This window comes from Panicum virgatum, chromosome 9N, assembly GCF_016808335.1.
Source record: "Panicum virgatum strain AP13 chromosome 9N, P.virgatum_v5, whole genome shotgun sequence".
Classification (NCBI taxonomy): domain Eukaryota; kingdom Viridiplantae; phylum Streptophyta; class Magnoliopsida; order Poales; family Poaceae; genus Panicum; species Panicum virgatum.
This window is the reverse complement of record NC_053153.1, coordinates 50,834,969-50,906,783: the sequence shown is the minus strand read 5'-3', so window position 1 is coordinate 50,906,783 and position 71,815 is coordinate 50,834,969. Positions and strand designations below refer to the sequence as shown.

The 71,815-nt window shown below is 47.7% G+C and overlaps 2 protein-coding genes across 2 annotated transcripts; both read right to left on the bottom strand.

Moving 5' to 3' along the window:
- Positions 1–13,960: 13,960 nt before the first annotated feature.
- LOC120688103 (3-hydroxyisobutyryl-CoA hydrolase 1-like) lies at positions 13,961–20,187 on the bottom strand. The gene is made up of 14 exons (XM_039970272.1): positions 20,018–20,187; positions 18,923–19,003; positions 18,768–18,836; positions 17,226–17,289; positions 16,967–17,046; positions 16,797–16,880; positions 15,915–15,999; positions 15,472–15,557; positions 15,048–15,169; positions 14,911–14,971; positions 14,732–14,830; positions 14,534–14,635; positions 14,415–14,456; positions 13,961–14,305 (listed from the first exon to the last, which is right to left on the bottom strand). Exons 1-14 carry the CDS (start codon positions 20,051–20,053, stop codon positions 14,168–14,170), a joined length of 1,149 nt encoding a protein of 382 aa, XP_039826206.1. The 5' UTR covers positions 20,054–20,187; the 3' UTR covers positions 13,961–14,167.
- Positions 20,188–20,657: 470 nt separating this feature from the next.
- On the bottom strand, positions 20,658–24,845 carry LOC120688102 (AT-hook motif nuclear-localized protein 10-like). The gene is made up of 6 exons (XM_039970271.1): positions 24,485–24,845; positions 23,486–24,199; positions 23,314–23,366; positions 22,344–22,475; positions 21,497–21,658; positions 20,658–21,398 (listed from the first exon to the last, which is right to left on the bottom strand). The coding sequence occupies exons 2-6, from the start codon at positions 24,045–24,047 to the stop codon at positions 21,066–21,068; spliced, it is 1,242 nt and encodes a 413-aa protein (XP_039826205.1). The 5' UTR covers positions 24,048–24,199; positions 24,485–24,845; the 3' UTR covers positions 20,658–21,065.
- Between the last annotated feature and the right edge of the window lie 46,970 nt (positions 24,846–71,815).

The window sequence follows — 71,815 nt, the reverse complement described above, 5'->3', positions numbered from 1 at the left end:
CACGAAACGTGCTACAGTATCCAAACCCAAACTTTTTCACCAACTAAGCACCCCTTATAGCTAGTACTCCCTCCATACCCAAAATACCTGACGTCCTGGGTGTGGTATTCGTTTTCGCAAAACTTGACGTTGTGGCCGTGATACCCCGTCCGTGGACGTGTTTGCCCCTGGAGTCTGTTCGGCTCCCTTCCTTAATTTCTTCGTTAATCGCGCAGCAGCAAAAAAAAACTTTGCAGCTGCCAGAATTTGAACTCAGCTCGCCACTCTCATTCCTCCGCTCACGCTCACTAGCCAGTTGGGCTTGGTTTACTTTCTCGTACAGAGAGCAACCGCAATCATATTTATTAGGGGCAGATATGGAAAACTAACCCCTAATTAATGATTTCTTGGTTACCACAATCATGTCCTAAACGTCAAGAATTGTGGGTATGGAGGGAGTACTGCTGGCTACTGCTTTTTTTTATACAAGAAATGAAGAGCTAAACGACGTTGTTGTACTACTGTGCTGCGTCATCGATGACAAGATGTCAAGATGCGCACCTGCAGCTGCAGGCTATTACTATTTCGGATCTCTGCTGCATATAACACATAACAAGAGACTGGTAACCTTCCAACATTACCAAGCAAGTCTAATATTTGTGACGAAATCAAGTGTCTAGCCTTTTTTGTGATTTCATCGGCACTACTTCGCTTTCTAGGCCTACTTTTATTCTATATGGTTACAGTGTGTTCATTCTCATCTTGCGCAAATCTTATCAACATGTGTTTTGCGTGCGCATGCAGACATTTTCTGGGTAACAATTCGACCTCTTCTTCTCTTTCTTTCGGAGTTGTTTATGTACATATATATACTCCAGGGATTTTGTCTCCAGGCTAGCTAGGTAATTAATACAAAGGTGCGAGTCTGATCTAGTAGCAACACGCCAGAATATAATAAGATTAATTAATGGTGCACTGATCCTACATTATATAAACAGGACTGGAGACTTACGTGATAATAACAGCAATTGTTAGTTGACGAAAAAATATGGAGACGTGCAGTTCTCCCATCATATATATTAAAAAGAGTAAAATGCACTGGGGGGTCCTTAGACTAGTTGACCTGTTCTGTTTATGTCCATAAACTTCGAAAATGCATTTATAGGTCCACAATCTATTCAAGTGTGTTACTTGAGGTCCAAAATACCTCTGACCAACGTTGACCGCCTACTTGGACCGCCACGTCCGATCCAACGTCGCCGCTGGCCGCCACGCGTGCCTCGCCGGCTCCCGCGCGCGCCGTCTTGCTGCGTCGCTCGCCGCTGTGCCGGCGTCCTCCCCCGCTCCGGCGGACCTCCGCTCCCCTCCCTCCTCTCCTCTTTCCCCACGTGGCGCACGGCGCGCGTGCAGGACAGCATCACACAGCGTGCGCGTGGGAGGCGGAAGGGGGCAGCGCGCGGTCTTCCAGAAGCTCTGCTCCGCCGCGAGGCCCCTGCTCCGCTGCGGGAGGGAGGGGCCGGCCGCCCGCCATGTTAGGGAGGGAGGAGGGGCCGGCCGCACGAAGAAGCTTGTGATCGGATGAGCTTGAACTCGGCGGCACGGCGCCTCGCTCGGCTCGCTCACGGCCGCCCCTGCTCCTTCTCCACCTCCTCCCTCTCGCACGCGCACCGCCGCCGCTCTGCGGCCCCCGCGCGATGCTCCTGGAGCGGCCTCCGCGTCCACCGCATGACGCCTCCGTGGCCTCTGCGAGCCGCCTACGCTCCGCGACCTCTGCGCGCCACCTCCGCCCAAATGCTGCTCGGCTTGCCCCTGGCCGCAGTGCGTGCTGCGTGGCGCGCCGCTCCGCCCTCCCCGTCCCTGACCGCTTCGCCTGTCCTGCCCACGACCGCGGCGTCCGCGCCCGATCCGTGCGGATCCTCGTCGGGGAAGCCGGAGGAGGCGGCGGCGGTGGAGGCCGGACGAGGCCATGGCGAGCAGCGCCTTGGGGGCGCGCGCGGGACGGGCGAGCCGCGGAGGTGAGGAGGCCCGCTCCCCACGAGAAGGCCGCTGGGAGCCGAACACGGCCGGCTTGGGGCGGATCGGGCGGCCGTCCTGTGGGAGGGCAGGAGGCGGAGGCAGCCACCAGGCGGAGGCAGCCACCAGGCGGAAGCAGAGCACGGTCGCGCCCATCAGCCACCGGTAGCCTCGCCGTCGTGTCTGTCATCCGCCGTTGCCGTAGTCCTTCCCCGACGCCGGCCGCCATCGATTCATCCTCTCCGGTGAGCCATTCGTCAATTCCTCGCACCCACAGCTCCTCCTCCCTCCCCTCTACCCGTTTGAGCCCTCACCCAGCCCTTTACCTTATCGTGCAGAGCTCCCGGCGTCGAAGCTATGCCCGCCGCCACCGTCCTCCGTCGGGCCGCCTCCTCGCCGCCGTTACCCGCCCTGCGCCCGGCCTGTGAGGCTCGCTGCACCCCTGCACGGCCCATGCGCGCGCCATCCCTGCCCCCGCTCGCCTCCCTTGCCACCTCGCCGCTCACTGCCGCTAATCTGACGCCGGCCAAGCCGCGCCACGCGCTGACAGCAGGTCAAGGCACAGCGGCGAGCGGCGCAGCAGGGTTGCACGCCGCGTGGGGAGAGAGGAGAGGAGGGAGGGGAGCGGGGGTCCGCCGGAGGTGGTTCACGCTCGGCAGGACGCCGGCACAGTGGCGAGCAGCGCAGCAGGACTGTGCGCGCGGGAACCGGTGAGGCACGCGTGGCGGGCCAGCGGCCATGTTGAATCGGACGTGGCGGTCCACGTAGGCGGTCAACGCTGGTCAGAGGTGTTTTGGACCTCAAGTGACACACTTGAATAGATTGTGAACCTATAAATGCATCTTCGAAGTTCATAGACATAAACAGAACAGGTCAACTAGTTTAAGGACTCCAGTGCATTTTACTCTATTAAAAACTGGGAGCCGCGTGCGTGCATGCAATGTTAGTGTCCACTTAATTCGACATATGCAAGGTGACACATCAATATTTTTTTAATAAAAAAGACACATCAATCATTTAGCGTACATACTTTTAACTTCCATGCATGAAGGCATACGCACGGTGGTAATTACTCTCTCTTGCCACGAATATGATGCTTGGAACATCGGTACTGTCTCCAATACAACTTGATTATTACTCCTCAAACTTTAACCAAGTTTGCATAATTAATAACAATATACTATACCAACATGTACAATACCAAATATAAATACACCAATAAGTCAGATTTTATAATGGATTTAGTGAAGCTGATTTGATGTTATAGATGGTGTATTTTTCTACACTTACTCAAAATTTGAGAAATTTGACTAAGGACAAAACTATAAAACAATATGGAGTATCTATATATTAAATAGCAAAGTTAATTATACTCTCGGTCAATTTTCTGAGACAAATGTACTCAGCATATTTGAACATCCAAACTCAACACATGAATATAATTTGTGGCCAAATTTTGAAACTGTTGACTGCACGCGCAAAACCTAAACCATTACTTATTTGTGACTTCTGAGTTCTACCGGTAAAAAAGTCACTGCATGCTTTGCAAGACAGTATAATGGAGCTAGATCTAAAATAGCCAGCCGCATGCTTTGCGAGACAATGGCGCTAGATGCCTAGATCAGACAGCGGTTGGTTGGTTTTATATACAATATAGCTTTGTCATAATAGTTGTTTAAACTATTAGCTTCATCGATCTCTCTGTCGAACTCTCACATACTTCTAGATGTCGGCACACAATCTCTCTTTGACCTTATTTATTATTGTAATATTTCCTTTTGATCATAATGCAAATATATGTAGTTTTAGTATGTACTCCTCCAGGGGCGGAGGGAGGGGGGCGGATAGGGGCCTGGCCCCCATGATCTCTAAATTAACACTACAAAATTGAATTTTGATTAAATTTTTATAGAAATTTATATAGTTGCCCCCCTAACAATGAAAAAAAACACTTCCTGGCTCCGCCCCTGTACTCCTCCGTTACAAATTATAAATTCCAAGAATCTTGGAGGGTCAAACCATCTCAAAATTTGACCAAAATTATAGAGAGAAACACAAAAATTTATGACATTATGCTATGAAAATATAGCTAACAAAGAATCTAATGATACTTAATTGGTATCATAAATGTTATTATGTTATTATATAAATTTGTCAAACTTGAAAAAACTTTGACTCTCTAAGATTCTTGGAATGACTTATAATTTGAAGCGGAGAGAGTATGTTGTCAATTCTTTTTAGGTTTGACCATCAAAAGCTGAAACTCCAAATAGTTTTTTTTTTGAAAAAAAAGCAGGAGCGCCACTATGGCAATGTCTTAATTTGTTTATATTTATAATAAGAATGAGTATCATATATTATATATAAATAAACAGCGAATATATAGTTTACTACTCCATGTGAGATCTCGAGTAAGACTAAACTATTTCCACTATTATTAGTTGGAAGATAGCTAGCCTACAGGGTACGGTACAGCTACAGCTAGCTTAACATATATACACTGGCGTATGAGACAAACGACAAGGTAGCCAATCCATGTCACGAGGTACTCTCTGGCTGGTTCAAAATATGGAACATGTTGAGAGATATTTAATTTTACCTGTTGTTTTCTTTTAACTTTGACCAATATGTACATGAAAAGCTATATGGATCGGCAAGATTATTCATATAATACTAAATATTCATCATGAAATTAAAAGGCGTGCATTATTATTAGTTAAAGTTTTACCCGCCTGTAGGCCACCGGATCGATGAACTCGCTCGACATGAGCATTTTGAATCGAAGGGAATAACTAAACAAGGTAATGGACAGAGTGATAACTGAAAACAATAGGGGTTGCAGAAGAAAGGGACAGCTAGCTAGGTCTTCTAATAATTAAGACCGGCACTGACCCTCCGACGATAGTGATAACAAAACCAAGACAGCTGGTGAGCAAAAGCAGTGGCTGCTATAGATCTACCGTGGATATGTAAGACTTCGGCCTGTGATCTCGCAGCTTTAGATTGGCTGGATCTGACTAGCTATTAGCACCACCAGGAACTTAGTTTATGCGATTTCTTAATCATGATAGCTTATTTATTCTGGTATTATATTTCTAGATATATAATTTTTATTATACATCCATCTAGATATACACTATATCTAGATATAAAGTAAAACCATGCGTATAGAAATATCAAAATAACCTATAAATTAGAACGGAGGAAATATTCCACACAAGAGTAACTAGCTAACTAAAGGTGAGGCTCCGGCTCCCTGCAGGAAGGGCAGAGCCGGAGTTGGAGTAGGCAGAGATGGTTTTGCGACTCCATCTACTCCACTTGCTTCTCGCAAGCAAAGTTGTTCCTGCGCGGCTCTCATAGCCTTCCGAGCGGAGCTCCTCCACCTTCAATGCGTTTGGTAGGGCTCCAAAGCTGCAGAGGGAGCTGGAATTGGAGCCCTTCTAAACGGGCCCTAAGTTCGTGCATGCTAAGTTAGTGTACCCGCCTCGTGCGACTCGTACGACTGCTAAGAGTAATAGGCTCCTCGAATTAACTAGATGTTGCAGCTGTAGCGGAGATCAATTAGCTCGATCAAGTCGCTCGAGCTAGCTGTCGCGGATTTATTATTATACAAATTGATACAAACCAGAGGAGATAAAATAGCTAGGTCAAATCACTCCAGTTCCGTTGATTTTCTCTATAATTTGACTCTGTTTGAATGGGTTAAAGTTGAGTACATTTTAGCACCTATATATATGTATATATATATATATATATATATATATATATATATATATATATATATATATATGCTAAAGTTTTTCAATCTTAACTAAAGTTTAGCCCTTTAGACCTTCCACAATGCACTAGTGATGCCTGAAAAAAATAGAATCCACATGTGAAAATGAAGCATCGACTTTAGATGTTGTAGTGTGCAAAAATTTGGCACCGCCAAGGAAACTATCATTTCTAAGGTCCACATCAAGTAAACTACTATTTCTAAGATCCACATTAAGTAAACTATTACTTTTTTGCTGGCCATACGTTCCTTCGCTCCCTTGCAAGGATCAATGAGATAGTATTTTAATGAATGGCCACCTGCGCCTCTTCCCGCCTCCCTCCATCTTTTTTGGGCATCACTCAGAACTGGCATCATGAGCCACAGCGTAGGCAGCGCACTATGGGAGACTGCTGCTTTGCCGTGTGCCAAAGCACACGGCAAAGCCCTATATGCACACGGCAAAGGTTTTGCCATGTGCCGCACACGGCAAAGAGCACACGGCATTCAGACGTCGGCAAAGGCGTCATTTGCCGTGTGCCATTTATCGGGCACACGGCAAAGCCTTTGCCGTGTGCCAAAGCTGACCCACGGCAAAAAAAAAACAGAAAACCTGAGAAGTGACGTGGCGGCCGCTTTTGCCGTGTGCCTGTAGACGTGGCACACGGCAAAGTTCAAATGTTTGCCGTGTGCCTTGGCTTTGGCACACGGTAAACATTGGTTTCTTTGCCATGTGCCATGGTTTTTGCACACGGCAAAGGTCCTTGATCCTGTATTTTCTTTTTGTTTATTGCGTATATGGTACCCCAAATAATACAAACAGTTCACATATATCATAATAATCATAGCATGCAATCCAAATAAGCATCGGATGCATTCAATATTATCCAGAAATGTACAAATACAAATAAACTCTAGTATCGTTCATCGGCAACCACAAGTTTAAGTCAAATCCATACAAGTCCATACGGCAAAGTCCATACAAGTTCAAGTGCAAAGCTTGTCTCTAGAAATGAAGTCCATACACTTCACGGGGCCGACGGCGGCGGCGGTGGCGGGTGCTGCGGCCACATCGGCGGGGGCGGCCATGTAGGCGTCTACGACCAACCTGGCTGTTGCTGCTGCTGAATCCAAGCCACCCATTGAGGCGGTGGCCACACAAACTGCTGAGTCTGCTGCACCGGAGGCGAGAAGTCAGGATTCACTGGCCCATCATTGGATGCCGCCGACTGATTCTGCACATAAGCGAATATATATTGAGTTACATAAGAATGAAACTACAAGCATTAGCCTAAGTTCTAAGTCATTGTAGATGTATCATAAGATATTATTTTTAAGTAAATCTAGGTTAATGCTAAGTCACTAAGACATTCCGAAACTCGATAGGAGTCAAAACCACTTACGGTAGGAGTTTCTGCACGACGAACAAGTGGGGCCGGAGGGAATTGTGGAGGCGAAACACCCATCGCCGAGCCCAGACTTTTCATAAATGTTAGAGCTTGATCCAATTTTTGCTGCATGTCGTCCCGCTCAGCCCTCCACATCTCCTCTGCCGCCTCCTGCCGTGCTTGGAAGGCTGCTTCCATCTGGGCCTAAAGGATTTGATCCCAGGGTTAGAATTCAAAGCGAACATATGTAAAAACGGAGGAACGACGGATGAAACAGAAATAACCTTGACAGCCTCAATCTGAGTCTGTGTAGTGTCTGGCCGTGGGCGTATGGCAGGGCTTGAGCTGGTACTCCTGGCTCGAATCTGCAAGAGAGTTGGAGTAGTCGCCGTGTCGACTAAGCTGTCGCCAAACCAGTACCATCCATGCTTCTTGCCTCCTCCTGCCCTCATGACGACTTCTCTATCAATGGGCTCATTGATCGCATCAAACTCCGGCCCATGAAATTCTTGTGCCATCGAGGTGTACCCACTGAGGCGGCTGTGGACGCTTGCGTTGCTGTACACTTCGGGCGGATCCTGCGGGTTGAAGGTGACATCGGACGTCGCCTTTCCTTTGTGGGCCAAACAGTATGCCTGGACTTGGATGCAAGGCACACCACCATGTGACGCCGACTGCGAAAAAAGGAAGATGATTAGAAATTATGCAGAATTGAGCGTTAGAATAAAAAAATTAATTCACATACATATCTAGCCGCGTACGCCTTGATGTTACGGTTGCCCTGATGGTGCGATGCACCTGGCATCAGCAAACGCCGCTGCCGGGCAGCCTCGTGCATCTCCACCCACTCTTGCGAGCACCACCGGTCCACTATCATTTCCCAGCACGGATAATCATTGGCAATCCACCACGGAGGCACCTGCACATCATCAATATCTAATACATTTAAGAAGAACAAATGGAGCATAGTTGATAACTCCTTAAGTTTGAATCTTTACCCGCAAGTATTGTTCCCGGGTAAGTCTGATGTCTCTCGCAGGTCCTTTGTAGATCCTCACTTTTTCGATCCTGGCCTTGTAGTCGATGACGGCCTGGATGCGCGCCTCGTAAAGCATATCCGCCACCAGCTTGTAACAAGCTCTGCTAGCCACCTGCATCGCCCTGGGCATCATTCCCTCCTCGTATCTGTAGAAATCATGCACAAAAACGCGAAGACAGTCATTATTTCAAAACCCGGTGCAATGAATATGATGTATTCGTAAATGTAGTTCCATGAGGACTTACCCATAATTCGTTCAACACCCGGTGCGCCTTGTTGTCAAATGCCCTGCCTTCCTCATCTGGTCCATCCGGTGCGGCGATGTAGTGCTCCCACGAAGAGGCTGGCTGACATACCCCAGCAATATCCATGGCGCCTGGGTAGTGTCGCTTGCAGAGGAGGCCCAGGATGCCATTGGCCATGCGGTTGTGAGTAACACCTGGAACAACTATGTCAAAGTTCCTGCTCAAGTTATTGAGAGATAGTATTAGTATCAATTGTGATTTTGAATATATCAAAAGGAAACGTATTGAAATCTTGTAAACTTACTTACCTTTTCCTGTCAGGTCAGAGGACCGGTCGGTGCTCTAGAGGTATCGGACGATCCGGGAGCCTCGAGGGGCCTCGCTGCCAGACGACAGGTACGCCCAAGTCCTCCTCCTCCTCCTCGCCTGCCCCATCCTCCTCCTCCTCCTCCTCCTCCTCCACAAGAGGAGCACCTCTCCTGTGCCTGCTCCTCTTCCCAGCCCTCCCTCCTAAAGCCGTGCCGGAGCCCTCAGCTGCGTCGCGCGTCGACGAACCCGCTCCACTCCTCCGACTTCTCATGCCTGTCCGTCGAGTCCTCTGGGAAGACTCACCTGCCTGGGTAGATCTGCGGCCCAATAGGTATGTGAGTGACCTCATCAGACCTCTGCCGCGCCCCGCCATCGCCGAACAATCTCCTGAAATTAAAATGAGTAAATCAATCAGTAGATGTCATTAAAAATAGTACAATTAGTATATAAAGTAAGTACAATGACTAAAATAAATAAAAATAGTACAAAAAATTAAGTAGTACGGTTCTTACATGTATTAAAAATAGTCATCATGATCCGGATTAGCCGGATCATATGTCTCATCATCGCTATCACGTGTGTCGATATAATCACCATCGATCTCCATAGGAGGAACACTGTCATCATCACTGTCATTGTCTAAGCGTAATCGCTCTAGTAATTCTAAGTCCTTGACATTGTGAACCTCATCCCCTGCATCGTCGTTATCAATTCTTTCATTGTCCTGTTCCATTCCCGTCACTTCGGTTAAGTCTATCTGAAAAGTCCAATCTAGCCCATCTTCTTGAAAGAACTCACCGGCATATGTGTTTGCGGCTATCGTGACCGCGGCGAGGGCCGAGCCTGGGCGCGGTGACCAGCAACCAGCGGCGAGGGCATCGGCGTCCGGGTGGCGAGCGCCGGCGAGGCCGAGCCCGGGCGCGAGCGTGGCGGGCCCAGCTCGAGCACCGGTGAGGGAGGTGGCGTAGCAGGCCGAGAGCGTCGACGTCGGGCTCGCGAGCGCCGTCGAGGCCGTTGGCGGGCCGAGTGCCGGCGCCGGGGTGGCGACCCGCAGCCGTCTGGGCTCGGCGGCGTGCTTCGGTGACCGGCAGGCGCGAGCGTGTCGGGGCCGGCGTGCAGGCGAAGGTGGCGGGGGCGGCGTGCGGGCGAGCGTGCGGCCGTGCGGCGTGCGTGCGGGCGTGCGGCGGCGGCGCGCGGGCGAGCAGCGGCGGGTGGGAGCGCGGCGGCGGCGTGCGTGTGTGGCGTGTGTGGTGTGTGAGTGTCTGAGGCAGCCGTTGGAAGGGGATAAGGGAGGCGGGCTTTGCCGTGTACACCGATCTGGCCCACGGCAAAGACACCACCTTTGCCGTGTGCCTCCGATCCGGCACACGGCAAAGAATCATTTTCTTTTTTTTCCTTCCTAATTATGTTTAATTAGTGTTTCCACTATTGTTTAACTAGTGTTTCAACTTCTGTAGTAAATAAGTAATAATTCAAAAAATGTATCATTCATTTCGTGCAAGAATAAATACTTCTTGCTTCATTATCACATGCGGATTAAATGTACTATTTCATGCTATTTGAATCCGATATGTAACAGCTGAATCACCATTACGTGTTTAACTAAAATTTGTTCAAAACACTCTAAATATCACCAAAAAAATCACTCAACATTTTCTGTTCTATGATTGCACTAGAAAAATCATTATTTCATGCAGTTACACCTCCATTTCAATGTATGTCACATGGTACTATTTAATGGAGACAAGATATAAAAAATAACAAATAAATCTACAAAATTATCAAATTTTGGCGTGATAGATTCTAAGATGTGTATTGCATGTACAAAAAATTTTGAAGTCAACACCCAATTTGACTATCACTTTCACTTGAAATATCAACAGCTCCTTCTCAACTCTATAGATCTTCTTTGAAGATACTTCAGTTTATAAGGAGTATATGCGATAACTTGTGCTAAACATTTTCAAATTTTTTCCATAGCCTCCACTTATAAAATCATGATAGCATAACAAATCTTATATTTTTCAGAGTAAGTTTGCTTTTTATAGAATTTAAAAATTATTGGGGCACATGGTTCATGGCATGGCTCATGAGCAAGATCTTCAAATTTTGCATCCATTTTTTAGATTAGAGCTCAAATGGGAAAAAATGATGTGAACAACATTTTTTTGCTTCATTAATACTCTATTCACAATTATTGCAGTTCAAAGTTGACTTATTCTCTAATATTCCTTTTCACAAAATAGAAATGTTAAATATAGCAAAATGACTGAGAAAATTACCAAAACTTAATGTAGAGTCCCACGTACAATATAGAGATAAACAAAAAAAAGTTTCAAACAGAGAACTAATTTTTTAAAATCAAATTTGCCGTGTGCTTAACAAAAACACACGGCAAAGAAGACTCTTTTGCCGTGTGTATATGTTTACCACGTGCTTTATTGCTCGGCACACAGCAAAGATGGGGCTATGCCGTGTGTCCATTTGTTTGCCGTGTGCTAAACACTTGGCACACGGCAAACATGCCTGTATATTTGCCGTGTGCTACATTCTAGGCACACGGCAAAGAGTCTGTTTGCCGTGTGCCCGACAAAGTGCACACAATAAAGCTTCTCGCACACGGTAAAGATGTCGTCTCCCGTAGTGGCGGCGCCAAAACAAGAGAGAAGGTTTTGGGTATCACTCAAAGCCAGCATTGTGGAGGGTCTTAGCCCACCATATTAGCACTACCATTTGGATAACCTAGTGCTAAACTTTAGCACTTTTGAGAATTGGCACTTGGATCCAAACACCCCCTTAAACTTGTGGTTTTGCAGGTTCGTAGTAATGACTACTGTATATGTACGTGATGGCATTGAAGCAAGAGAGTTGCAGTGCACGGAATCCGTCATTGTTCTGCCGCAAGTGTGAAAGCAATCAAAACCTATTGACAACGAGGGTACGCACGTACTCTACCGGTACGTAGATCTCAGCATAGTTCTTGGTCCCAAAATCCTGTTCTCGATGTGACGATAATGACCATCATCGAGAGAGTGCGTCACACGCGTTCGAAGTTTATGGATGAACCAGAGATTTTATTTCATGGCATGCGACTGCTCCATATATACATGGTCAACCAAACAATTTTTCTGAAGACACTTTTCACAATTTACTCGTAAACAAAAAAGTCTACTTTTGGGCTAAAGAAAAAAAAGGTAGGTAGAGGTCCTAGCTATAGGCAATGGTGAAGAAAACTGAGTACCAGCTCGTGTGTTTTTTTGGCAGACCGCACTTCTTTATATGTACGGTGAATTGATGGTCAAGGAGAAATGGCATGATGTTAGGTGTAAAGCTTGACAATAGGAAAACATAACTAAGGTATAGTATACCCTGTGTCGCACGGTAGAAAGTGACATAAGTGGCTATGGACCAAATGGTTGTAGTAAGATGCTTATTTAGAAAGTAATGATATATACGAGCAGCTTGTACTTGTACATATTCGACTGATTCAAGCTTCTCCGATCACGACTCCAAGTCTCTCCAACCTGAAATTCCTATCTTTTCATGAGTGATGGGCAAAACATTTACACGTTTCATAAAAATTCCTAGCTATCTTTTCTCCAAGAAGATCGTATCTTTCGGACTTGAAAGATTTTCGCGACCATGAAAACACATAGTGTTGCTCGTTCGAGTGATGAGGTGACTTGCTTGAAAGTCTTCAGCTGGGTGTTCCTAGGCACGCCTAGCTCCAGCTCTGCAACATTAAACCATCTACAGTAGTAGAGTACTTACAGGCAGCGGTATTATATTGCTCACTCTCTCTCGCACACAAAAACTGGGTTTTTTTTCCTTTCGAAAACAGATATACGATAAATTTTGGCCCGCAGTTTTCGCACCATGAACAAGAAAAAATGAATAACTTTCTATTCTCCAACCGTGCGGAACATAGGCGATAAATGCAGAGCGGCAAGAACAGCTGAAAAGAGGACATGTCGCTGAAAGGGAAATATCAGAAGCAGTTCTTGGTGCAGTAGCTAGTAGGCTGCCAGGGGAAGCAATTCTTAATAACTGAATGAATTAGTTGGTGCTGGGTCTGGGTGGTCCAGGTAGCGGTTGGGACCGCCAGAGATTTAATTTCGATTCGATCGTTGAGATGTGTTTCGTTTCATGGACTTGTTTGTTGTTAGCAGATCGGTCGGGTTAATTTATTCGTGCAACTACTATTGCATTATATTTATATGGGATGAACTTATATCCAATCTAGCTCAAGTTAGTATATAACTGTAAGACACAGATACTCATATACATTAAACACACTTATCATATGAGCACATTGCTCACACGTCTTGTTTTTTTATGCACCTCCAATAAAATAAAATATATACGGTGTAACACAAGAATCCAAAACGGCCAAACCTATATAATAGTAAAGATCGAGATGGTATGCAAACCTGCTCCTTTGCAACTTTGATCCAGATGCTTGCCACCTGTCCACCTAGACCATCGGATGCAGGGCTCTGCACCTCGATCTGCTCGGCTCCTCCAGTCTCCAAGCCGAATTAGACGAGAATAAAGAATCTCTGCGGAGCGCCGGAGCCACAGTAATTTTTTCTTTCTTTGAAGAAAAGAAAAGGTAAAAGGAGAAAGATAAAAGAATCCATTGGGGATGCCGACGGCTGAGAGAAAAGCACACGGTTTGTGAGGCGGAGCTAGGCGCTAAGGAGAAAGCAAGAGGAGACTTTTTTATGGAGCCCGTGAGTCGAGACCTAGACTGGTTTTTATACAAGCCAGATAACCATGCGGCGTACGATCGAGCCCTGTGTGTCTGATGCAGATTTGATACGCCATGACTTGCTGGTTCGTATTGCTAATTTGCTAGCGCTGTTTGGATAGAGGAAATGAAAAGGAGCGGTCTCTATGGCGCGGTTAAAGGCAGCCGAGAAAGTGACGGCCCCGTACTGTACTGGATAGAGATCGTCTCTTGAGTTGCATGAATGATTTCTCAATCAACCTGTCTTACCAACACCACTAACAGTAACAGCTGCCTAATGCTAGCTTCAGGCTACAGCTAGCCTAGAAATGGTAGTGGGGCAATTTAAGCATTGTGGGCCGTACATGGGCCAACTCCACAGGCCTACGCGCCCACCCCCCACAACATCATCGTAAATATCACAACAGCGATAAGACGATGATGAGGCGTTAACGCACAAGGTTAAGCATGGTCTGACTAAGAGAGAAGTCTTCCACCGATACTAAATGGCATGGATTCCTTCAATAAAGGAGTTTTTTCTGTCATAAAAGTTTTTTTAAAATTTTGATGCAGTAAAAGTTTGACCTACAAGACATATTAAGCTTTATTTTGTCAGTAGTCGTAGTCAGGACTCATCACACAAGACGATTGTTATTCTAGACGGACACCAAGGCTCCGTTCAACTCTTTTCCTTAATACCTCCAATCAAAGCTTGGACTCAACATTTCTTCCATGGGAACGTCTGGCAGGTAGGTTCAAATCTTCCCACTGTGGGTCATTGATTCTGGAGAAATATTGTTCAACGGCTGCATCATGCACTTGTTCTAACCTTGGAGGCATCCACTGCAATTACCGGATAAAAAAAAGCACCAGAATTCAAAGGTTATATCAGATGAGATTAGCCATCTATAATAGATCCTAATTAATGTTTGAAATATGAGGTCATCTGTACCTTTGGGTTGCGATCTTTATCTAACAGTATAGCCCTGCATCCCTGCAACAGAAATTTAATCTCAAGTGTAGACATCTTGGTCCACAAAGAAGAAAAAGTACAGATATATCAATATTTACCTCAAAAAAGTCACGGCTGAAGTCACCGCGCATGACATGGCAGACCATTCTATATTCCCGACGTAAGCACTCCCCAATAGTTTGAGTTCTCCCTTCTCTTATCTAAAACCAGACTACCAGAGTTTCAGAACAATGAAAGAACTATACTGCCATGGGCACACTAAGACACTAGAAGATGGGTAAATTTTTGAGGGATACCGATCTCAGGGAGATTTTCAGACTGGTAGGAGAGGCCTTTTTCAAGGACTGGATTGTAGCTGCAACCCATTCATCAGCCGAATTTGAAGTTTCTTGTTCCTGACAAAAATAAATACTAATTAAGCAGAGGTAAACAGGTGAAACCATAGAAGCCGAACACGAACTGTAACACAACTCACAAGAGCATATATGATTTCTTCAACTGTTCTTTTGGAAAAGCATTTGTTGATCATTTCCAGCCTGCAGAGTGCCAAAAATTTAAAACTAACAGATAATGAATTAGGATAATGCAGTCATTTGATCAAAGCAGTCTTACCTATTCAGAGAGCTGTTTTCTTTCAATGATGGCTGATGAGAAAATTGATCAATAATACCACACAAAGCAAAAGGATTGGAGGTGTCCACCTTTTTAAGCGATTCCTCCAGTAACGGCAGCCTCTGGGGAGAGAAGAGTATTTACTAGGGATTATAGACAGATATAACACATACACAGACTTAGGATGTAGGGCAACCATCATTGAGAGCATGCCATTGCTAGATTAATGAGGTCAGGATGCGTACGAAATAATAAAACCATAAATGGAAATATTGAAAGCAAAAAACGACAGCTACATTTTCTTTGGGGGGAATTCTGTTCCATGAATGTAAAACAAAAGGGGCAAGGTGATGCTAAATCCATGAGTTAGAATTCAAATTACAAATGAACCTACAGTTAGAATTCAAATTACAAATGAACCTACATTTAACTGGACAAAATGAGTTGCCAGACCACACGCATGCATTTCTGCACCATCCAATCTTGCACCGGCAAGAGCAACATACTCTCCTGGAGAAAAGACATGATAAAAGTTTAGGAACAACTGAAGATATCTTTGCATTATCCAAAAGAGTAAACAGTTTCCCTCGCTCCATTAAACCTAGTAGACCCAATAATCATATATAGACAATCAGAAATCTGGACACTTATGTTCCTTTCTACGATTATGGATACACATTCACTTTCATGGTTCCAGAGATCAATTGCACGAGCACTATTGTTCAAAATCAAATAAGCACATGACCATTCCAAAACTGCAAAGGTGAATAGGAGAATACATGACAGTTCAGGGTTGTGAATAATATCCAGCAACACCAATACAAGTCACAATGATATGGTTCCAAAATAAAGAGAGAAAAGAACGACCATAGAAACCAGGTAGCCGAGACAGAAAATAAGAAGCCCCTATATCTGGAAAGAGTCCCAATGCTGTCTCTGGCATTGCAAAAAACTGCATGAATATCAAATTATTGCACTTGAAACTTTGAAAGTATTCTGGTTATAAGAAAAATTCAAGCTAGATTCTACAAATTTCAAATGAATAAAATTACTAGTTTAGATTAAACTCACATAAAGTCAGTATGACAATTGAAGCATGATCAGGAAAAAAAATCAGACCTAAATTCATCAAAAGAGGTACAAAAGATTGTGCTGGGTAAAGCCACAAGAATGTTACACGGAAGAATTGTTTTTCTACCCTATAGTAGAAATCTTCGAAGTTGTTTCTTTTCTCCTTTCCTTTCTTATAAATCTAAGGCATAAGTATATTTGAGGTTAAAACCTGTAAAATGTTATTCTAATTGAAAGGCAGCCCCTCCCATGTCTTAACTGTTTAAAGCATTGCTATTCTCTATGAACTAATTATACCATCAACTATGTATGAGTCAACGAGAAATCTATCCTCCAGAACTTGGTATCCGACATTTCAATGTTATTAACAACTACGACTCATGTAGATTGAAATGTGAGCAAGCACTATGAATACCAGCATATAGTAACTTATATAAAAGAGCGAGCTTAAGTAGCATATTGTGTTTCTCAACCACTACACAGTTATAGTTCCTCATCAGCCGAACCTCATCTAACTCTGGATTATTTAAGGACGGAGCAACATTCAGCAGAACCTTAAACAAGATCTCAAGCTGCATCGTGGTATGCAAACTTTTTGTGCACTGTACAGCCCATCTTAGAAGATATGACTAACGAAGGAAACAAGAATATCATTTGAATTTGACTAATAGTATATACCGTGTTTTCGGTCGCAACTCGAAACCTTCCATGTAAAGAAACACCAGCACCTCCCCCCATAACAATTCCAGCAAGAAGAGAAACCTACAGTCAAATGGTCAGCCCTTAGAGGCAAGGAATAAAAAATTTAATTGTTACATGGAGAAAAACATTGAAAGTGTGTGGTTCACCTGAGGTTTGCTATAAGTTGCGATGATGTAGTTTAACAAAAATTCATTTCGGAAGAAATCAGCACCGTATTTCCAGGTGTCTGATTCATGAATTAGATACAAAATACAGTCAACCAAACATGTGGAACGAGATTATATACATATGCTACATGATAACAGTCACAGGCATTGCACAAGGTAATGGAAGACAGTGAAAAACATAGAAAGCAATCCATTCTGGATTTTTGATATCACAGAGACAAACTTAAGCTCTAAATACCATTGTTTATATCCCGGACAACAGCAGCAACATCACCTCCAGCACAAAATGCTCTTCCTTTCCCCTGAAAGCAAATGATGGTTGATAGAATAACAAACAACAGTAGCAACTGAATGCACCAAGGAGATGAAGAGATGGTAATGAATGATGATTATATCAATCTAAGAGAAATAAATGAGAAATGTCTAAAAAAAAGAAAGACAAAGTAAGCTCCAGGTACTAAATGGAGAAGGTATTTTAAGAAGCTAGACCCTCAATATATACACACACACAAAAAAAAACAAGCAGTTATATTTGCAAATAATTTTTCTTCAAGGGTTAGGGCAACAAAAAGCATCTGTGCCACTAGGTTATCTAAGAATCATGCACTTCAATCAAGCGGAATAAACATGCTTCAGAACAGAATAATCACATCAGACTGGATGTGTTCTTGATTTGTTTTTCAGAGAAATAATTTGGCTATCATTTTCTCTGTTACTGCCTTGTTACTTGGTAATTCTATTAACATGTGCTCAACAATAGAATCAGGGGTGGGCCTACTATAGATTCATGGGTATTCAATTGAATACCCAAAATTTTTGGCCAAAAAATTTATATACATAGTATACAACATATACATGTATCAAAAATTAGAAAATAAGAGCATCTCTAAAAGAATTCTTAAATCCTAGTCTCTAACTCTTTGTATCATTATGTAGAGGGCCGTCCTAAATATTACTTCTCCCTGTATTATTGTGTCCCCATGGCAGTTTCCGTATACCGGATATTCTATATTATCGTGTCGCCACGGTAGTTTCCTTATACCGGATATCCTCTTGTTTGAACCTTGACATATTAGGAAACGTGACCCACGAATTTGAAGGATGAATGTCTAAGATCCGGTTCTAAAATGGCAATTGGGATAAGGTGTGGATTTTTGTTTCATAGATCTATAAGGGAGAGAGAGGATTTAGGATGTTGCTACCTCGAAGGATTGGCTTTAGAGAACTTTTGGAGAGATTTTTTCCACTAAAAATCCTAAATTTGTAATTAGAATAGCTTTTAGGGTGTATCTTAGACATGATCTAACATCACAAAACAGGCTTTCAAATCTCATATTGCCTCTTGGGCTCAAATGACCTACTCCCCTCCTCTAGGCCAAGCCGCGACGGACCAACCGTGACTCCCAACCGGCACCGACCCTAGGTCCCCGCCCTATCCATTCCAATTCCACTTCCCCCTTCCCACCTAGCTGTGTCCTTTCCTCTTTCGGCTGGCGGCAACGAACTGTAACGCCACAGCAGGCGCCAACTACCTGCGATGAGACACGAGCAGTCTCCGGCTATGGGAACTGTAAAGCACACTGCGGCGGCCAAAAAACTTTTTTTCATCCTTTGAAAAAGTTGAATAGCTAAATCTCAAATCCTGGGCCCACCCCTGAATAGAATGCACCCAAGTAGTGAGCTCAGATTACAAGAGCAGAAAACAAGACATAGATATCTGTATTCCAAGTTAAATCAAATCAACTTTAAATGATAATAAAAACACAGTTGCATCAGATACCTTCATAATCAACACTTTAACTCCATCATCTTTCTCGTAAGCAGTGAAACACCTCAAGAGTCCCATAATCTGCAACATGAAAGCAAAATCATCCTGCTCCCACTATTCCCACACTAAATCCAGGTACAAAATACTACTGAACTCTTAAAAAATACCATTGAGGAGGAGAGAGCATTCAGCTGCTTTGGCCTGTTCAAAATCAGTGTCCGTGTAGAGCCATTTGCTTCTATCAAAAGCTGGCAAATAGAGGATAGTTGAAACTGTTTTTACTTTTCTGGTATAGAAAACCATTAGACAGTTGTTACAGTAAGTTGAACTGAACACAATAGTCAGAATACAGAAACAATACAGATTACAAAAGGCATGACACTTGACAACGAGTGTGAACTGGTGTAAAAACAAACCATCGTCACAAGCAAGAACAACACTCCATGATTGATGGTTTTACTGAAATCTCACCAACCTGATTGGGGCCTTGTTTAAATGCGTAAAGTTTTGGATGTAAAGTACCGTAGCATTTTTGTTTGTATTTGATAACTATTGTCCCACCATAGGTTAACTAGGCTCAAAAGATTCGTCTCGCAAATTATAGACAAATTGTGTAATTAGTTATTTTGTGTATTTACATTTAATACTTAATGCATGCATTCAAAGATTCGATGTGACAGAATCTTGTAAAGTTTTGGAATTTTGAGTGCATCTAAACAAGGGGTGGATCTCAGAACTAAGTATAGACAGGACAAAGGGTCAAGCCAATTAAAGCCAGAATTACAATATTACCCGCTGGGTAATGGCTACCATCACTCCAGCATGGTTTTTAATCCTTCAAAGCACGCCGAATTAACGTTTCCTGGACTACTAGTTCGACAGAACAGGAAGCAGGCAACGAACCTACAACTAGCGAAATCGATCGAGCAGCAGCTACTGAAAGCGGAAACCAATCCTACGGGCCAAGGTAGCCGTGAATCATGCATACTCAAACTATCACAACACTCGTGTGGTAAACGTTAAGCAACAATCGAAGTTAATCGAACACCGCTGAACCGGCAGAGAGAGCGAGCTAGAGCTGCGTGGAGCAGATGCAGAGCCGAAGGAAGCGGGCGGCAGGCTACGTATGAAGGGTACGCCCGGAGAGCGAACTGCGAGGCTAAGCTAGCCCGATCGAATGGTAGCACGGGCACGGCGCACGGCGAATAGGTTGTGTGATGAGAGAACGACTTGGAGACTCGAGTGGGGAAAGGGGCCCTGACCTGGTCGGAGTCGGCGCCGGGAGGCAGCGAGGCCATTCCGCCCTTCGGCGGGGCAGGCAAGCGGCTCGAGGACGGCGCTGGGAGGGGACGGGACGCCGGAGGAGGAAGACGAGAAGACTGGTGCCTGGTGGAGTCTCACGAAAGATTAAAACAAGTGGAGTACGAGTAGGAGAAGTCTGCACGGGATCACGACGAACGGCCGGCCATCATCATAGGTAAACGTCGCCGCAATCGGAGGCCCACGGGCCATATTAGGCAGATCCGAAAGCCCATGGTCACCATCACAACAGTCAACAGAGCAGTTTCGGTTAAAAGACAAAAAAAGAAAAACCGTCCTCCTAGACAGCAATGACAGAATCAGAAATTGGATCAAAAAAAAAATGACAGAGTCAGAAACATATCAGCAAACTGGCGGTCTAAGTGATCTCTCTCCATCCATACCGTCGGACAGATCACAGAATGAACCCTACTGGATAAACACATTTCTGTAGAATGGTGTACTCTTAAGCGAACTTCTAAAGCTCACACAGTACATAATCTCATTTTGACGTATCAGAATCACAAAATTCCTCGTGACAGCCAGTCGCATCCCACAAATGAATGCTCCAGTAAAAATGCACACATGATAAGCAGCAGAATATAAGGGAACGAAACAAAACTGGATACCATCCTGAATTAAACAGAGCATTCAAGTAAATCCATGATCCATAACACTAGAGAATGGTATTTTAACTAGCCTAGGAGGTGAACATCTCATCAGGCATCCATCACAACTCGCGTTAGGGCCTGACAGACAGACTTTTAGGACAAAGCTACAGCATTACAACAGCGGCTAATTCGAATTAAATTAATCTTACTCGGGGAAACAACAGCAGGTGAGACCATGAACCCTACTCTCCTAGCTAGCTTAGCTATAGCAGATACACCGTCACCACCGATCAGAGCAGACGACCCAAAAGGATCATCCATAGCAGCAGTACCAATCAACCCCATCAGCAGCTTCCTCTCCAGCCCCAACCAGAAATGGGGCACTTAGGGTCGAGCAGTGTTAGTTCGACATCATCTTCATGTCAGAGTCATGCCTGTTCTGCTGGTGCGCCGAGAGGGACCAGCCACCAGACGCGTAGGCAGGCGGCATGTGCTGGTGCTGGTGAGGGTGCTGGTGCTGGCCGGAGTGGTTGAAGGGCATGGCGCTGTGGTTCATCAGGCTGCCAGAGTCATCAGATGATGCACTGGATGTGCCGTCCGATGGAGGGCTGGTGGCCACTGGAGGTGGAACGAAGGTAGGCATCTGTGGTGGAGGAGCAGACATTGGTTCGACCTTCCGTGCCTCGGCTGGCTTTGATTTCTTGCCCTCTGCGATGAAACTGGCAACCACAACCTGATGATAATCAAAAACAGGTAGAAGTACAAAGTGGTCAGCGAAATAAAGCGAACAAATGTCAGCTAGTAGGAAGAAAGTCTACAAGCTGATCAAACCTGAACAGGAGTTGCTGCCATGAGCATTCCAGCAACACATCCTCCAAGAACTCGTCCATCAGATCCTGCAAGTGCCACACTTAAACCACCAGTCCTGCTGCGAGTGTCACCATCCTCCGCAAGCAGGAAAGAACCAGATAGTGAGATGATCTCAAAGCGGCCCTGCACAAGAAATTGTACACCATCAGAAGACGAAAGCATACCATTGTCGAGTGGAATATTGAATATCATGCATAATTTGTTCAGTTAATTGCTCAAAGTCCTTTAGCTTCAGACTCTGAATTTTTGTGAAGTGGCATTTCTACGCACGCACCAACTAGACCTATTGCGAATACGGAAAAAAAAGAGAAAAACTAGACCTATTGCCATATGGCATCCGATCTCCTTTGCATTCACATCAAAGTTCCAAATTTTCAGTACAGTTAAAAACTTAAAATCCAATCACAAGAAGGAGAAAAAATAACTCTGTAACTTATAAGACAAATTGTTGTGCTCTTCAATCCCGTAACTTCAGATGACCAAAGACAGAATGAAGAAGCCAACAATAATAATACTTTAATCAAAGTCATAAAGACCTTGTTTCCCACCAACCAGGTGGCATTCTCATCAACCTGCCAAATTGTTAGTTGAAGTCTGGAGTGCAAGATGGATCAGTGACATATTCTATAAAACATTGGAGAAAGCATTTTTGATTCACGTATTGTTCTGAAGCATAGTAAAAAAAACATATATTTCCAATAAAGAAATCAATCATAAACTCATAACAAAGAAATCAATATTGAACGCATTATTTAGTACTTCAGAATGTCATAATTTCCATTAGCACGAGAATAGTACAACATAATACCTCATAAGTAACTAATCCACCAGATGTAGCAGGCTGCCGAAGAGTTACATTGCTAATTGCACCATTAGCAGAAAGGATGCAGACTGTGCGAGGACCTTGCTGTGAGAACGTCATTATTTTGGATGCAACATCCTGCCAAGAAGCAGACATTTCAGAATGGAAATGAAAGTGATAATCAACTGAAAATAAATGAAGAGATAGCCGGTACTCGTAAAGAATAAATTGGTACCAAACAAAGGTCCAACAGACTCCAAAAGAGAAAAAAAAACAAAAGACATGTCTTGGTCTTGCACCATGCTTTACAATTGGCTAACGGTTAACAGCTAGTATAGAAGAATTCTAAGTGGTTTGGCAAATGTTGAGGATGCACAGAATTACTCCAATTCAAACAACAGTCAAAGTAAATGCAGGTAAATACTCAAGATCTATCAAATTATGAAGTACCAGGTCAGAAATACAGCAACAGAGAACAGCATATGTCACCGTACTTGCCAGAGTAGTTTGATCAGCATGAGCATTTGTTTCACCCAGCTATCTACCATGCACAGTCCATGGTTACACTCTCACTCGAGTGAAGACCGAAGACCAGAGCAACCAAAACAAAAGGTGTCGCTGCTTGTATCCCCTCACCGTACAACGCAGATTTCAGGGTCGTACTGCGAGCACTGGACTATCAGTCTGGATCAGGAGAGTGACGAGTGCACCACGCTGACCGTGGGGCCGGTCAACTGACAGCCCTGCTGGGAATCTTAAGGACACCCACGCGAGCTCGCAACCTGCCGGGCTTCGCAACGGCATGGCAGAACAGAGCACAAAGGTCACAGCACCGGTGACTTGGCATTCCGGCAAGAAGGCCACACCACACAGCCACGCGCACAAGGAGATGCGCGGACTCGCAGATCTACACCCACAGACGGCGACCAAGATGCAGCCAAACGTTTGGAAGTTGACCAAGATCTGTAAATCTTACCTCGCCGGCCTTGACCGTGAGGATGTGAGGGGTGAAGGCGATGCCCCAAGAACCTGCACGGGAGGAGGCACGAGCGCAACGCTGGTGAGATTTAACCGACGAGACGTGCACAGGATGACAGGGGGGAAGCAGCGCCATGGTAGGAAACTGAGGACGGGAGAAGAACACGTACCCAGGGCTTCGAACTGCTTCTTCTTGCCGGAGCCTGGGGGCCTGCCGCGGCGCTTGGCGTTGGGGTCGGACGGGGGGCTGCTGATGGAGAACCCGCCGTGCTGCTGCTGGCCGGGGGCCGCGGCGCCGCCGGCGGAGGCGGAGGAGATGGGGGCCAGCGCCAGGGCCATGCTGCCGTCGGGCGCGTACTTGCGCGGCCGCCCGCGCTTCTTGCGCATCAGGTCGCCCATGCCCAGCACATTGCCCCCCGGCGCGCCCGGCGCTCCCGCGCCCGCAGCGGACTGCGGCGGCGGCGCGTACAGCATGGGCGCCGCGTGGTGGTGGTGCTCCGTCTTCCCCGCCATGTGGTCGAACGAGAGGCGCATGCCGCCGGGCATGGGAGCCCCAGGCGACGGCGCCGGGGCCGCCTGCTGCTGCGCGAACGGCGGCGGCGGAGGCTGCTGGTGCTGCTGCTGCGGCGGCGGCATAGAAGACTGCGGCGGCTGAGACGCCGGTGCGGGCACGGGCGCGGCGGCGCCGGCGGCGGTGGCGGCGGGGAGCGGGGCCACGTCCTTGGTCTCCATTTGCGTAGATCTATCCGCTTGGCAGCTTCCGCCTCCTTGTCTTGTCGCCGCTGCCGCTGTGCTTCACAGTGGCGGTGGTCCTGTCGAGCTTGGACTCGGCTTTGACCAGACAAGCTCAGTTGATCAGAGACCTTGTCCTCCTCCTCCCAGCACTGCAAGGCACTCAGCAAGGCTTTAGCTAAGATTAGAGCACTAGTGGTAACATGGAAATTAAGCGAGAAAGCACGGCCTCGGTCTGAGCTAGTAGTTAGCTAGGTTGCTCGCCAGAGATAATATTTTTCAAAATCTAGAGCTAGGAGACGGATAAAAAAAACAAGAAAGCAGCTCGGGAAGGAGGGAGAAGCTGGGGGAGGAGGAGAAAGCGGAGAGGAGGGGAGATTAGGTGAGAGTTTGGAGGGGGGAGGTGACTGATGCCTGCGCGCACGCCAGTACGGTACCTAGGGGCAAAGTGATTAGCACCATGCCATGACTCCCTCTCGCTCGCTTCGTCCTCCACGAGTCCTCACTTCACACCAAACGCCACTCGCTCGCTCCCTCCTTGACCTCTAGCTTGCTTGTTTCGCATGCAATGGGGACGAGATGGATGGGAGAGAGAGAGAGCCTAGCCAGCTAGCCTTGCTGCTGCATAGGGGTTAGAGAGAGAGAGCAAAGCGAGGAAAAGAAGCAAGGTGGGAAAAGGAGGAGGAAATTACGGGAAATGGAAATTAATAAAAGCGAGACCAATAAAGAAAGGGAGAGAGTAGGCGAGAAAGAAATTTGCTTCGCGTACACACACGCGTGGACTCGTGTAGAGAGAGAGGGAGAGTTGTGTGCAGTGTACCTCCTCCCCCGCTGCCAGTATCAGCAAGGAAGCAATAAAGACGGAGGTGAAGGGTGTGGGGACGCTTTTTGGCTCGGAGTTCGTGAGAAAGGGAGACAAGTCATAACTACGCTTTCCCACCTTTTTACTCCTCCACCAACCACCATTCTCCACCGCAAAACACACATAAGGGCCTTGTTTGGTTTTATCTCCTTATTATTTTGATCATTAATTATGATGTCAAATAAATTCAATTTACAAAATTAATTTCAAAACTCCGCGCTAGTGACTCTGAATAATTTAATAAGACTTTTGACCGTGTAATTAGAGGATGGTTACTGAGCATCACTTTAGCTAATTATAAATTAATTACCGTCATTAGATTCATCACGAAAAATTAAACTCATCTCTAAAAAAATTTTACAAATAAATTTTATTTAATATACCATGCGAATTTTTTTTTCAAAAAACATGTCAAGGCCACCCATAAATGGGTATAGAGAGCAGCTCTCTGTAATACTGTCCACGTCAGCTATAGAGATAACAGTAGACGTACTGTCCACGTCACCCATAAATTCAGGTATGGAGGGCACAGATTTCTAAATTTAATGTGGCTACATGTCCATCATCTTCTCTCTCCATCGTCTTCTCAAACGGGCACACTCAACCCGTCCACCTCCGCATGCTTCTCACGAAACTCACCTCACACCAGCGGTGGCTCGATGTTCGGGACCTCGACGGACCTCGATGTGCTCCGCGGCACCTTGTCCTTGTGGCTTCAGCACTGGCCCGCCGACCGCCGCGCCCGTCACCCCATGAACGACGCCCGCTTGTGCTATCTTCCCTGCGTCCATGCTCATCTCTCCGGCCGCGGCCGCCCGCCGCTCGGCATCTACGGCCTGACGCGAGCTCCGGCCGTCACACCCATCCTCGAGCGTCCTGCCTGCACGCATCGGCCTGACTGCGCCCGCCTCGCCGGGAGAGCTCGAGTTGTGAAGGAGCTCCGGCGGCCGTGCTTCGCTCGCCCCTGCTCGCACCAGCCGCGCGCCGGCCACGCGCCAGTCAAGCTCAAGTGCCTCCATCCGGGCTTCCAGGCTTCTCTTTCCTCCAAGGTGAGGACGAACAGAGGAGGAAGGAAAGAGATAATGATGGGCAGATGCTCTCGGTGGGACCCAACAACGTGGATTCCTGTGCTATCAGTCCAGCGACAATTTTTTTTCTCTCTCTTCGCCTCTCTCCTACGTGGAGCCCTTAGCGACACTTCTTAGCGACCCGTTGCGGGTGCCCTAAACAAAAGCCAATACCAGCTCCTACCCCAAATTCAAAACGCCATTTAAAAAAAGTAAGGAAGATGCAAAACACTAGTTTGTTTACCAGGATGCTCCTGGTACCGCCAAGTAGTCCAGCCTTTAGAGCGTTTCCACCGGATTATTCATCCCTCGCAGCTAAAATAAACTCTCTGTTACCAATAACTAATATATGGAAGAATCCCTTCAAGAGTGAGGTGTGTTTTGTAGTGATTACTAGAAAAATTTATTAGATACTATAAACTACTTCCTCCGTCCCATAATACTAGTCATCCTGGGATTCAAAATTTGTTCCAAAAAACAAGTCACCTTACTCTATTTAGAAAGTGCATATGCATGTAAGAATCAATTAGTGTCAAATATGGATAATATATAGGGACAAACATGGTCATTTTACCTTCTTATTAATTTGTCTTAGAATTCCTATGATGACTTGTTTTATGAGATGGAGGGAGTAGATTAGTAATCTAGTGGAGCACATCCAATCACCAATCAAATCAATTTTTGGTATTAGGAAGAAGGATAAATAATTTATTATAAATATTCTAACCAAATAGGCACAAGAATCAAACCGTACTCGAGAACTAACAACTCCTGTCAAACCCTAACTCAAACATATGGATACGGCAACGCTTAAAAGGAATTTAGGATGGACCAACGAGAATTATCAAATATTATGAATCCAAAGCGGTTGATTTTGCTGTGTTAAATTAACTAGCCTGCTTTTTCAACATGCGTAAAATAGCGCTACGATTAAATTAACTAGCGCCTATCATACAAAATCTAGCTATGGCTACCACCATGAGGGTGATCGTGACTGCTCTCACAAACAGAACAAGAACCAACTATACTTGTTCATGTTCATGGACAGGTTTCGTCAAATTCTAACTCAAAAATGCTTATACAATAATAGAAATTTATAAAACACGAAATATTAAGTACTATGAAATGAAGCGACATGAACCTATATAGTGAAAACTACAAGTTCAACCAAACATAAGAACAACTTTTTAGCTTAGATCGATAAGCTTCTCAATACTGGACGCCAAAAGAATAGTGCATGGTGGGATTAACGGGTTGTTCTTTTCTAATAGCTAGCTATGATTTGTCGACACTTGGTTTAGTAAACTCGGATACCCTTTAGTAGAAAAATGAAGATGTAGAGAGGATATGAAGGAGAACATACCTTGATGACTACCTTGATCTGCACAAGAGAAAAACTTGAATGTTATAACAAAGTCTGCCAAGAATATATATAAAGATGGTGGAGGGAGAGCCGCAACACATACACATCAAAAAGAGAGGAGGGCTACACCAAGAGAAGGCAACAAAGCTCGTGAATAAGCAGTTTATGAATGACATAAGATACAACATCAATTTATTGTTGAAGTCTTGAAGATAAGAATGGCAGCTATAAAAACTATACATCTATGGAGAAGCAACCCTCCGCAAAATCGGTGAAACCGACAATGTATTAATGGCATGGGAACACGTATAGGTCATAAATTATTAGATGCCTTATGAGCTGACAACATTATATTGCATCATGACAATATGATAATTGAACGATAATGAGATACTGTTTGAAAAAGATGTTGCTAGTTTACGCATAATTAGTGAAGCCATTGGTTTGCTAGTTTAATTACTATGAAACGAAGCGATATGAACCTATATAGTAAAAACTACAAGTTCAACCTAACTAAGAAGAATTTTTTTAACTTAGATTGATAATATTTTTCAATATTGGACGCCAAAAGAATAGCACATGGTGGGATTAACGGGTTGTTCTTTTCTAATAGCTAGCTATGATTGTCGACACTTGGTTTAGTAAACTCGGACACCCTTTAGTAGAAAAATAGAGATGTAGAGAGGAGATGAAGGAGAAAATACCTTGACGACTATCTTGATTTGCCGAAGAGAAAATCTTAAATGTTTTATCAAGGTCCGCTGAGAATATAAAGATGGTGGAGGGAGAGTCGTGACACATACACGTCAAAAAGAGAGGAGGACAGTTACACCGTGAGAAGGCAACAAAGCTCATGAATAAGCAGTTTATGAATGACATAAGATACAACGTCTATCTATTGTTGAAGTCTTGAACATAAGAATGGTAGCTATAAAAATTATACATCTATGGAGTAGCAACTCACCGTAAAATCGGTGAAATCGACAATGTATTAATGGCATGCAAACACTTATAGGTCATAAGTTATTAGATGCCTTATGAGATGAAAACATTATATTGCATCATGATGATATGATAATTGAATGGCAATGAGCTGTCGTTTCAAAAAAGATTTTTCGGAGTGAAGCCATTGGTTTGCTATTAAAACTAGTAACATATATTATTGACTCGAATAGGATGAAAAGAGTTTGTCCTTTTGGTAGACAAGGGGGTGATTGAATCAACTGGCCATCACTTTCTTAGGTCTCATAGATTTTTTCATGTACTTCTTAGGGAGACATGTTATTCATCTTCTTATTTCCTAAGGATGATCACAAGTTTAACACTTTGCCATGACCATTGAGCGGTAAAATACAATCAATTATATTGGTAGCATCATGCGACATATGGTATTACAGATGATTATTACCTATCAAACAATAGTAATTTTTTATGTACAACAATTCGGCATGAAAAACAAGTGGCAACTAGTAGCCGCCAACTCTGTCAATTACTGAAACTGATCAATTTAGTAATAAAAGGCTCCTTTTTAACAAGTCACTATCCACAGCGAAGAATATAGCGAATATAGGATTATCATGCTTTATAGCATAGAAGAAATTGCAGCGCCATAGGAATGATCATTTTGATGGAAAGCACAAATAATGCACGAACTATATGATAACATTAGGCACAATTCTTTTTTTTTCCAGTTGCACCTCGTTTAGAATTCTCTGAATTTCCTACAGAATACCCATTCTATGTAGTTTTTGTAATGATTCTAGAACTTTGATCTCTTGATTAAAGGGCACTTGGGGATTTTCATATAATCCTTAAGAAATTTCTCCGCATAAAACTTGCTATATTTACTGGCGATGACGAGCCTGGCTGCCAGCCAAACGACTTGCATACCACTAGAGTCGGACAGCCAGCAAGCCAGCCGGGGATTTAAATATTTTTAAACCACTAAAACTAGTAGCAATAAATTATCAACTCAAATGGGATGAAAAGAGTTTGTATGTACGGTGTATAGGGGGAGGGTTGAATTAACTGTCCCAACACCTTGTTACTTTCTTAGGTTTCTTCAATGTTTTTATGTACTCGTTGGCGAGACATTTTATTGTTGCTTTTTATTCCCCGAGGATGACCATAGTTTAACACTTTGAAATGGTTATCGAGCGGCTAAATGTAGCCAATTAGATTGATATCCTTACTGCAACATGTGGTAATACAAATGATTATTATCTCTCAAACAATTGTAATTTCTATTGGTACAGCAATCCGGCATGAAGAACAAGTGGCAGCTAGCCGTCAACATCTGTGAATTATAGAAACTCATAACGTTGGTGTTGGTAAAATAAAGGCTCCTTTACAACATGGCATTATGCATGAACAAGATATGGCATTAGTACATGATTATCATGCTTTATAGCGTAAGAAATAACAAAGGTACATAACTGAACATTTTGAAGCACAAATAATGCATGAACTAGTGGATAGACTTCGACACAACCTTACATTTCCCAATTGGACCTCATTTAGAAGTTCTCGGAATTTCCTATAGAACTAGCCGTTCAACTAGATTTTTGTAAATCGCTTGATCTCTTGCTTAAAGAACTCTACATGGATTTTTCATATAATCCCTAAAGAATTTGTCCACATGAAGCTTGCTATATTTACGAGTGATGACCGGCCTTGCTGCCGGCCAAACAACTCGCATACCAATAGGGCAGCCAGCAAGGCAACCGGGGATTTAAAGATTATTAAACCATGGTCATTGTCCAACACGGATGCTACTATTTTCCTGTTCGAAAACCAGTTGCCGTTTTCTTTTGCCCCCCCCCCCCCCCCCCCGCCCCCCCGCGCAGGTCAAACTCCGGCACGGAAAATCCAACGGCACCAAACGCACGCCGCGGGCGGCCGCAACCGCAAATCACAAATCAGCGAGACCAGGACCGAACCGAATTGTTTAGTACGCCGCGAATCCAGCTGTGGGTACTATCGACAGGGGGCGATTAAAACAATGGTTTGTCTTTTTTGGCGTGCGAGGGCGGGAGGGGAAGGAATCAATCGGATGGGAGCCAAATTGTTTTTCCGCGTTTTCTTTTGCTTTCCCTTGGGGGCTCAGCTTTCCTTTACCACTCCCGCCATCTCGCCTCTTTTTTTTTCCCCCTCGCCAGTTTTTATTTCACGCGCACGCAGTGCAGCGTAGGGAAGGAGGGAGGAAAAGAAATGGGCGGCGTACGCACGTACCAGCGCGGGCATTGGGCGGGCGGGCGGGGATGGCGCGTGTCGGGCCCGCGTGGCAGTGAGGCGGGGACGCGCGGGTAGGAAACGGGCGAGGTGGGCGCGGCGACGAAGCCACTGGAGCGCGTGCACCTGGTGGCTAGTCAGAGTACAGAGCTAGAGGATAGAGGTCGTGTTTAGACCGTCCACAGTGGAGGGAGCAAATGAAGGAGCAAATATACTGTTTGACACTGTAGATGTATTGTTTGGCACTGTAGACAGAGAGGGCGTGGGAAACGAGGAGGTAGCAAATTTGCTCTTGCTCCCTCCGCTGTGGTCAGCCTTAGTTCGGTAGGTTGTAAACACAAAAAAAATTTGCGTTTCGAATCTTCCCAATTTGAAGTACTAAATGAAATCTATTTACAAAACTTTTTTACAGATGGGTTGTAAATCACGAGACGAATTTAATGATGCTAATTAATCCATGATTAATCAATAATTAGCTGATGGTTACTGTTGCATCACTGTTGCGAATCATGAATTAAATAGGCTCATTAGATTTGTCTCGCGATTTACAGCTCATTCATAAAAAAAAATTTATAAATAAATTTTATTTAATACTTCAAATTAACAAGAATTTTTTTCACTCTCATCTAGAGGAGTGCGGCCGTCAGACAGGTCGGAGCACACCGCAGAGAGCGGCTGGCGTGTGGGGCCTGGGGCGCTCGCGGACAAGGCCAGGAGGCCACGATTCCAGGGGCTGTCACGTGAGCGTCCCGCCCGCCGAGGAACATGTGCGGGCCCCGCTTCCGGTCCGGTTTCCTAGGATGCGGGGGTGGGGGACGGACCGGCGGGCCTGCCTTTGCCGCTGCAGGCGGGGCCCAGAGTGGGATGTAGTGCGGGGGAACGAACGTATCGTGGTGATCGGGTCGGGACGGGAACGTGATTTGTACTCGGTCAGTCGCACCCGTACCTGCGGATCGTCGAGAGCGAGAGATGAGGATGATCTGCGGGATAGCGTGGCAGCACGGCACGTCGAAAGCAATCTGAGGCTGGGTTCACTTCTAAAATTTCTTTCTCCAAACTTCATTATTTACCTATTAAATCAAATCTTTTACCTCATTCATAGAGTATTAAATGTAAATAAATAAAAAACTAATTACATATTTTACGATGAGACGAATCTTTTTAGTTAGGTCATAGTAAGACAATAATTACCACAAACAAACGAAAAATACTACAATATACTACACTATTCATGACTTTTTTACCCCTATTTTACAAATCTAAACACACCCGAGAGGAGGGGACCTGCGACGCTCGTCCCATCCCGTCCCAACGGTTCCGCAGAGCGGCAGAGTTGCCGACAGGACGTGCTCGCTCTCTCACCTGCTAGCCACTCTCGGGCCCTGTTTGGTTTCAATAGCACGGTAGCACACACAATTCTCGGAAAAAGAATCTTCAATGCATGTAGTACTAAACAAAATTTATTTGCAAAACTTTTTCACGGATGAGTGTAACTTTTCACGATGAATTTAATGACAATAATTAATCGACGATTGACTACAGTGATGCTACAGTAACCATCATATAATCGTGCGGTCAAAGGTCTAGGTTCGTCTCGCGAAGTAGTGCAGGGTTGTGGGGTTAGTTTTGCAAATTGACTTTATTTAGTACCCCTAATTATTGATCAAATTTTTTGTGTTACTCATGCTACCATAAACCAAACAGGGCCTCGAACTCACCTGCTAGTATGCATACTGTGCTGCGTTTAGTTTCAAAAAAATTTATGCAGGATCTGTCACATCAAATTTTTGGAAATATACATGGAGCATTAAATACAATTGAAAAAAATAATTAATTACATAGTCTAACTGATTCATACGAGATGAATCTAATGATACTAATTAATTCATAATTATACATTAATTCTCAAATAACAACAAAATATACTATAGTAGCCAAAATCAAATTTTTTCACTAACTCGCGTTGGCCCGCGAGCGTTGACCTTGTCCAGTGAGAGGTGAAAGTCCATGCGGACGCTGGGGCTGACCGGCTGGGTGGTTGACTGGTTGTTGGTCAGATGGAGACTGGCCCGACGGGGACGGACCCAACTACTCTACTCAGCGGACGGGGACGGACTTGGATGGTACTCCCTCTGTGACGTTGGTTTTTTTTTTTGAAGACGTTGGTTTTTGTTCTCTTCTCATTTCTTTTGTTTTTTTATCCCCGCTTGCATCGAGATCTCTTCTCATTCGGAAATCAGAAGCTAGCGAATAGAGAGAGGTGCGCGCAGTGTGCAGAACGGCACGGCACGGCACACTCGCGGCGAGCTCCTGCTCCGAGCACTATGTCGGGCTCGGGCAGGGCAGGGCGGGTGACGCCGTACGCACGCGCGCTCCATCAGCATAACTAATTAAGCCGGCTGCAGACAGGGCCCGATTTCATTTGGTGCTTCTCCGAGCTCGATCACCAGATCAAACTGAAAGCTATAGAACATTGCGCATGGGGGGACACAGAAGTATACGAGAGACGCTTTGGCAGGACTTCAAAACAGCTCCTGCTCCGGCTGCACGCAAAGCCCTGCAAAACAGTGAGAGCAAGTATTATGATAAGCTATTAGCTGACTAATATGTACATGGAGGAGAGAGAATTCAAGAGAGAAAGGAACGTGCGTCTGATGACGCGCCCACTCCGGCCAGCGGAAAAGACCTGCGCTTGCACGCCTATTGGCTGAGCAACTAGTGCTGCATTAAATAGTAGCGGGACCCGCCACAGTCAACGTGCTTTTCCGCCGGCAGCTGGTGGGCAATCGGCGAAACCATAAAACTTGCTATGAGGGGAGGCGGTTCCACCAGCGGAGCCTCGAAAAACGCGCTCTCTGAAGCGTGGCGACGGAGACAGAGTTAGGAAATGGAAACGTGGCTTCGGGAGGCCCCTCCCGTCCGTTGGACCTCCTTGTCCTTGCAAAGGGCGCTGAGGCGCGGGTGCAGGCCATAGTTATTAGGACCGGATTGAACCGACAGTTCGACCGGTAAAATACCGAACCAAAGACTATAACTGCTCAGTTCACTTCTGAAGCGTCCCCTCATAAGAGAAAATTTAAATGTGATTCAAATATCAGTCCCAGGAGGCTGATAGCACATTTACTACATCAGATGGTACATCACCGTACAACTCTACGCGGTAATGGGCAGTGAAGCACCACTATCGCGAGGATAACAATTAAAACCCACACAACAAAATTAACTACGAAGAGGTCATCAGAGTCTTGCGCCATACGGAGGTTCCTGCGGGTGACCCTATCCACAGGCAAAGTTGGGTGTAGGACGGAACCCCTACTCAACGTCTTCGGCAACGAAGTCTGGATCTTCCTCTGTAAAAATTAGAAAAGTGTAACATCCCGAAAATTTACTAAAATAAATCATGCGCTAAAAATTTTGTTTCGTCGTTGAGCTCAATCCCCTTCTTGAATCATCTCCCGCCTGATTTCCTGATACCCCCGAGGAATCGAGCCGACATCCAAATCTCCCGCTATCCCATCCCTGTTCCCCCCCCCGACCCGCGCATCGCGCTCGCGCGCGCCCGGACGCCACGCGTGGCCGACCGCGGCCGCAATCGGCGCCGACGCGCCCGCCCCTCTCTCTCTCTTTCTCTCTTTATTTCTCTCCCCTCCTTTTTTCCTTTTTCTCTTTTTCTTTTTCCCATTTTCTTTTTCTTTTCCCTCTCCTTCCCTCTCCCTCTCTCTCCTTCCTTTCTTCTCTGCCGCGCGCCTGGCCCGCGCCCTCCCCCTCGCCCTCTGCTCCACCCGACCGTGCCCCAACCGAGCACGCCTTCCCCCTCGGACCGTGCGCACGCACGCCCCGGGACCCCGCTCTCGCGCGCGCTCCCCGACCGCACTCGCGCGCACCAGCTCAGCGCCGCTCCCTGCCCCGCTCGACCCCGCTCCCGGCCGCTGCCCCACGCACGCGCGCGCGCCGCTGCTGCCCCCTCCGCTCGCACTGCCGCTGCGCGCACACACGCGCGCCCGCCTGAGCTGAGCCGCGCCAAGACGACCCGAGCCGTGACTACGCTCACGCCCGCCGCGCCGCAGAGCTCCGAACCACCGCCCGCACACGAAGCCGTGCCAAGCCGTACGCGCACAGCGCCGGCAACTTCGGCACAGCACTGCCTGCAAAGGTCGCCGCCTGTCTGAGGCATCGCATCACCGGTACTTGCCTCGCCAACCACGCCATCGCCGTCGTTGACGCCCCGCCAGTGCCGCACAGCGCCGTGCCGTCGCATCACCGCTCGCCGGCCCCGCCCGCACCGCCACCGCCTTAGCTCGCCTATAAAAGGGCGCCCAGCACCGCCCCTTCGCCCCACGGCCACCACCGCCACCCCAGTCCTCCTATTCTAGCTTGCAGCGCCGCCGCTTGCCGTTGCCACCGCCGTCTCCTATTCTAGCTTGCAGCGCCGCCGCTTGCCGTTGCCACCGCCGGCCACCGCGGAAGCTCCCTCCCCACTGCTCCACGGCCCGAATCAAAGTAGGGGATGGCACCCCTATGGCCTCCTGATGCTCCTTCCCCTTCCCCCATCCGCTACCATAGCCCAGGGCCACCGGCCAAGCACCATCGCTGCCCATTGCCGCCGGCCACCGTGGCTAGGCCACCTCGGGCCGCCTCGGGTCGATCCGCTGCGGGGAATCGGGTCCTCCCGCCTCACACCTTCTTTTCCCTCAACCCCGAGGCCGCATCCGCGCCCTGAGCTGCCGGTCGGGCCGCCGCCGGCGAACCCTTCCCCCTCCCCTGTTCTGCGTCGGGGGGGAGGAAGAGGACGGGCGGTTTTGCCTTGAGCCCCCTCCCCTTTCCTCTATTCATTAAAGAAACCCCATCCTTTTAAGCCCTTTTGCAATTAAACCCCCCCTTTTGTTATATTCTCAAAACAAACCCCCACCTTATAAATTTAATTACAAATAAAACCCTGACCCTTTTAGAATAACCCAGATACTTTCTAAAATATAAACCAAGCCCCTGCCTTCTTAAACTTAATTACAATTAGGTCCCTGGACCCCTGTTTAGGGCCTAAACACTCCTTTGACCTATCATTTCATGCGCTTAACAACCTCGGATCTACCCAAAACTTTACCACGTCTCTCTTAATATAGTTTTGACCATGTCATTAGAAAAACACCCAAAAATATCACTTCATGTCCCATATTTTATGTGTTCCCGATTCGAGCTCAACGATAAATCATTATTTCTTTGTTTTGATTGTGCGCTTGTTTGTGTACGCTGTAGACCACGGAGTGAACGAAGGAGAACCCGTCAACGAGCCGTACTGTGAGCAGGAGAACGAGGACCAGTTCCGCGACCCCGAGCCCGAAGGACAGGACTTCCCCGAAGGCTACGAAGACGGCAAGTTCAATCCCATCCTTTGATGCATGTTTCTGTCCTAGTTTTTATAAATACAACCCAATGGCCTGCTTTATAAAACTGCATATGTTTTTGCTTGCATGAAAACATGGTTGGATAGCCACCCCTTGATTTGTGATGACCATTCCTTGACTACCTAGGTTAATGTCTGATTTTGCTTGGACATTAATCAATATTAGAACTCTTAGGACTTTACTCATAATACGATTTATTTTATAAAGAAAATGCGTGTGTGTGGGTAGGGATAAAATGTGGATTTTCGAAAGATGAGTATGGACGGGATGGACGGCATTTCTGTGCGAATTGCCGATTGGTGTGCTTATGCCTGTGTGGCAGGGCAAAGAAGGGAGATATCCATCTTGTCGTGTCTAAGGACCGAGTTGGTGTGTCATCTCACCTAACTCCTTTATCGTGCAAACCACTCGACCGTTGAATGGGCAACGGCGTAGCATAAATCCCACTAGTTGGTGTGATAGCCATCAGGAGAGCTGAGAGCAACGGGTGACTAAGGAAAAGGGATAAGCCCCGAGTGACTTATGCCCGGTTATACCTAAGTGAACGGTCAATGACCCCTTGGTGCATCCCGTGATGGCTAGTCAGGCTTAGCTATGGTGGGTAATGGCTATGTTGGGATCTACACCGACACGACGGTGTTCGAGTTGTGGTATCCTACTTGTGGGTAAAGTTGCACACCTCTGCAGAGTTAAGAATCTATTCGAATAGTCCGTGCCCACGGTATTGGGCGAGTTACGGTGTGGTCACATAACTAGTGTTTCTTTGGGATGGGCTGGTGTGAGTTGTTTTGGAATTGTGTCCGGCAGTTGTGCCGTGTGCTACGACGGACGGGGAGTCCGGTAGCAGTTTTAAAACCTGAACTCTGTGTTATTGCAAAAACTGATTTCTAAAAGGTTTTCCGTAAAATAAACCCCTGCATAAAATGTCGTTTTTCTGCAAATTAAACCGTAACCTTATCCTTGATTTACCTATGCATATTATTCTGTTATAACCCCCTCCGTGGGTGTGGTTGGAATTGCTGAGTACGTTTGTACTCACCCCACTCTTACTTTTTTTACAGAAGAAGACCCAGACTTCGTACCAGACGACGCCGAGTAGGGTTATCGTTCTACACCCAACCTTGCCTGTGGAACCGGCCCTGTCGAGATGCCTCCGCTGTCGCAGTACTCTGAGCCTGTGGTAGACCCTATGTGGTTCGCTGTCTGGTGTTATGTCGTAGCCTGGTTAATTATTATTATCATCTGTATCGAGTGTCCTCCAAGGTTTGTACGGTTTTGAACCATCTGATGTAATAAATGTGGCATCAGCCTCCTGGGACTGGTGCTTTGTATCACATTTAAGTGTTCTCTTTTGAGGGGACGCTTCAGGTGGTATCAGAGCCGTAGGTTGGCCGTAGGACGTGACCCTAGGAGCGAAACCCTTTTTCAGGACCTATCACCTTAGGACTTTTCTATCCTTAACCCTTTCCTCACACAAACACTTATCTTTGTTTCTTGCCCTGTTCCAGATGGCTGATAATGGATGGATCGGCGGAATCTGTTTCGCAGAGCCCGGCCTTCCTAAGTTATTGATATTCAGCCTGGAACGCATTGGAGTTGTGGATCCGCCAGAGTTTCTTTACCGGGAGTACGACTCCAAGGGCACTCTTCGGTGTGACCTGATGATCTTCATAGCAAGAAGCACCCGCTATCCTGATGTGGACCCTTGGTTCATCTCCACCACTGGATTCCGTTTCCCGGACACCTATCGGAAAGCCGCCCGCAAAGCCCTGCGGCGTCTGCGTGTGATCTACAGGCATCACCTCCAGCGGACTCCTATGGGATTTTTCCCGCTGACTGAAGGAAGAGGACGCACATGGATTGCTAGGATGAGAGGACTTGGAAGAGAAAAAGAAGACCTAGAAGACACGGTCTCTCACCTATCCATCTATCTCACCGGCCTGGATGAGCTCTATCGCGAGCAAGCAGCACATCTGAAGCAACAAGTCCACAGAGCAGAAAAGGCAACCCAGGAGCTGGATGAACAACGGACAAGAACTGTACACGTCGAGTATTCCCTAGCCGCCCTCCAAGTCCAAATGGATGAAAAAGAGGAAGAACTGGAAGAACAGCGGGCAAGAGCCACACGCGCCGAGGACTCGCTAGCCGCTCTCCAAGCTCGTATGCGGAGGTACGAGGCTCGCTGGGGAATAGGTGGATGGATAGAAGAAGACGCAGAAGAAGAACACGAAGAGGCTCAATGGGATGTAGGCATTCAGGCAGAAGAGGAAGAGCCCATGGAAACCCATTGGGACGTTGGAACTCAAACTGAAGAAGAAGAACCTGAAGAGACCCATTGGGACAAAGGTACTCAGACTGAGGATAACTTGATGGATCAGTGTCTTCCACTGAAGAAGCGCTCCCTTAGGATTGAGGAAGAATCCCCATGATAGGAGTCATCTCCAAGCCAGAACCTTTGCTCTAATAATAATCATGTACCCATGAAGTTGTACCCCCCATGATGCCATAAATAAAAACCATCTACCCCTTTGTGTACCTCAAATAATTGTGCAAGTTTTTCACCATATCTTTATTTTCAGATGGCTGAGGAAGGATGGACCCAGGGCGACTGCCAAGCTGCACCTGGTTTCCCCAGCCTCTTGATCAACGCCCTGGAAAGCCTTGGACTCACGGAGCGCCCAAGGTACTACAGCAGAGAGTACGAGCATCACGGCACTCTCCGCTGCAGGGTGATCCTAGTCATCGCCAGAAGTGACCGCTACCCCGACATCCAGTTATGGCGAGTGACTGCTACAGGGTTTAGGCACCAGGACACCTATCCCCTAGCCGTCAGGAAAGCACTTCGTTACCTGTGCCGGATTTTTGAAGGACACCTCACCCCCACACCAATGAGGTTCTTTCCACCAGCCATCAGAACTCCAGTTTGGGAAGCTCGAATGAGAAGCCTGGAATGGCGCCGCCATGAAGAAGTCCTCCTGTACCAAGTAGCTACCTACCTAGCCTCCTTGGATCAGCTCTTTGACGAGCAAGCCAACTTGCTGAGAGAACAGACCCATCGAGCCGAGCAAGCAGAGCTCGCACTAAGACTGCAGCAGATCCGAGCGGTCCAAGCCGAGGCAAGAGCCGCAGCAGCGGTCAGCAGTGAAGCAGTTGCTCAGGAGAGCCTCAGGCAAGCCCGGGACCCGCGTATGCAAGAATGGGCTAGCAGTGGAACCCCAGTCCCGGCAATAGGAGAAGACCATGTTCTGCTCGGAACGCCCGTCATAGGATGGGGACCACTCGTCGGAAACCCACTAGCCCCACCCGAGAACCCTGGAAGGTCTACGGCCGCCGCCGCCAGAGAAGCCACAACGCAACCCCGGGAAAACGGAGATCTAGAGGACGGCGAGCCAGGATCACTCATTTCCCCGGAGTTCGTGAGTTCCTTTCCGAGGGAGGAACCCACTCAAGCCAATGAATCTGACTGAAGTGCGAGCAACCGTCAAGGGATGAAGCCGTGTGGTCCGAAGAAGATATGTGCCCCCTTTTCTTTTGAAGTTGTGTACCCGGGCGTGTAGTATACGTTTGGCCTTGCCCCGTGTTGTACCCCCCCCCTTTGCAGTAATCAAGTTGTTGTGCTTGTTGTTTGCCTTGATTGTGTGCTTGTTGTGTGTGCCCTTCGGCAGAAGGTTAATTCTGCCTTTTGAAAATACGAGTTAAACAACTTAAACATCACCTAATCCCAATCTCACAAGAACCCTACCCAATCTGCAGATGGTTTCTCGAAGCATCACGAGGGCCTCCCGCGTCAGGGACCCTGCAGCCGCTGATGCAGGAGTGCACCCTAACGGGCAAAACCATCCTCAGGAAGAACAAGAAGTGAGTCAGGGCAGAGGAGAAAATCATGATGCACAGCTGCCACCACCACCACCGCCACCCTTCGTGGACCTGGCACAAATAATCCATAACCAGACTCTCATACTGGAGACACTGGCCAATGCTCTAGTGAACAGGCAGCCACGAGAGCAGACCTTCAATGACAAGCTGACAGCTTTTCTGAGGGCCAAGCCACCTACTTTTGCCGGATCCAGCAACCCCTTGGATGCAGATGACTGGCTCCGCGTGATCCAGAGGAAGCTCGAGCCATTTGGGTGCCAGGATCGAGATAAAGTTCTCTTGGCAGCACATCAACTCACCGGGACTGCCTTAGCCTGGTGGGAGAATTACTGCGCTGCTGCCAGAGATGCTACCACCATCACCTGGAATGAATTCGTGAGGGAATTCCGCCGTTATCACATCCCCTCGGCCACCATGAAGCGCAAGGCGGAAGAATTTCGCGCACTTCAGCAGGGAAATATGACGGTGGAAGAATATACACACCAGTTTATGGAGCTGGCTCGTTATGCACCAGAAGAAGTGAACGACGACGAAAAGAAGCAGGATATGTTTAAGAAGGGACTGAACCCAGAACTCAGGACCCTGCTCACCCCTCAGATCTATCCAGATTTCAACACATTGATGAACAAGGCAATCCTCACCGAGAAGGCTAAGATTGATGAAAGGAAAGAGAACAAGCGCAAGTTCCTGGAGAGTAAGTCACGCCAGCAGGATCGTTTCCAGAAGCCCAGAAGCTTCAGCTACAACGCACCAAGGTCCCAAGCCCCAATGCAGTACAGAACTCAGTCTCAAGTGACAGGACCATGGGCCCCTAACACCCAGCTCAGAAGCCAGAACACCATGAGGGCCCCTCAGAGTAATGCAAGCCAGGTCACCAACAACAACAACAATGTGAGGGCCTGCTTCAACTGTCGTGAGACGGGTCATTTCATCGCCGACTGTCCTTATGCCAAGAACAAGCCGGCTACATCAGCTTTCTCCAACACAGTGAACGGACCTAAGCCAGTTCTGACCGGTGCCAACCGAGTGCCCCTCCGCGGCAACGGCAACAACAACAACAACCAACAGAGGCAATCCCAGCAGTCTTTTGGACGAGCCCGCGTCAACCACATCGACGCGCAGGAAGCTCAAGGAGCTCAGGGCGTTGTACTCGGTGAGTACCTAGTCAGCTCAACTCTTGCAACAGTGTTGTTTGATTCTGGAGCATCACACTCATTCATATCCTCGAGTTTTGTGGAGAAACATAAAATACCTACAGTACTACTAAAAACGCCCCTATTAACCCGGACGCCCGGAGGAGACATCAGGTGTCAACTGGGTTGTCTACGGGTAAGGATCAATTTAAGTGGGGTAGAATTTTTAGCAGACCTAGTAGTACTTAAGTCAGAAGGGATAGACGTGATCCTCGGAATGGACTGGCTAAGCAAACACAATGGCCTCATAGGTTGTACGGACAAGGTAGTACATCTAACAAACCCAGAGGGAGTCCGAGTGACCTGCCACACCCGAGAAAGTGGAGCAAACCCGATGGTATTCAGTATGGAAACCAAGAACTTGGATGAAGTCCCAGTAGTGAACGAGTATCCAGATGTCTTCCCGGAAGAACTTCCTGGTATGACGCCGGATGGGGATGTAGAGTTTGTTATTGACCTTGTCCCCGGAACTGCCCCTATAGCCAAGAGACCTTATAGGATGGCAGCCTCCGAGTTGGCAGAATTAAAGAAACAACTAGAGTAGTTGCAACGAATTGGCTTCATCAGGCCAAGTTCGTCTCCTTGGGGAGCCCCGGTTTTATTCGTCAAGAAGAAGGACGGAAGTATGAGGTTATGTGTAGACTATCGGGCACTAAACGAAGTCACTATCAAAAACAAGTATCCCCTCCCCAGGATCGATGATCTTTTTGACCAGTTAAAAGGAGCTAGGTACTTTTCCAAGATTGACCTGAGGTCCGGCTATTTTCAGCTCAAAATCAGGGAGAGCGACATCCCGAAGACAGCTTTTGTCACCCGATACGGACAGTTTGAGTTCACGGTGATGTCTTTTGGGCTGACAAACGCACCTGCATATTTCATGAACCTCATGAACAAGGTATTTATGGACGAGTTAGATAAGTTTGTCGTAGTCTTCATCGACGACATACTTATTTACTCGAAGAGTATTCAGGAACACGAGCAGCACCTGAGGGTAGTTTTGGAAAAGCTAAGAGTGCATAGGCTATACGCCAAATTCAGTAAGTGTGAGTTCTGGCTGGAGAAAGTAGCCTTCCTTGGTCATATTTTGACCGCAGAAGGAGTGGCAGTAGACCCCGAGAAGGTCGAAGCAGTATCCAACTGGCAGCAACCAACCAATGTCAGTGAGATCAGGAGTTTTCTCGGATTAGCTGGGTATTATCGGAGATTCATTGAGGGATTTTCTAAGATAGCCCGGCCCATGACGGAGCTGCTCAAGAAGGAGAAGAAATTCACATGGACGGAATCGTGTGAAAGGAGCTTCCAGGAGTTGAAGAGGAAATTGACGACAGCCCCAGTGCTAACCCTGCCGGATATTCATCGGGATTTTGTCATCTATTGTGATGCGTCCCGACAAGGATTGGGTTGTGTATTGATGCAAGATGGGAAAGTCGTTGCATATGCTTCCCGTCAGCTCAGGACCCATGAGCAAAACTACCCGACCCATGATTTGGAACTTGCAGCCGTAGTGCACGCACTTAAGATCTGGAGGCATTATTTGATTGGAAATAAGTGCGAAATCTTTACTGATCATAAAAGTCTGAAGTACATCTTCACCCAGCCAGACTTAAACTTGAGACAAAGAAGATGGCTGGAATTAGTCAAGGATTATAATTTAGAAATTCATTATCACCCAGGCAAAGCAAATGTAGTAGCTGATGCCCTAAGTCGGAAATCCTACGGGCCCAAGAACGACCATTTACGAGAGGAAATGGCATGATTAAATGTGCACATTGTCCCTCGAGGTTCCAGCCAAGTGCTGAACGTTCAATCCACTCTAGAAGAAAGAATCAGGAAAGCCCAAAGATCAGACAAGGGACTGATGGAAATTCGGAGGCAGACCGGGGAAAATAAGGCACCAGACTTTAGAGTGGATAATAAGGGAACGTTGTGGTATAAAGATAGAATTTGTGTACCCCAGAAAGGAGACTTCAGGCAAATAATCATGGATGAAGCCCATAACTCGGCATACTCCATTCACCCAGGATCCACCAAAATGTATATGGGCTTAAAACAGAAATATTGGTGGAATGGGATGAAGGCGGATATTGCATGATTCGTCGCCCATTGCGATACTTGCCAGAGAATCAAAGCTGAACACCAGAAGCCGGCAGGATTGTTGCAACCCCTACCCATTCCGGTTTGGAAATGGGATGAAGTGGGAATGGACTTTGTAGTAGGCTTGCCCCGAACCCAGAAAGGACACGATTCCATATGGGTAATAGTGGACCGGCTCACTAAATCAGCTCACTTCATACCCGTACGGACCAACTATGACGGGGAGAAGCTAGCTAAGCTCTATATAGAGAACATAGTGAAATTGCATGGTGTGCCTAGCCGAATCGTTTCAGATAGAGGGACCCAGTTCACCTCAAGATTTTGGAAGAGTTTGCATAAAGCCATGGGCACCAAGCTAGACTTTAGTTCCGCTTATCATCCGCAGACGGATGGTCAGACGGAAAGGGTGAATCAGATTATGGAAGATATGCTAAGAGCGTTTGTACTCACTTATGGCAAGGATTGGGAACAAAGCTTACCTTATGCCGAGTTCTCATACAACAACGGATACCAAGCAAGCTTGGGCATGTCACCGTTCGAAGCTCTCTACGGAAGAAAATGCAGAACCCCTCTGATGTGGTCAGAAGATGGAGAACGTGCCCTAGTCGGCCCCGCACTCATAAAGGAAGCAGAGGAAAGAGTCGCCGAGATTCGAGAAAAGCTAAAAGCAGCCCAGTCCCGACAGAAGAGGTATGCGGACAAGAAAAGACGGGAAATAAGTTTCAACCCAGGAGATTTCGCGTATCTCAAGGTATCACCCATTCGAGGAACCCGAAGATTTCAGGTACAAGGAAAATTGGCCCCTCGGTATATCGGACCATACCGAGTTCTGAAGAAAGTTGGAGCAGTAGCATACCGTCTGGAGCTACCTGAAGAAATGTCCGATATACAATCAGTGTTCCATGTCTCGCAGTTGAGAAGGTGTTTGAGGATACCCGAAGTGGAGCATGTGCCGGTTGAAACAATAGATCTGCAGCCAGACCTACGATATCAGGAAATACCGGTCAAGATTCTAGACACCGTCACCAGGAGGACCAGAAACTCAGAGGTACGAATTTGCAGAGTCCAGTGGAGCAGACACGGAGTAAAAGAAGCTACGTGGGAACGCGAAGATGCTCTGAAGAAGGAATTTCCCCACCTATTTAGGAACCAGTCGAATCTCGAGGACGAGATTCATTTTAAGTGGGGTAGGTTTGTAACATCCCGAAAATTTACTAAAATAAATCATGCGCTAAAAATTTTGTTTCGTCGTTGAGCTCAATCCCCTTCTTGAATCATCTCCTGCCTGATTTCCTGATACCCCCGAGGAATCGAGCCGACATCCAAATCTCCCGCTGTCCCATCCCTGTTTCCCCCCCCCCCGACCCGCGCATCGCGCTCGCGCGCGCCCGGACGCCACGCGTGGCCGACCGCGGCCGCGATCGGCGCCGACGCGCCCGCCCCTCTCTCTCTCTTTCTCTCTTTATTTCTCTCCCCTCCTTTTTTCCTTTTTCTCTTTTTCTTTTTCCCATTTTCTTTTTCTTTTCCCTCTCCTTCCCTCTCCCTCTCTCTCCTTCCTTTCTTCTCTGCCGCGCGCGCCTGGCCCGCGCCCTCCCCCTCGCCCTCTGCTCCACCCGACCGTGCCCCAACCGAGCACGCCTTCCCCCTCGGACCGTGCGCACGCACGCCCCGGGACCCCGCTCTCGCGCGCGCTCCCCGACCGCGCTCGCGCGCACCAGCTCAGCGCCGCTCCCTGCCCCGCTCGACCCCGCTCCCGGCCGCTGCCCCACGCACGCGCGCGCGCGCCGCTGCTGCCCCCTCCGCTCGCACTGCCGCTGCGCGCACACACGCGCGCCCGCCTGAGCTGAGCCGCGCCAAGACGACCCGAGCCGTGACTACGCTCACGCCCGCCGCGCCGCAGAGCTCCGAACCACCGCCCGCACACGAAGCCGTGCCAAGCCGTACGCGCACATCGCCGGCGACTTCGGCACAGCACTGCCTGCAAAGGTCGCCGCCTGTCTGAGGCATCGCATCACCGGTACTTGCCTCGCCAACCACGCCATCGCCGTCGTTGACGCCCCGCCAGTGCCGCACAGCGCCGTGCCGTCGCATCACCGCTCGCCGGCCCCGCCCGCACCGCCACCGCCTTAGCTCGCCTATAAAAGGGCGCCCAGCACCGCCCCTTCGCCCCACGGCCACCACCGCCACCCCAGTCCTCCTATTCTAGCTTGCAGCGCCGCCGCTTGCCGTTGCCACCGCCGGCCACCGCGGAAGCTCCCTCCCCACTGCTCCACGGCCCGAATCAAAGTAGGGGATGGCACCCCTATGGCCTCCTGATGCTCCTTCCCCTTCCCCCATCCGCTACCATAGCCCAGGGCCACCGGCCAAGCACCATCGCTGCCCATTGCCGCCGGCCACCGTGGCTAGGCCACCTCGGGCCGCCTCGGGTCGATCCGCTGCGGGGAATCGGGTCCTCCCGCCTCACACCTTCTTTTCCCTCAACCCCGAGGCCGCATCCGCGCCCTGAGCTGCCGGTCGGGCCGCCGCCGGCGAACCCTTCCCCCTCCCCTGTTCTGCGTCGGGGGGGAGGAAGAGGACGGGCGGTTTTGCCTTGAGCCCCCTCCCCTTTCCTCTATTCATTAAAGAAACCCCATCCTTTTAAGCCCTTTTGCAATTAAACCCCCCTTTTGTTATATTCTCAAAACAAACCCCCACCTTATAAATTTAATTACAAATAAAACCCTGACCCTTTTAGAATAACCCAGATACTTTCTAAAATATAAACCAAGCCCCTGCCTTCTTAAACTTAATTACAATTAGGTCCCTGGACCCCTGTTTAGGGCCTAAACACTCCTTTGACCTATCATTTCATGCGCTTAACAACCTCGGATCTACCCAAAACTTTACCACGTCTCTCTTAATATAGTTTTGACCATGTCATTAGAAAAACACCCAAAAATATCACTTCATGTCCCATATTTTATGTGTTCCCGATTCGAGCTCAACGATAAATCATTATTTCTTTGTTTTGATTGTGCGCTTGTTTGTGTACGCTGTAGACCACGGAGTGAACGAAGGAGAACCCGTCAACGAGCCGTACTGTGAGCAGGAGAACGAGGACCAGTTCCGCGACCCCGAGCCCGAAGGACAGGACTTCCCCGAAGGCTACGAAGACGGCAAGTTCAATCCCATCCTTTGATGCATGTTTCTGTCCTAGTTTTTATAAATACAACCCAATGGCCTGCTTTATAAAACTGCATATGTTTTTGCTTGCATGAAAACATGGTTGGATAGCCACCCCTTGATTTGTGATGACCATTCCTTGACTACCTAGGTTAATGTCTGATTTTGCTTGGACATTAATCAATATTAGAACTCTTAGGACTTTACTCATAATACGATTTATTTTATAAAGAAAATGCGTGTGTGTGGGTAGGGATAAAATGTGGATTTTCGAAAGATGAGTATGGACGGGATGGACGGCATTTCTGTGCGAATTGCCGATTGGTGTGCTTATGCCTGTGTGGCAGGGCAAAGAAGGGAGATATCCATCTTGTCGTGTCTAAGGACCGAGTTGGTGTGTCATCTCACCTAACTCCTTTATCGTGCAAACCACTCGACCGTTGAATGGGCAACGGCGTAGCATAAATCCCACTAGTTGGTGTGATAGCCATCAGGAGAGCTGAGAGCAACGGGTGACTAAGGAAAAGGGATAAGCCCCGAGTGACTTATGCCCGGTTATACCTAAGTGAACGGTCAATGACCCCTTGGTGCATCCCGTGATGGCTAGTCAGGCTTAGCTATGGTGGGTAATGGCTATGTTGGGATCTACACCGACACGACGGTGTTCGAGTTGTGGTATCCTACTTGTGGGTAAAGTTGCACACCTCTGCAGAGTTAAGAATCAATTCGAATAGTCCGTGCCCACGGTATTGGGCGAGTTACGGTGTGGTCACATAACTAGTGTTTCTTTGGGATGGGCTGGTGTGAGTTGTTTTGGAATTGTGTCCGGCAGTTGTGCCGTGTGCTACGACGGACGGGGAGTCCGGTAGCAGTTTTAAAACCTGAACTCTGTGTTATTGCAAAAACTGATTTCTAAAAGGTTTTCCGTAAAATAAACCCCTGCATAAAATGTCGTTTTTCTGCAAATTAAACCGTAACCTTATCCTTGATTTACCTATGCATATTATTCTGTTATAACCCCCTCCGTGGGTGTGGTTGGAATTGCTGAGTACGTTTGTACTCACCCCACTCTTACTTTTTTTACAGAAGAAGACCCAGACTTCGTACCAGACGACGCCGAGTAGGGTTATCGTTCTACACCCAACCTTGCCTGTGGAACCGGCACTGTCGAGATGCCTCCGCTGTCGCAGTACTCTGAGCCCGTGGTAGACCCTATGTGGTTCGCGGTCTGGTGTTATGTCGTAGCCTGGTTAATTATTATTATCATCTGTATCGAGTGTCCTCCAAAGTTTGTACGGTTTTGAACCATCTGATGTAATAAATGTGGCATCAGCCTCCTGGGACTGGTGCTTTGTATCACATTTAAGTCTTCTCTTTTGAGGGGACGCTTCAAAAAGGGGTGAGTACAAACGTACTCAGCAAGTCCAACCACACTCACGGAGGGGGTATAAATAGAATATAATGAATAGGGTAAACCAAGGGTAAGGCTAGGGTTTAAATTGCGGAATGCTAATTTTTATGCATGGATTTATTTGGAAGAAAGGGGTTTTCAAAAGCCATTATCTTGCACTGAGTAACACGTAGGGTTGATCCACACAGGATCCAAGTATTAAATTGCTACCGGACTCCTCGTCCACCGTAGCACACGACACAACTGCCGGACACTTTCCCAAAATAACTCACGCCAACCCATCCATTCCCAGAAGAAACACTAGTTGTGTGACCAAACCGTAACTCGCCCAGTACCGTGGGCATGACTATTCGAATATATTTTAACTCTGCAGAGGTGTGCAATTTTACCCACAAGCGGGGTACCACAGCACGATCACCATAGTATCGGTGCAGATCCCAACAAAGCCCTTACCCACCTTAGCTAGACCTGACTAGCCAACACGGGATCCACCAAGGGGCAATTGACCTATCACTGAGGTTTAACCAGGGCATAAGTCACATAGAGCTTATCTCTTCTCTTTGATCACCCGTTGCTCTCAGCTCTCCTGATGGCTATTAGACTAACTAGTGGGATTTATACTAAGCCGTTGCCCATACAACGGTCGAGTGGTTTGCACGATAGTGGAGTTAGGCAAGATGACACATCAACTCGATCCTTAATTGTGACAAGATGGATATCTCCCCAACCTTGCTCAACCACGCAGGTACGAGCACACCATTCCGCAATTCACACAGAAGTGCCATCCATCCCGTCTAAACTCATCTTTCGAAAATTCCACATTTTCCCTTTCCACACACTCACACATTTTCTTTTTATAAGACAAGTTGTACCGTGTTTAAGATCCTAAGCATTCTAGCAGCGATTAATGTCTAAACAAATCACATTCAGATATTAATCTAGGTGGTCAAGGAATGGTTATAACAAATCAAGGGGTGGCTATCCAACCATGTTTTCAGCAGTCAAAACATATGCAGTTTTGTAAAACAGGCCAATAGATTGAGTTTATAAAACTGGGACAAAATATACATCAAAGGATGGGATTGAACTTGCCGTTCTCAAAGCCTTCCGAGAAGTCATGATCGAGGTACTGTCCTTCGGGTTCGGGGTCGCGGAACTGGTCCCCGTTCATTTGCTCGCAGTACTTCTCGTCGACGGGTTCTCCCTCGTTCACACCATGATCTACGACGCACACAAGCAAGCACACAATCAAGAAAAAGAAATAAAAGTTTTATCGCTGAGCTCGAAACGGAAACAATTAAGATATAGAGATAGGAGTAATATTTTTGGGCGGTTTTCTAATGGCATGGCTGAAATTATATTGGAAATGTCGTGGTCGAATTTTGGGAGAATTGGAGGATGTTTGGCGCATGAAATGATGGGTTAAGGGAGTGGTTAGGGGCTAAACCGGGGTTCGGGTACCTATTTATAATCATCTGTGGAAAGGGAAGGGCTTGTTTGGAACTTCTAGAAATATCTGGGTCACACTAAAAAGGGCAGGGGTTTAATCATGAATATCTTTGCATAGTGGAGGGACTAATTTTCTAAAGAAATAAAGGGGAGGGGCTTCTTTGGGAAAGAACTAGAGAGAGGTGGGAGGGCTCTTAAACAAAAAGGAGAGAAGAGAGGGGCCTGGGGGCAAAACCGCCCCCTTCTTCTTCCTCCCGACACAGGAGCGGACAGGGGAAAGGGCGCAGGAGGGGGGGGGCGGCCATGGAGCCGGCGGCCCTGGGCGCGAGGGAGGCCGGGAAGTGGGGAAAAACGGAGAGGAGGCCGCGGGGGTTCGATTCCCCTCCTCACCTTGAGCTGGGATGGAGCGATGCGGGCTGCCCACGGCGGCGGGCGGAGGTGGGCGATGGCGGCCATGGCGGTGGCGCTGCGAGGCTGGGGGAGAGGGCACGTGGTGGCGGAGGTGGTTGTGGTGGCCGAGAGCTGCGTGGAGGCCCTATTTATAGGCCGGGAGAGGCGGTGGAGAGGGGGGGGGCGCCGGTGGCCGAGCTCGGTGGCCATTAATGGCGGTTTGGCCTCGTCGGGGTGTCGTGGAGCAGCGGCGCAATTCGCGGCGGTGTACAGGATGACAAGACCGCTCAGGCAGCGGCGAGCAGTGCGCTGGGCATCCCAAATGCGTGGTGCACGTGGGGGAGGGCGCGTGCAGCGCGTGGCACAGGGAGGTGGCTGTTCGTGCGGGAGCAGGAAGCAGGAAGAGAAGAAGAGAGGAGGAATGAGAAGGGAAAAAAGGAGAAAAAGAAAAAGAGGGAGGGGGAAAAGAGGGAAAAAAAGGAAAAAGAAAGGGAGCCGTCGGCGGGATTTGCGGCGACGGTTGCGAGCCGGGCGTGGCGTCGTCGAGAAGCCACGCGCACGAGAAACGAGGAGACAGACAAAGTTTTAAACAAGGATTGATTTCCGGTGTCGGGACGGAGATTAGATTTTTGGTGTCCGGGCGACGAATTGCCGGAGAAAATTCGAGCTTGGCGACGAAAATATTCTGAAAAATATTTTCAGCGAGTAATTTATTTTGGCGAATTTTTCGGGATGTTACAAACCTACCCCACTTAAAAGGAATCTTGTCCTCGAGATTCAGCTGGTCTTTAAAGAGATGGGGAAACTCTTTCCTCAGAGCATCTTCGCGTTCCCACGTGGCTTCTTCTACTCCGTGTCTGCTCCACTGTACTCTGCAAATCCGTACCTCGGAGTTTCTTGTCCTCCTAGTGACAGTGTCCAAAATCTTGACAGGTACTTCCTGGTACCGAAGGTCTGTTTGTAGATCTATTTTTTTCTTCTGGCACATGCTCTTTCTCAGGTACCCTCAAACATCTCCTTAGCTGGGATACATGGAACACCGGGTGTATATCTGACATTCCTTCTGGTAGCTTCAGACGGTATGCTATAGCTCCGACTTTTTTCAGAACTCGGTACGGTCCAATGTATCGAGGGGCCAACTTTCCTTGTATCTGAAATCTTCGAGTTCCCCGAATAGGTGAAACCTTAAGTTATGCGAACTCTCCCGGGTTGAAGCTTATTTCTCGTCTCTTCCTGTCTGCGTAGCTCTTCTGTCGAGACTGGGCGGCCTTCAGCTTTTCTCTAATCTCGGCCACTCTTGCTTCTGCTTCCTTTATGAGTGCGGGTCTGACTAGAGCACGTTCTCCAACTTCTGACTAGATCAGGGGAGTTCTGCATTTTCTCCCATAAAGAGCTTCGAAAGGTGGCATGCCCAAGCTTGCTTGATAACCGTTGTTGTATGAAAATTCCGCATAGGGCAAACTCTGCTCCCAATCCTTGCCATAGGTAAGGACACATGCTCTCAACATATCCTCCATAATCTGATTTACCCTTTCTGTTTGGCCATCCGTTTGTGGGTGATAGGCGGAGCTGAAATCCAATTTGGTGCCCATGGCTTTATGCAAACTTTTCCAAAACCTAGAGGTGAATTGGGTCCCTCTATCTGAAACAATTCTGCTAGGCACACCATACAACTTTACTATGTTTTCCACATAAAGCTCAGATAGCTTTTCTCCACCGTAATTGGTCCGCACGTGCATGAAATGATCCGCTTTAGTGAGTCGGTCCACTATTACCCATATGGAGTCATGTCTTTCTGTGTTCTGGGCAAACCCACTACAAAGTCCATTGCTATCTCATCCCATTTCCAAACCGGGATGGGTAGGGGTTGCAACAATCCTGCTGGCTTCTGATGTTCGGCCTTGATCCTTTGACAAGTATCACAATGGGCGACAAACCGTGCAATATCCGTCTTCATTCCCTTCCACCAATATTTTTGTTTTAAGTCCATATACATCTTGGTCGATCCTGGGTGGATGGAGTAGGCTGGGTTATGGGCTTCATCTATGATTATTTGCCGGAAGTCTCCTTCTTGGGGCACACAAATTCTATTTTTATACCATAAAGTTCCCTCATTATCCACTCTAAAATCCGGTGCCTTATTTTCTCCAGTCTGTATTCGGATTTCCATCAAGTCCTTGTCCGAACTTTGGGCATTTCTGATTTTATCCTCCAGAGTAGGTCGAATGCTCATCTTGCGAATGGAACCTCGAGGGACAATGTGCACATTTAATCGTGCCATTTCTTTCTGCAGATGGGCATCCTTGGGTCCATAAGATTTCTGGCTTAAGGCATCAGCTACCACATTAGCTTTGCCAGGGTGGTAATGAATTTCTACATTATAATCTTTAATCAGTTCTAATCACCTTCTTTACCTTAAGTTCAAATCTGGCTGGGTGAAAATGTACTTCAAACTCTTATGGTCGGTGTAGATCTCACACTTATTTCCAATTAGATAATGTCTCCAAATCTTGAGGACATGCACTACGGCTGCAAACTCTAGATCATGGGTTGGGTAATTCTGCTCATGAGGCCTGAGCTGTCGGGAAGCATAAGCTACTACCTTCCCGTCTTGCAAGAGTACGCAACCCAATCCTTGTCGGGATGCATCACAATAAATGACAATATCCCGATGAATATCTGGTAGGGTTAGTACTGGGGCGGTTGTCAACCTTCTCTTCAATTCCTGGAAACTCCTCTCGCAGGACTCCGTCCAAACAAACTTCTTTTCCTTCTTAAACAGCTCTGTCATGGGCCGGGCTATCTTGGAAAATCCTTCAATGAATCTTCGATAATACCCAGCTAATCCAAGAAAGCTTCTGATTTCACTAACATTGGTCGGTTGCTGCCAATTGGAGACTGCTTCGACCTTCTCAGGGTCCACTGCTACTCCTTCTGCGGCCAGAATAGGACCAAGGAAAGCTACTTTCTCAAGCCAGAATTCACACTTCCTGAATTTGGCATATAGCTTATGTACTCTCAGCTTTTCCAATACTAACCGCAGATGTTGCTCGTGTTCCTGAACACTCTTGGAGTAAATAAGTATGTCATCGATAAAGACTACGACAAACTTATCTAACTCATCCATAAACACCTTGTTCATGAGATTCATGAAATAAGCAGGTGCATTGGTGAGTCCAAAAGACATCACCGTAAACTCAAACTGCCCGTAACGGGTGACAAAAGCTGTTTTTGGAATGTCGCTTTCTCTAATCTTGAGCTGAAAATATCCTGACCTCAGATCAATCTTGGAGAAGTACTTGGCTCCTTTTAGTTGATCGAAAAGGTCATCAATCCTGAGGAGGGGGTACTTATTCTTGATGGTAACCTCGTTCATGCCCGATAATCTACACACAACCTATACTCCCATCCTTCTTCTTGACAAATAGGACTGGGGCTCCCTAAGGCGATGAGCTTGGCCTGATGAAGCCAATTCGTTGTAGTTCTTCCAGTTGGTTCTTTAATTCTGCCAATTCAGAGGCTGCCATCCTATAGGGTCTCTTGGCTATAGGAGAGGTTCAAGGGACAAGGTCGATGACAAACTCTATATCCCTATCTGGTGGCATTCCAGGAAGTTCTTCAGGAAAAATATCTGGGTATTCGTTTACTAACGGGACTTCTTCCAAGGACTTGGCTTCCATGCTAAACACCATCGGGTCTGGTCCACTTCCCTGGGTATGGCAGGTCACTCGTACTCCCTCTGGGTTCATTAGGTGTACCACCTTGTCAGTATAACCTAGGAGACCATTGTGTAGACTTAACCAGTCCATTCCAAGGATCACGTCTATTCCCTTAGACTTAAGTACTACTAGGTCTGCTAGAAATTCTACCCCACTTAAATTGATCCTTACCCGTAGACAACCTAGTTGACACTTAATGTCACCTCCAGACGTCTGGGTTAATAGGGGCATTTTTAGTAGTACTGTAGGTATTTTGTGCTTATCCACGAAGCTTGATGATATGAATGAATGTGATACCCCAGAATCAAATAATACTGTTGCCAGAGTTGAGCTGACTAGGAACTTACCAAGTGCTACTCCTTGTGCACCCTGAGCCTCCTGCGCATTGATGTGGTTGACGTGGGCTCGTCCATAAGGCTGCTGGCTGCTGCTATTGTTGCCCTTGTTGTTGCTGACGATGGGGACACGGTTGGTTCCGGATACAGGTGGTCTAGGCCCATTCACCGAGTTGGAGAAGACCGATGTTGCAGGCTTATTTTTGGCATACGGGCAGTTGGCAATGTAATGCCCTATCTCACGGCAGTTGAAACAGGCCCTAGCATTGTTGTTGTTGGTGGTGACTTGGCTTGCATTGCTCTGCGGGGTCTTCATGGTGTTCTGGCTCCTGAATTGTGTGTTAGGGGCCTATGGGCCTGTCACCTGAGACTGGAACCTATACTGCATTGGGGCCTGAGATCTTAGTGTAGTGTAGCTGAAGCTTCTTGGTTTCTGAAAGCGGTCCTGCTGGCGGGCCTTGCTTTCCATAAACTTGTGCTTGTTATCCTTCCTTTCTCCAGCTTTGGCCCTCTCTGTGAGAATGGCCTTGTTCACCAGAGTGTTGAAGTCCGGGTAGATCTGAGGGGTAAGCAAGGTCCGGTGTTCTGGGTTCAATCCCTTCTTGAACATGTCCTACTTCTTTTCATCATTGTCCACTTTTTCTGGTGCATATTGGGCCAGCTCCATGAACTGGTAGGTGGACTCTTCTACTGACAAGCTTTCTTGCTGCAGTGCGTGGAACTCATCCGCCTTGCGCTTCATGGTGGCCGAGGGGATATGATAGCGGTGGAACTCCTTCACAAATTCCTTCCAAGTGATGGTGAAGGCATCTTCGGCAGCGGCACAGTAATTCTCCCACCAGGCTAAGGCAGTCCCGGTGAGTTGGTGGGCTGCCAGAAGAACTTTGTCTCGATCTTGGCATTCGAACGGCTCGAGCTTCCTCTGGATCACACGCAGCCAGTCGTCTACATCCAAGGGGTTGCTGGGTCCGGCAAAGGTGGGTGGCTTTGTCCTCAGGAAAGCTGCCAGCTTGTCATTCATGGTCTGCTCTCTTGGCCGCTTATTGACGAGGGCATTGGCCAGGGTTTCCAGTATGATTGTCTGATTATGTATTATCTATGATAGGTCCCCGAGGGGTGGTGGTGGTGGCAGTTGCACTTCTCCTTGGTTTCCTCCTCCATTCTGGCTCACTTCCTGTTCTTGTTGAAGAGGGTTCTGTCCATTAGGCTGTCCTCCCGTGCCAGCGGCTGCAGGGGTCCTGTTGTGGGAGGCCCCCGTTCCGCTTCGAGAAGCCATCTATAGATTGGGTAGAGTCTTTGTGAGATTGGGATTAGGATTAAGTGATGTTTAAGTTATTTAATTCGTATTTTTGAAAAGATAGAATCTACCTTCCGCCGAAAAGCACACAACCTAACAACGAGCACACAAACTAGCAAACAACAAGCACACACAACTTTATTACAGCAAGAGGGGGTACACACTGGGACAAGGCCAAACGCGTACTACACGTCTGGGTACAGGGTCACACTTAAAGGGTACAACTTAAGCCGAAGGGGCTGGGGTGGCTTCGGGGCATGCTACTCGCGGGGCGAGCCTTCTTCGGAGTGTTCTTCCAGGGAAACGAGCAGTCCTTGCTCGCCGTTCTCTGGGTTCCCGTTTTCCAAGGGTTGTCCAGCAGCTTCCCCTTCAACGGCGGCAGTAGGCCCTTCAGGGTTCTCGGGCGGGGCTTGTGGGGTTCTCAAGAGTGGTCCCCATCCTATGACGAGCGTCCCGAGTAGAACATGGTCTTCCCCAATTGTCGGGACTGGCATTCCACTTCTGGTCCATTCTTGCATACGCCGGTCCCGGGCCTGCCTGAGGCTCTCCTGGGCAATCGCTTCGCTGCTGACCGCGGTTGCGGCTCTTGCCTCGGTTTGGGCTACCCGGATCTGTTGCAGTCTTAGCATGAGCTCTGCTTGCTCGACTCGATGGGTCTGCTCCCTCCGAATGCTGGCTTGCTCATCAAAGATCTAAACCAAGGAGGCTAGGTTGGTAGCCACTTGGTACAGGGGGTCTTCTTCATGGCGGCGCCGTTCCAGGCTTCTCATACGAGCTTCCCAAACTGGGGTTCTGATGGCCGGAGGGAACAACCTCATTGGTGTGGGGGCGAGGTGTCCTTCAAACATCCGGCATAGATAACGGAGCGCCTTCCTAACGGCCAAGGGATAGGTGTCTTGGTGCCTGAACCCTGTGGCGGTCACTCGCCATGGCTGGATGTCGGGGTAGTGGCCACTTCTGGCGATGACCAGGATCACCCTGCAGCGGAGGGTACCATGGTGCTCGTACTCTCTGCTGTAGTACCTTGGGCGTTCCGTAACGCCAAGGCTTTCTAGGGCATTGATCAAGAGGCTGGGGAAGCCAGGTGCAGCTTGGCAATTGCCCTGGGTCCATCCTTCCTCAGCCATCTGAAAACTAAGATAGAGTGAACAAGCTTGCACAAATATTTGGGTACAAAGGGGATAGATGGTACTTATTATTACATCATGATGGGGTACAGATTCCATGGATACACGATTATTAGGATAGAGGCTCTATCTTAGGTGTGTTACTCTCCTCTCATGGGGACTCTTTCTCGATCCGGATAGGGCGTTTTTTTGGTGAAAGACACTATTTCATCACATCATCTTCGGTCTGAGTACCCCTATCCCAATGGGTTTCTTCGGGTTCTTCTTCTATCCACCCACCTACTCCTCTATGAGCCTCGTGTTCTTGCCATTGGGCTTGGAGAGTGACTAGGGAATACTCAGCTCGTACGGCTCTGGTCCGTTGTTCCTCCATTTCTTGGATTGCCTTTTCTGCCCAGCGGATTTGGTGCTTCAGTTGTGGCGCCTGTTCGTGGTAGAGTTCATCCAGACTGGTGAGGTAGATGGATAGGTGGGAGACCGTATCTTCTAGGTCTTCTTCTTCTCTCCTGAGTCCTCTCATTCGGGCAATCCATGAGCGTCCTCTGGTGGGTGCCCCTGGAGTCATACTCCCGGTAGACGTACTCTGGTTGGTCCACAACTCCGACGCGTTTCAGGCTGAGTAGCAATAACTTAGGAAGGTCGGGCTCTGTGTGGCAGATTCTGCCACTCCATCCATTGTCAGCCATCTAGAACAGGGCAAGAATCAGCAGTGAGTGTTTGTGTGGAAGAAGGATTAAGCAAGGAAAAGTCCTAATGTGAAAAGGCCTGAAAAAAGGGTCTCGCTCCTAGGGTCACGTCCTACGGCTAACCTACGGCTCTGATACCACCTGAAACATCCTCTCATAAGAGAAGACTTAAATGTGATTCAAATATCAGTCCCAGGAGGCTGATAACACGTTTATTATATCATATGGTACACACCGTACAACTCTACGCGGTAATGGGCAGTGAAGCGCCACTATCGCGAGGATAACAATTAAAACCCACATAACGACATTAACTACGAAGAGGTCATCAGAGTCTTGTGCCATACGGAGGTTCCTACGGGTGACCCTATCGACAGGCAAGGTTGGGTGCAGGACGGAACCCCTACTCAACGTCTTCGGGAACGAAGTCTGGATCTTCCTCTATAAAAATTAGAAAAGGGGTGAGTACAAACATACTCAGCAAGTCCAACCACACCCACGGAGGGGGTATAAACAGAATATAATGCACATAGTAAACCAAGGGTAAGCTTGGGTTTAATTTACGGAAAGCTAATTTTTATGCATGGGTTTATTTGGAAGAAATGGGTTTTCAAAAGCCATTATCTTGCACTGAGTAACACGTAGGGTTGATCCATACAGGATCCAAGTTTTAAATTGCTACCGGACTCCTCGTCCACCGTAGCACACGGCACAACTGCCGGACACTTTCCCAAAATAACTCACGCCAACTCATCCATTCCCAGAAGAAACACTAGTTGTGTGACCAAACCGTAACTCGCCCAGTACCGTGGGCATGGCTATTCGAATATATTTTAACTATGCAGAGGTGTGCAACTTTACCCACAAGCGGGGTACCACAGCACGATCACCTTAGTGTCGATGTAGATCCCAACAAAGCCTTTACCCACATTATCTAGACCTGACTAGCCAACACGGGATCCACCAAGGGGCAATTGACCTATCACTGAGGTTTAACCAGGGCATAAGTCACATAGAGCTTATCCCTTCTCCTTGATCACCGGTTGCTCTCAGCTCTCCTGATGGCTATCAGACTAACTAGTGGGATTTATGCTAAGCCGTTGCCCATACAACGGTCGAGTGGTTTGCACGATAGTGGAGTTAGGCAAGATGACACATCAACTCGGTCCTTAATTGTGACAAGATGGATATCTCCCCAACCTTGCTCAACCACACAGGTACAAGCACACCATTCGGCAATTCACACAGAAGTGTCATCCATCCCGTCTAAACTCATCTTTTGAAAATTCCACATTTTCCCTTCCCACACACTCACACATTTTCTTTTTGTAAGACAAGTTGTACCGTGTTTAAGATCCTAAGCGTTCTAGCAGCGATTAATGTCCAAATAAATCACATTCAGACATTAATCTAGGTGGTCAAGGAATGGTTATAGCAAATCAAGGGGTGGCTATCCAACCATGTTTTCAGCAGTCAAAACATATGAAGTTTTGTAAAACAGGCCAATAGGTTGTGTTTATAAAACTGGGACAAAATATGCATCGAAGGATGGGATTGAACTTGCCGTTCTCAAAGCCTTCCGGAAAGTCATGATCGAGGTACTGTCCTTCGGGTTCGGGGTCGCGGAACTGGTCCTCGTTCACTTGCTCACAGTACTACTCGTCGACGGGTTCCCCCTCGTTCACACCGTGATCTATGACGCACACAAGCAAGCACACAATCAAGAAAAAGAAATAAATGTTTTATCGCTGAGTTCAAATCAGAAACAATTAAGATATAGAGATAGGAGTAATATTTTTGGGCGGTTTTGTAATGGCATGGCTGAAATTATATTGGAAATGGCGTGGTCGAATTTTGGGAGAATTGGAGGATGTTTGGCGCATGAAATGATGGGTTAAGGGAGTGGTTACGGGCTAAACCGGGGTTCGGGAACCTATTTATAATCATCTGTGGTAAGGGAAGGGCTTGTTTGGAATTTCTATAAATATCTGGGTCACACTAAAAAGGGCAGGGGTTTAATCATGAATATCTTTGCATAGTGGAGGGACTAATTTTCTAAAGAAATAAAGGGGAGGGGCTTCTTTGGGAAAGAACTAGAGAGAGGTGGGAGGACTCTTAAACAAAAAGGAGAGAAGCGAGGGGCATGGGGGCAAAATTGCCCCCATCTTGTTCCTCTCGACACAGGAGCGGACAGGGGAAAGGGCGCAGGAGGGGGGTGGCGGCCATGGAGCCGGTGGCCTTGGGCGCGAGGGAGGCCCGAAAGTGGGGGAAAACGGAGAGGAGGCCGAGGGGGTTCGATTCCCCTCCTCACCTTGAGCTGGGATGGAGCGAGGCGGGCTGCCCACGGCGGCGGGTGGAGGTGGGCGACGACGGCTATGGCGGTGGCGTTGCGAGGCTGGGGAGAGGGCACGCGGTGGCGGAGGTGGTTGTGGTGGCTGAGAGCTACGTGGAGGCCCTATTTATAGGCCGGGAGAGGCGGTGGAGAGGGGGGGCGGAGGCCGAGCTCGGTGCCCATTAATGGCGGTTTGGCCTCATCAGGGTGTCGCCGAGCGGCGGCGTGATTCGTGGCGGCGTACAGGACGACGAGACGGCTCAGGCAGCGGCGAGCAGCGCGCCGGGCATCCCGGATGCGTGGTGCACGTGGGGGAGGGCACGTGCAGTGCGTGGCACAGGAAGGTGGCTGTTCGCGCGGGAGCCGGAAGCAGGAAGCAGGAAGAGAAGAAGAGAGGAAGGAGAAGGAAAAAAGAAAAGGAGAAAAAGAAAAAGAGAGAGGGGAAAAGAGGGAAAAAAAAGGAAAAAGAAAGGGAGACACCGGCGAGATTCGCGGCAACGGTCGCGAGCCGGGTGTGGCGTCGTCAAGAAGCGATGCACACGAGAAACGAGGAGACAGACAAAGTTTTAAACGAGGATTGATTTCTGGTGTCGGGACGGAGATTAGATTTTTGGTGTCTGGGCGACGAATTGCCGGAGAAAATTCGAGCTTGGCGACGAAAATATTCTGAAAAATATTTTCAGCGTGTAATTTATTTTGGCGAATTTTTCGGGATGTTACAACTTCACTAACCATTCATGCAGTCGGATCGGTAAGGGGTTTTTATGGAACCGGTGAACATCGGTTTCAATTGAACCGGACTATTTTTTATATGGGCTTCATATGAGCTCCAAATTAGACAAATAATATGTCCATTTTGATTGTTTCGACGAGCTCGTTGCAATGGTGAACTTCATTTTAGCATTCAAGGTTGTTTTGTAATAGAAAATATTTAAATTAAATATTTTCTAATTCATAAGTGCTACATATATTATCTATTCATGCATATTTATTTTTGATATGTCCAGTAGAAAACTCTAGAGCACCAAAACTTATGAAATTTATTAAATTAAGATACATCTTTTGTGGACTTGTGTTGTATTTGTTTATATAATTTGTTATTTGATAGTTTATTTGTACATGTGGTCAACTATATATTTTTAATTATCAATTATATATTATGGTATTGCACCAGTTTGAAAGTATTTGTGGGCTGTTCAATTCTTCGATCTAAAACTATTGAACCAGCGGTTCAATAGGTGAACTAGCAAACCGATAGCCTCACCGATTCGATCTCCGGTCCGGTCCTATTAACTCCGGTCCGTGACGCAAGCACGAAGGCGCCAGCCGAGGCCGCCGTCGAGAGAGCCCCGAATCCGCGCCAAATCCCGCAGAATATCTGGGGAGTCGCTCGGCCCGATGGTGAGGAGGCGGTCCTGCAGGCTGATTGTGTGGGGAAAGCGACGAGGGGGAGAGGTAAGGAGATAGAGGGAGGGCGTGGAGGACGCCACCGGCGGGAGGTGGAGGCGCAGGCGGAGCCCGCCGGCCGATGGAGGAAGGAGGTGCCCAAGAGGAGAGAATAGATAAGAAGGTGAGAGAATGAAAGGAAAGACAATATAAAAAGAAAAGAATGGAGGAAAAATAAAAAATAGCTAAGGATATATTGGACATTGAACTCTTCAATCTATTTATAAAAATCACTCCGTTCGGCTGCTTGGCAGCTGCTGGCTGCTACTCTGTGAGTGCAGAACCAGCCAAGAGCAGCCGACCGAGTACCAGCCGAACACTGTGAATATGGTGAAGTTATTTTGCCAAATATTTTTCCAAACAGCTTTAGCTCCACTAGAGAATCCGTTCCGCCGTAAAAATCGGAGTCGCTTTAGCTCAACTAGAGAATCCGTTCCACCGGAAGAATCGGAGTCGGGGTCATTTTTTGAGGAGCCCGAATAGACCCTCTCTCTCTACCGTGCATGATTGCATGTAAGGACCTGTGTACCAGCTGCGCTTGTGCATTAGTTAGTTACCCACCAGCCACCAGTATGCAAAGTTCCAAATCATGCACATGCAGTCAGAACTTCAGACTCGATCCACGCAAATGCAATGCCTGATCTCACACTCTCAGTACGCAATCAAGGCGGTAATTACGTGGAGCAGAGAGTACTTCGCGCAACGGATACGAGATTAACGTAGTAGTTTTCACGCCCAAGATTTTATCCGCGGCCGTACTTGATCTAGGATTCGCACAGTTCTGGCTTGTATGTACGTGCGCGAGCAGGGCAGCAGCGTGAATGCGCGTGGCTCCCCCGTTTTTACTCACACCACATGCGTGTTCGTGGTGACCCACCCGCCCGCGCGTAAATGCGCCTTTCGCGCCGGTACACGTACAATACATACGTGCACGTACGGTACGCCCGTACGTCGTCAGCTAGCCGGCGCCGTATGCAGGGCCTGCCAGATGCATCCACGGATGCCGGCATGTACGCCCTGGAAGTTGAATACCGGCGTGCGTACACGGCACCGGGCCCTGCTGGCCCGTGCTGATATGATGCGTCGTCATGCGTGGCAATTGCATCGGTAGGAACTACTGTACCCCTGCGGCTACGGGCTACCGGCTACCTCGACGCTACTGTATGTATGCTGGGACGTATAGTACAGACGAGTAAGCTAGGCGGCCAAGTTAATACGCCTTGCATTGCTACTGCGGGTTCTGTATCGTATACTGAGCATGCACACCCGTCCTACAAAGTTGAAGGTAATCGTTTTACTTAATTGCAAGAAGGAGGTTAATATGTGTAGTAAGTTAAAGGAGGTCTTACCGCTTAGTAGACTAGTCCCAAGTCCCAACACTTCTACTATGATGATTGAAAATACCACATAAGCAATTTGGTGACATGATAAATGAGTTAGTGAGGGAAAAAATAGATATCGTTTCTTATGCAAGACACCATATCTATACAAACCCAAAAAAGGGAGAAGAGTAATAGGACGAAGTAAGAGAGAAAAGAGAGGATTAGATGAGATTTATTTTCTTCATTTATTATGAAAATTATACATTGGGGAGGTAATGTATACGGATAGTTTTTTATTTTTTCTTTGCTTTAGACGCCATCTAAAAACACTATAGATTGTGATGGCAGATTATATCCCACCACCGTCGCGCATCCCCACCGTCTCACCGCACATGTCCTCTCCTCGCAACTTCACCATCGGCCAGTCAGCGATACAGCCCGGAATAGCTATATATTGCACGCGCTACAAAAGCGACAACCCGGGACTGTGCTTTGTGCTAGCTACTCTCCATAAGGACCGTACGTCATTAGAGCGACAACCTGGGACAACCGCGCAACCACAAGACTGGAATGTGACGGTCTTGACTTACTAATTAGATCTTTTTGGTTTGGTGTAACTTACCTGCGGGGCAGGGGTGGTAAGCTTCTATGGCCCTCGTACTGAGTGACCTCGTCTGTGCTACGTGTCTTGACGCCCACTAGACCTGCTCCATAGTCGCCGATCCAACCCTTGCGGTTACTCCTTACCAACGAGATTCTTTGTAACGGACTCATAGTGAGTTTGCTAGTCATCTCACCTACGGAAGTGTGATGAACCACTAGCGTATCTCACGACTTATGGGTAAAGATGTGCAACCCCTGCAGAGTGTAAAACTGGTATAATAGCCGTGCTCACGGTCATGAGCGGCCTGGATCCTCCTTTTGATTAGTGGGGTTACCTTGGTGGTTTCGGTTGGTTCTCAAAAGTTCTTAATTAATTTGATTAATTTCTATGCAACTGGGCTGTGGTAATTTCATCAACTTGTAGTAAATAGCTTTAATAAAATTTTGCCAAGATTAAAAGCTAATGCAGTTGAGTCAGCCAACCTTAGAGTCTCATAGTTTGTGTTATACTTGTTGAGTATGAGTTGTGTACTCACACTTGCCTCCTCTACTCTTTTTCCTCTTGTTCTTTTGGGATACTCTACTGCTGCTCAGTCCCTACCAACGCGAGGGAGTTCACCCAGAGCTACCAGGAGTACGAGGACTTCTAGGCGGTCGTCTCCCAGTCGACGTCCCTGTGGTGCCCAGCTTCGACGAGAGTTTACGTATATGTTTTTACGCTTCCGCTGTATCAGACATTTTTGTTATTCATGTAATAAATAACATTCGTACTCGCTTTATTATATCTTTTACGTGATATGTGCTGTGATATACTGTTCATTCTGTTGTATATACGTGTGATTTGATCCTGTCACGTATATGATTGCTCAGTTTATGTCCTTTTGTAAACCGGGTGTTACAACGAGCCATCACCTGAAGCTGGCGCTAGTGACCAATTCAACCTTTCGCGGCCCATGTACGGCCCACTCGCGACTCCCTCCTTCTCGCCGTCGTTTCTCCTCCGCTGCGTCGCCGCCGCCGCTGCTCATGCCGCCGCCGCGGGTGACGTTTCAGGTTAGGGTTCGGGGTTCGGGGGGTTCGGGTTTGGGGGTTCCAGGTGGGCGGAGCGGACGCCGGCGAGAGCCGGCGGCCGGGGTGGTGGAGGGAGGCGGCAGAGCTTATGGTTCCAGGGTTGCCGGGGGTGGGGGCAGCTCCATTGCTCGCTGGTGTTAGAAAAGAAGGTGGTGGGCGGGGAGGAATCGACCGGCGGTGGGTGGTGGTGTGTGGGCGGGCGGCGAGGCGGCGCGGCGGAGCGCCGCCGGCCGGGGTGGTGGACGCCGGCGGCCGGGCCAAGTCCCGGGTGGGGGTGTGGTGCCGGAGAGGTTGGGGCGCGGTCGAGACGGCGGCGGCGAGACAGGCAGGGCGGTGGCAGTGGCGGGGGTGGGAGCTCGTGGGTCTTCAGGTGATGGTTCCTCGATCTGAAGCGACACGCTGCCACGCCCGGTACAGCCTGCTGCAAGTCCTACTGGCCCACGATGGATAGAATTGGTCGCCGGCTGGTCAACTGAGCTCCACCGGGACAGCCCATCTTAGAAAGACTTGAGATGGGGACGAAAGCCCAACAAAAATCACCATATATACTGCCACACCCACAACAAATTCGACGGGATACCTGACTAAAGCCCAACAACCAATGGAGAAATCAGTTGGGACGCATACTAGCAGCTTAACGGTTCTGTGTATTCTATGACAGGAGGCACACTAAGCCCTTGTTTAGATGGCTTCAAAATTTCAAAACTTTACAAGATTTCTCGTCGCATCGAATCTTTAAACCCATGCATGAAATATTAAATATAGCTAAACAAAATAACTAATTACACAGTTTGTTTATAATTTGCGAGACGAATCTTTTGAGCCTAGTTAACCCATGACAGGACAATAATGATCAAATACAAACGAAAGTGCTCCAGTGTTTTACAGTCAAAACTTTATGCATCTAAACAAAGGCTAATTGAGTGTCCTACTTAGTGAACTAGCGTACGCCTTCTACAAACTTTTTTTTTCTGGAAAACCTTCTTATTATATTAGCAGCAAACTGCTGCAATTGGGCGGTACAGAGCAGAGGTTACATTCTGCAGAGCAATTTTGAGATTGCAACTGCTAGCATGATCTGGGTTATTACAAGTGACCGCAAATTGCTCTGTGCTACACAAAGGATGCCTGAACGCTCTATTAGCTAGATAGTGAGCTTTGATGTTGAGTTTTCTTTCTAGCTTGATGACTGTCACAGAACAGTCCAAATAATATCAATCAAGTGCAATAATTAACATTTAAACTTAAACAAGAATTACTGCACTCAACCAGTACACTCAGACCGCCTGCTGTAACTAGGATCGATTACACAGGAACTCTCGCCAAAAGACGAGCACAGATGATTACCGGCAACAAAAGCGTTCAAAGTTATTTACAACCCGAGTTTAACAGAAGCACCAACTTAAACTACCCTAAGTGTTTACAAGCCAGATTTACAATTCAAACCTCAGAGTTCAAACGCAGCGGAAAGTAATTTAGAGTTAAAAACAAGCTTCAAAACACAGTACGATAACCAACGTCGCAGACAAAGACGAGCTTCACACCTTGCCCACTGATGTGAGGCTCACCTACCCGAACTTCATGGAGAAGACGGAACCCACTCGACCGACCAACCCGGAGGAAGTGGTTGACCGATCCACGAGGTGCAGATCTCCTCGGAGTCCTCCGGAACGCATCCTGCTAAAATATATGGCAACAACAAGCCTGAGTATTCTAATACTCAGCAAGACTTACCCGTCCATGGGTATACTTAGCCCATAAACTAGACATGAAAAGCTTTTGGCTCTGGAGTTTGTTTTGCTGAAAAGCTACTAATAGTGAATCCTTACTTTCAGTATTTTAGCTCAAGGTTATTATACAAATATCAACTAGGTTTGCACCAACATCTAGAGCACGCATGGTTGATCACATTATCTTTTCAGAGTACCACAGCAAACATTCTCAGTTCAAACTCATTCCACTTCTTTACTACGATGTGACGAAGTGACCAAGGTTCTCTTAATCGAGAGAGACGGTGAATCGATCCGATTTAACCTTGCAAGGTGGACCTAACACACACGTCACATATAGGTCCCGTCGGACCCTACGTGGCAACCCTTCACATATGCACACCGAGTAGCCGAACTGCCTTGCGACCCGGGACTGCTAGCCCCACCGATACCAATGAAGGGTCAGCCATGAGTTTGTATACTAGCTCCACTGTTGAAGACAATATCAAGTTCGCCTACCAGTGCACATATGTACTGAGCTTACCGGTTTCGACTACCTCCTACTCCCGGCATGCGGTTAGTATTGTTCAAACTCGGTCAGCACGGCCAACAACGGTACGGTCCTTAATCGACACAGGCGGAGGCTTACTTTCCATCCATTCCATATCCATAACCAAATCCATCTCCGCCCGGTCTCCATTTTTCCTTTCTTCTTCTCAAGGATTCATTCTCCAGAAACTTTTCCAAGTAACAAGACCTATATCTCGCGAGTGACAGGAATCACTCGACTTCTACCGAATCCTAATTAAGCATTGTAGTACTAACGACCTGTATACTAGTAGAGTGACTGAGGAAACCTAGGGATCATGCATTTAAGGTTCCAATCAACTCCTAGAAACTTAAATGCACAATAATTATATAACAAAATATTGAATACTGAAATTAAGGGTTATGCACCAGGGCTTGCCTTGCTAGTCAGCGGGGTTAGCGACTTCTGGATCTGGCTCGACGGCTGCTTCGGCTTGCGGTTCCCCTGCTTGCGGCTCCTGGATCAGCTCAGCGACCAACTCGTAGACGGCTTCGCTCGTGGCATCTAAACGTATCAAAAATGATGCCATGCAAGAATTAAAATGGTGCAAAGAAATGACACAAGCCAACATGATGCAAGGATAACACCGAAAGGAAGATTACTCGGTAGCGCAAAAAGTAAAACTGCGGCTAGGAGCGAAACACGTGCAAGAACTTATCTTGTAAACATAAATAAAGCAACAACCTTTTACTAGCATGAAAATACATTGATAACACATGCAAGAAAAATTTATTAACTTTTATTGCAAAAAGGAAAACATTTATTTTTGCCCTAGCAAAATAAACTGAGCAACAATAGATCCACAACCAAACACATAGGCTATGCACCTAAAAATTTTACAGTGGACTACACATACAAATAGTAATCTACTGAATAAATTTCATAATTTTTAGAGCAATAGAACAACTAGTAAAAATTAAACTAGTTTAAACACAACCCGAAATTTTAGCAGGGCAAAAGTGACATTTCCCAAGAACCAATATTTTTCTTCTGAAGATCTTGATTTTAGAAACCTAAAAAAATTTATTTTGCATTTTTCTCATTTTTCTATATTTTTCTACACATTTTTGAAGTTTCCAGCCGAATAAATAAAGAAAATGGAAAACAAAATGTAAAAGAGGGGGGCTGACGACTGGACCCCACCCGCCTGGGAGCCCAGCCCTGCCCCCCTCCACTGCTTTGCCTGCTCGCGCGCACGCGCCATGGCCGTGGCCGGCCATGGGTGGCTCCGCGGCGGCGGCGGCGGCGCATCTCCCCGCCGGCGAGGTCCGGCCGGCGGCGCAGCAGGGCGGGCTGCGGCCAGGATGGCTGGACGGCAGCGGGGCGCGCGCGGAGTGGGGCGGAGGCACCCGCGGGGCGGCGGCGGTGCACAAGGGCCGGGGCGGCGGCGGCGCGCGGCGTCCCGCCGGCGGCGGCCCAGACCGGCGGAGAGGCGGGGCGAGCTCGCGCACAGGGAGCCCCGATGGCCCTGCGGCGCGCGGCGGCACGGCGCCAGCCCGCGTCAGGGCGGCCCGCAGCGGCACAGACGGCGGCGCGGCGGCGCACCGGCGCCGGCAGCCGCGGATTCAAGGGGGAAAAGGGTCAGGGAGGAGGAGGTCGCGAGGAACCTCACCGTGCGCTCGAATTGAGCTAAGGAGGGCCGGGAGAGGAAGTTCGACGGGAGGGGGCGGAGGTCCGACGACAGCAATGGCGGCCGGCGGTCTGCGGGCGTGATTCCGGCCGAGGAACGGCGAAATCGGACTCAGAGAGGGGCGGTGGAGGTGGAAGGCGAGGTTAAACGGCTTGGGGTGCGAGCAATCGAAGCGGAGCGGCGAGTTTGGCCGGCACGAACGCCGGCGGCGGCCTGCTCGAGCTCGGCTCGACCCGTGCGCGATGAAGGAGAAAGGGATGAGGACGAGAAGCCTTCAGCACTCGCGAATGGATAAGGCACGCGCGGAGGGCGAGGTTCGCCGGCGATCGCGACGCGTGGAGGTCGCCGGCGCTGTGACGGTTGCGGCAAGCACAGTGACGAACCGTGTAGCACAGTGATCGTTTTGACCGGAATTGGACCAATTGAAACTCAAAATTCTATATAGGAACTTGAAATTTGGCCAAAATAAAAGTTGTAGAGGAAGAAAAGATCTACAACTTTGCTTTTGGGCGAAAATTGATTTAGAGCTCGGATTAGGGAGAAAAATGAGAGCGAACGTAGCTAAGTCGAAAGTTACTATGCGAACTCGATTAGCACTAATGATGGTGATTAACCCTGATTAGCGACTAAACACACGATTAGCAGCAAAAATTAACACCGGGGTGTTACAATGACCTCGACCTGTGCACCATTAATGGCGTTTAAGAACCGTTGGATGAGCGACCTCGTTTAAGAACGGTTTGATCCTCCAGCCTCGTGGCTCATCCATATTGTTGCCTGCGATGAATTTTGCTAAAATTTGGTTAACCAAAGCTCCTCTAGTCTAGTTGGTTAGAGGAGTGAGGTATGGTCGCCCCCACGAGGTCGCGAGTTCGAATTCCAAGTGGGACGAATTTCCGCCTGTGGGTAAAAAAATTCCCTCGCTGTGCTCGCCGCAAGGCTTGGCCCTCTCGGGCATGGGACAGGGTTCGGGGGTTTTTTCGTGGCCGGAAGAAGCCGTGTTGCTTCCTCTTAATGAAAAACAGTGGGGTCCGTTCACCCCTCCGGCCGCGTTTTTTTTTAAATTTGGTTATCAGTGAAGAACACAATGGATCCTGTGCACAGCCGAGCAGTAAACTCAGTGTAACACCCAAAATTTAAACTTTGGTTTGAATTCAAATAAATTTGTTCAAATGGTGTTTGAATTTAAAAGCAAAAACAAAATAAACAAACACTCTCTCTCCCTTCTCCTTTCAGCCCAGCCCACTCCCTTCTCTCCCCTCTCTTTCTTTTTCCCGCAGCCCAAGCCACCAAACCGGCCCAGCAGGCCCAACCCGCCTCCCTCTCCCCCTATCTCTCTCTCCCTCTCACTTCTAGGTGGGGCCCGCCTGTCGGCGTCATCCCCTACCTCCCGCCTCCTTCCTTTTATGCGCAGCGCACCTTCCCCGCCGCAGGCACGCCCGCGCCCCCGAGCCCCGCATCCCCTTTTTTGCTCGCGGCATTGATGGCCGTATCGGCCCGCGACGCGCGCGCCTCTTCCCCGCGCGAAAAAGCCGCGGCAATCACTGCCATGATTGCCGGCCGTCGAACTCGCCGTCCCTCCCTCGCTCACGGCTGCACCAACCCCTCCCTCCCTCTATAAAACCCGCACTCGAGCACTCCACTCTCCCCTTTCCACCCCACGTCGACGCTCCTCGCTCTGCAGTACTGCGCCGCCGCCGTCGATCCTCCGCCCCTCCGTGCCTCTTCGCCGTCCGTTCGTCACCGGAGCTAGGTAAGGTGGTGAGGAAGCCCAAGACCCCCTTTCCCCTCTCTCTCTCTCTCTCTCGCTCTATCTCACCGGCAATTCCTCGCCGGAGTCGCCGCTCCGCCCCTTGCCGCCGAGCAACCACCTTCGGCCACCGTCGCACCTCCTGGACCCCTTAGCCGCGTTCGCCGCCGTCCCCTCTCCTTCCCCGGCCTAACCCCGCCACAAACCGAGCACTGGAGCGCCGTTCCGGCGAACTCCGGCGATCCCGCCGCCGCCCGCCGGCATCCAGAGCCGTTGGCTCCGTCAGCACCGCCCAGCCCTGAGCCGCCCGAGCCAAGCCGCCGCCCGCCCGAGCCGTCAGAGCCGAGCCGAGCCTTTCTCCGCCCTCAGATCTTGATCCAACGGTCTAGATTGGATCTAGACTGAAGTCAATACCCCTTTGTACCGGTCAGCCCGTGGCCTTTTTGCTAAAGAGCCCCTGGATTTTTCGGAAATCAACCCTCCGTCCGCTCTAGTTCAAAAAGAAATTCCACAGAGGCCCTTTTTCTTCCGTTTAGGACCCTAAGCTTTCTAGATTTTTAACCCGTCATCCAGCCCTCTCTGTTTTTCAATCTAGTCCTCAAATCGAAGGTTTAAATATGATCTAGCCCCTGGTTTCTTGCATATAAGCCCCTAAAACCTTGTTTTAGCCATATTTTTCATGTTTTAACTCCGATTTTAGCGATTCTTGCGCTCACGCGATCCTTGCATCGTGCTCTACTTCTTTTTCAACTTTTCCAGTACTGTTTTTACTATTTTTGTACTATTTCTTATTTGTATTATTTGTTCCTCTTGTGTGATCGTGTAGACGACGTGCCATTCGAGGGTGAACAAGAGCAAGCTTTCGAGGAAGATTTTCAGCAGTTAGCCAAGGAAGGCAAGTGGCCTTCCCCCTCTGCATATTCCGTTTTGTTCCAATAATAGCATGTTAATTCACCTTTACTTTATTGTTCTATGCATAAACTTGACGGGAACACCTATTAAGGACTTTACCTAGTCTTTTTACCTCAACCTTGGAACACCGGGTTTAATATCTTGTTGGGTAGCTTTTTCTTAGTTGTGTTACCTTGGGTTGGTTGGTATAATCTTGGAAAATGTTAAATATGACTTTATCATGGTTAAGGGTACAAGATCACCTTGTTTAATTGGAACATGGAGAACCACCCAGGAAAACAGTGCAACCACAAGGACTATATGGATCTGGTCTTGGCTAATTAATTAGAGACTCTAGTTTGAAGCGGTCTTACCGAAAGGGCAAGAGGGGCGGCGGTTTATGGGGTATAATCCGGTCCTCTTGGGGTAGTAGACTTTGCTAAGGTACTGACCATTAGGGAGATTTATGCTCTACTACTGCTCCGGAAATCTTAGCGGACTACTTCTTACTAGGGAATCTTTGTAAAGGCCTCGTAGCGTCCCTATGCAACCACACCTAAGGAATGGTGGTATTGTGCCTGATCAGCACAGCGTGGTTGGGTCCAAAGTTCTTTGAACTTTTACGCGACTTGTGGTGAAAGTGTACAACCTCTGCAGAGTGAAAACTGATATATCAGCTGTGCTCACGGTCAAGAGCGGCCTGGACCCTCACATGATAATTGAACTAGATGATTAATTAAATTGTGGTTCTTGGTTAGTTATGTTGGTTTTTTTATGCTTATGCTTAAGTGGGTTATTATAAACTTATATCTAGTAAATAGGTGCTTACTAATAAAATTTGACCAACTAAAATGCTAACTGCTATAAACCTTAGCATTTTCTTAATGGCCTTGCATCTTCACCCCACTTGCTGAGTACCAACCATAAGTGTACTCACCCTTGCCTAACTGATGTTCAGAAGAGAACAATGAAGTGGAGTACTTCAGTGACTATGAGGAGTTCTAGGAGCGTTCACCAGTCAATGTTCCTGTGGGAGTTTATGAAGATATGCTGAAGACTTCGTATAGGTTATCGGTGAAACATTAAGACCTTCGTGTCTATCTATCGGAGTGTGTAATAAAGTACTTGTTTCCTTTTATTTACCTTATTGAACATTGTCTTTGATATATTCACGGATGACGTCTTCCATATATGTGAAACTTGATCCTGACACATATATGTGATACATCTGGTGTTTTTTTTTGAAACCGGGTGTGACACTCAGCTAGTCAGCTGCAAGGGAGAGAGCAGCGGCTTCAACCATAAGAAAGCTTGGATGTGATAATTGGTGTCGTGCAGCATGTCGTCAATGTAGATCCCAATTCCAGCTTTCCTTGTTGTTGATCTCCCCTGTCAGAAATCCGGAATTGAGGTTTATATTTACATATCCAATTGAAAAGTCTGTTGAATGGTAATTTTTAACCAAAACCACTATTCTTAAGGATATAAAGAGTCTATTGGAGAGGCTCGAAAGTGAAAATATATAGAAATTGATTTTTATGTAGAAGACTCTCTAAATGATAATTTAGAGAGTGAGATTTAGAAAGATTCTTCGAAACACTACGAGGAAGAAAGTTTTCTTTGACATAATACCTTATATTTTGTTCGGCTGGACCTAGGGTATGCTTGGCTATACCCATGAAGTCCACTAGCTACGCCAATGCTTTAAAGTATATTTGAGATTTACATACTTAAATACATATATATTAATATTACTATGTC

What these genes read in the sequence shown, in the direction of transcription:
- LOC120688103 (XM_039970272.1), bottom strand. Translation starts at nt 20,053, where the DNA reads ATGGCCTCGCTGCCTCCCGGCGCCGACTCCGACCAG. An exon ending in TCGGCTACCTGGTTTCTATG is followed by an intron (nt 15,558 to 15,914) that starts GTCGTTCTTTTC and finishes TCTTTTCTCCAG; the next exon opens with GAGAGTATGTTGCTCTTGCC. An exon ending in TCAGCCGTGACTTTTTTGAG is followed by an intron (nt 14,457 to 14,533) that starts GTAAATATTGAT and finishes TTTCTGTTGCAG; the next exon opens with GGATGCAGGGCTATACTGTT.
- LOC120688102 (XM_039970271.1), bottom strand. Translation starts at nt 24,047, where the DNA reads ATGGAGACCAAGGACGTGGCCCCGCTCCCCGCCGCCACCGCCGCCGGC. An exon ending in GAAGCAGTTCGAAGCCCTGG is followed by an intron (nt 23,367 to 23,485) that starts GTACGTGTTCTT and finishes CCTCCCGTGCAG; the next exon opens with GTTCTTGGGGCATCGCCTTC. An exon ending in GTGGATTAGTTACTTATGAG is followed by an intron (nt 21,659 to 22,343) that starts GTATTATGTTGT and finishes TTTCTTGTGCAG; the next exon opens with GGCCGCTTTGAGATCATCTC.